Raw genomic sequence first — 72,089 nt, 5'->3', positions numbered from 1 at the left:
TGCTCAGCAGTACCACTCTCAGACAGTTTCCCAGCAAGATCCGCTGCCCCAGCTGACTTCCTTGTGGAGTTTTAGCCTGTCCTCTCCCACCCAGTGGGATTCCACAGATGGCCCACCTAACTTCTTTGATGCAAGTCTAATGGCTTTTCCCCAAAGCAATACCACAGTATATTCCATGGGATTCCCCCATCCAGTTCCCTGGGAAGTTTAACAGCAAATGATGGATTCGTGTTGAGTTCCACAGGCAACCAGCTGCCTTCCCCATGGTCAGCAAGGCCTATGTAATCAGCCTCCTGCTCCTAAGAGCTCCCCAGTCAGATTCCAGAGAATGATGCATCCACTCTCTTTTCAGCCCACTGGTTCCCAGTGGCTTTCTGTCAGGTCCCGTTTGTGTAGTTATCTTCCCCAAAAGTTCAAAGCAACCACCACGGGCAGATTCACAGCAAATTTCTTCAGCAGTCTAGGAAGTGGTTTTCTGCCCTTGAAATGTGGCCTTCTTGTACTCTACTGGGGGAATTCCTTCATGCCATTACTAACTCACATTTCCTTAACCACCAGCCTCACCTCACAAGCACCCCAGCACAAACTGTAGAGAATCTCTGGCCTGGGAATAACTTGGGCACTTCTCCCTATCCAGTGGGCTGTAATCACACCTCTTGAACAGGGACAGAATCCTAGCCTTGGGATAAGCCTGTGCCTCCATGTTTGTTTGTCTCATGGAGAGACCTCTTTAACTCAAGGCTATTCTTTAGCTGTCTATTTCATCTTTAATCTCTAAATACCTACATTTACTTAATTATTTTGTAATTAAAAATTCCTTGTATGTGTTAACCTGAGGTCTCTGTCTACACTGTGCTCGATTTATGCCTTCAAAAAAGGGCAATACCTACGATGAACATTGAACTAGAGAAACACAGAATGCTTCCTCACCCCACCCCTGAACCAGCAGGTATGAAAGAAGAGATTCCGGTGGTCCAAGGCTGGCTGGAGGAACATAGAAAGCACAGGTGGAGACAGTGTAAGGCACAATCCCAAAGACAAGAGCTACTGCTGAAGATAAACCCAACACTGAGAAGAGTCATGGGTCTTCCTCAACACTGTGCAATGTGACAAGAGTCACAGAGAATTTCACCAAATTAATGAGATACCATAACATCAACCTATCAAGGTTAGAGAATGCCAAACAGGATAAATACCCAAATCTAAACAAACCTTCAAAAACTCCAAAAAAGATAGCAAGAAAGAAAACAGGGAATTATGATCTAAGTCAAAAGAACCAGATTCAATCCTTAAAATTCTGGGCACAAAAACATCCATTGAACCAGCCGACCTGCCTCACTGTTTCCTTCCATCCCTACCTCCATCCCTCCCTTCCTTCCTCCCTCTTTCTTTCTAATTAAAAAATAAAAATTGTGTATATTTAGGGTATACATGATGTTTTCATGTATGTTTACATTGTGGAATGGTTAATCTGGGAAATAAACATATTAATTACCTTCTATATTTACTATTTTTTTGTGATGAGAATACTTAAAATACATTTTCATAGCATTTTTTAAGTATGCCATACATTATTATCATCTACATGCACCATTGTAAATAGGTCTCATAATCTACTTATTACTGGCATCTAATTGGAATTTTGTAGGTATACTCTCTGTTTCCATGAATTTAGCTTTTTGGGATTCCATACCAAAGGGAGATCATGCAGTATTTGCCTTTCTGTGCCTGGTTTATTTCACTTAGCATACTATCCTCCAGACTCATGTCAGCTGTCACAATGACAGGACAATTTTTTTAAGGCTGAATAGTATTTCATTGTGTGTATATACCACAATGGCATTATCCATTCATCAACTAATGGACACTTCGGCTGATTTTATATCCTGGCTATTGTGAATAACGTTATCATGAATGCAAGAGTGTTTATCTCTCTTCCACATGATAATTCATTACCTTTGGATACATATTATATTATCGTATTGAAGTTCTAATTTTAATTTTCTGAGGAACTTCTGTGCTCTTTTCCATATGGCTGTAGTAGTTTACATTCTCACAAAATGTATGAGAGTTCCCTTTTCTCTCCATCCTCACCAACATTTATCATTTTTTTGTCTTTTTTATAATAAATATCCTAACAGGACTGAGATGGAATAGTTCACTCTGTTTTTATTTTTGTTTTGTGGTGCTGGGTATCAAACCCAGGACTTTGTGACCACTAAGCAAGCACTCTACCACTGAGTTAGGTATCTGCCATCATTATAGTTTTGATTTGCATTTTGCTGATAATAACTGATGTTGAACATTTTGTTTTATGGCCATTTGTATGTCTTCTTAAAAAGCATTTCTTCAGTTCCTTTGTCTTTTTAGATTGTGTTATTTGTTTTCTTACTTTTAATAAAGTTGTTTGAGCTGCTTATACATTTGGGATATTAACCCCTGTCAAATTTATGGTCCACAAATGTTTTCTCCAATGTTTTTGTTGTCTTTTTACTGTTGGTCCCTTGGTTGTACAGAAGCTTTTACGTTTGATACAACCCCATTTGTCTATTTTTAATTTTGTTTTGCTTGTGTTTTAAGGGTCATATTCAAGAAGTCATTTTCTAGACGGATATTGAGAAGATTTTTCTATTTTACTCTAGTAGTTTTATACTTTTAGGTCTTATATTTAAGTCTTTAATACAGCTTGGGTTGATTTTTGTGCATAAGTGAGATAAGGATCTAATTTCATTCTTCTGCATATGAATATCTAATTGTCCCAACACCATTTATTGAAGAGACTGCCTTTTCATCATTGAATGGTCTTGGTACCTTTGTCAAAGTTCAGTTGGATGTCAATGAGTGAGTGTATTTCTGAGCTTTCCATTCTGTTCCATTGGTCTATGCAACTGTTGGGTCAGAACCATGCTGGTTAGATTACCTTTGTAGTAGCTAGCATGACTCTGGCTTTGTTCTTTTTGCCTAAAATTTCTTTAACTAGTTTCTGCTTATGAGAGAAAACATTCTACCCTTGATTTTCTAAGTCTGGCTTATTTCACTTGACATGATGTTCTCTTTCCAGTTTTGTTCATTTACTAGCAAATGTTATTATTTTATCTTCTTCATAGCTGAGTAAAATTCCATTGTGTACATTTATCACATTGTTTTCATCCATTCATCTGGTCTGCTTGCATAATTTAGCTATTGTGGACTATACTGCTATAAACATTGATATGCCTGCGTCACTATAGTATACTGATTTTAGTTCTTTTGGATAAACACCAAAGAGTGGTATAGCTGGGTCATACCGTGGTTCCATTCCTAGTGTTTTGAGAAATTTCCATATTGTTTTCCAGAATGCTTGTACTAATGCTCACTCCCACCAACAATGTATCAGTGTATCATTTATTATTATTTGTATACTTTATACTTGCCATTGTGATTGGAATGAGGTGAAATCTCAGTATAGTTTTGATTTGAATTTCCCTGATTGCTAAGAATTTTGGACACTTTTTCATATATTTGTTGGCCATTTGTATTTTTTCTTTGAGAAGTGTCTGTTTAGCTCTTTTGCCCATTTATTAATTGGGTTATTTGTATTTTTAGAGTTAAGTTTTTCAAGTTCTCTATATATTCTGAATATTTATCCACTGTGGAAGAAGCAGCTGGCAAAGACTTCTCACTCTGAAGGCTTTCTTTTCATGCTCTTAATTGTCTCCTTTGCTGTCCAGAAGCTTTTTAATTTGATGCCTTCCACTTATTGATTCTTGGTCTTATTCCTTGAGCTTTAGAAATCCTGTTAAGGAAGTTGGTGCCAAGTCAATATGTTAGAGTGTTGAGCCTATGCTTTCTTCTAGAAGCTGCAAAGTTTCAGGTCTAATCCCTAGGTCTTTAATCTACTTTGAGTAAATTTGGGTGCAGTGTGAAAATTATAGATCTAGTTCCATTTTTCCACATATGGACCAAAATATGGAAAAAAAGGGGGTGGGGAGTCCATGAGAATAGAAGGGATTTCAGTGAATCAGAGGAAGGAGCTTGAGCAGGAGGAAGGAAGGACAGGAAAAGGGAGGAACAGTGGAATGAAATTGATATAAAATTAAAATTTGAAACTGATATAAAATTAAATTCATATATGTACATATATGAATATATATGTGAATTTCACCTCTAAAGCACTAATTAAAAAAACTAATAATAAAAGTAAAGTTGGTAGAGTAGATGAAGGGTAACAGGAGAAGAGAGGGAAAGAGGAAGCATTGGGAACTGAAATGAAGAAAAGTATATCAATGCTTGTGTGGTTGTATCAAAAGGAACCCAAATATTATGTATAACTATAATGCATTAACTAAAACATAAAGAAATTCTTTAGCTATTCAGGATTTGTTCTGCTTCCATTGGGGATTTTAGAATTGTTTTTTTCTATTTATTTCTGTGAAAATTATCCTTGAAACTTTAGTAGGGATTTCATTGAATCTGTAGATCCTTTTGGGTCCTATGGACATTTTAACATGATGAATTCTTCCAGTTAAAGAACACAGGATTTCTTTTTATTTACTTATGTTTTCTTCCATCTTTTAATAAATATTTTAGAGTCTCAGTGTTCACAACTTTCACCTCTTCTGGGCCAGACTCTGTGAACAAAAGCATTTTACAAAAGTGAATAAACATGAGTAATTTTCCAAATTTCAAAACCAAAGTTAATTGAAATCATTACCAGCAGATACACAGTATAATAAATGTTAAAGCAAATTATTATTATGAAACAATACACTGCCTGACATTTGCATCTACATATATAAATGAAGAATGTTTCAAAAGGCATAAATGTAATAGGAAATATCTTTTCTTATTTAATTGCTATTACATATGACTATTTATGAAAATACCATCATTTGTCTATTATAGCCTGTATAAAAGTAATCTGTGGTTTCTGCCCCTGAGTGCTAATGCCCATCAGAACCTAGGCTTTTCTGGCCTAACTTTGCTGCCTTGAGGATTCTTAAAAGGTAGATAAGAAATTTTTGATTAAACCATAATCAGGAGGGCATGAGTTACTAGCACACATAACAAGAGACCCTTGCCTACAATATTGAATGAGGGCATGAAGAAGGGTTAGCTTGAGAAAACAAACCCAAACCTACCAAAATATAAACAACTTGAAGTCAATAGGCTGGCCCTTACAAATGTTACAACCAAAACAAATTGCAAAAGGATAAAAAAGAAAGCAAAGATGTGAGTGAATTCACAGAATACCTCAAATAGAACTTACTGATTTTCCAAATGGGGACAGTGTAGCAATAATCAACAGTAAGAAAAGAAATTGCAGGTTTGTTTTTTTTTGTTTTTTTTTTAAGGCAGTGGACAGGAAGAAAGAAAATTTAAAAAGATAATCTATAATGAGAAATGCAATGTTTCCAATGTAGAAAACCTGGCTGTGGGGTTATAAACTACCTGTCTTTCAAAATAAAGGTGAAGGGACTGAAAAATATTATGAGTGTAGGTCAGTCAAGGGGGGAAAAATGTCTAAGGCTCAAGTAGACCCAGTTCTTGAATTTTCTTTTGAAAAATATTTTGTCTGGGTAATGGGCCACTTGTCTTGCTCTTTCCTGATGGTCCTAAAGGATTCCATGCTAATGATGGTTGCTGCAAGTTTTGTGATTCTGTGAAACATTTTTAATCAGATTGCCCTGAAAGTCAGAGTTCAGATTGAATGGTCACACTTGGTTGCTGGGCAAAGTGAACGAGTACAGATTATAAAGAAATTTTGGATGTGCTTAAGCCACAGAAATCCAAAACAAAGATAGCTATAGTTGTGAATTTTAATACAATTAAATTAAAATGATTTCATTACTGAGCTGCAAATGTGATTAAAATTACTGCTAGTTAATCACTTCCTTACTGCATTCTAAACTGGAGCTACTTCATAAGCTGGGGCCATGATCTCTTGGAGCAAAGCCTGTATTGTAGTTATTAGCATGATCAGGATCTGGTCAAAAACATTGCTTGAGTTTTCCATCAAGTAGTGTTTGTACTCAGTTTAGAGAAAATCACTGAAGAGAAGAATGAGATGCTTCAGTAAAAGAAGATATTTTCAATAGTTAGACCTTAAGTATAGCTGAGTGGTTTAAATACTTAATTGTAACAGTAATCTTTGTTAAAGGCAAAATTTATGCATGAATGTGAACCACCCCTAAACAAAGGGCATTGCTTTGCATATGGAAAAGGATTTTTTGCTATGTTGTTTTCTTGGTTCAAAGTATCAATTTATTATTATTATAGAAATGTATTTACAATTTAGCATAAAATTGTAGTTTTAAAATGTTGAATAAAAACACATTTGCTATTTTTCAAAAAAAGTAAAATATACAACAAAATTAGAGCATTGGAAAAAGAGGAATGCATTGGGAATATATTATTTGAGGTCCTTGCACTCCAGCTAAAGTGACATAATATTTAAATGTATACCACAGTTAATTAAGAGCATATATTATAAATGCAAGATTATCCAGGAGAAGAGAGAAACCAATTAATCCTAAACGAGCTAAGGGTAAAGATAACATGAAACCAAAAAGAATCCTCAATCCAAAAGGAGCAGAAAAAAAAAATGTAAGAAATAAACAAAAAACAGATGAAATGAATAGAAAGCAAGAAAACAACTAGGAAGATTTTAATTCAACCATATCAATAACATTAAGTCTCAATAATCTAAGCCAGGGGTCAGCAAACTGCAGTCCAAAAACTAATCCAGTCCTGCCCATTTGTTTGGTATTGATTATGCCTGTTTTGCACTACCCCAAAAGAACTGACTGGTGGTAACGGAGACATAAAGGCTTGGAAATGTGAAAATACTGATGATCTGACTTACAGAAAAATTGACAAATCTCTGTTCTAATGAAAAAACAGAGATCGTTAGATTGGATGAGAAAACAGGAACTTGCACAGTGAAATACAGGTAGTCTATGAGAAATCCAGTTAAATATACTAAAGTTAAAGGTAAAAAAATTGAAAGGTAGAACAAAATGGGACTGGGGGCCACAGAGGAGGCAACAGATCCAACAAAGATAGAAGGCAGATCAGTGGAGTACAGGAAGGGGGTTGGGAGAATGAAATATACAACTCAAACTTACTCTTAAACAAAATTGACTATAAAGACAGACTGAATGAGAGGAAAAGAGCACAGGCACACATTACCAGCAGTAATAACATAAGAGGGGACATCCTGCAGATCACAGAGACGTGGAGGTAAGAGAATGCATTGCTCAACTTTGTGCTCACCAAGTTGACCGCGGTATGAAATGGAACACTTTCTTCAAAGACAGTGGTAATTCTTCTGATCCATGAACATGAGCTGTCTTCTTGGATATTTATTTTTTCTATTATTATTGTTTCTTTCAACTATGACTTGTAATTTCACTGTACAAGTCTGGATTCATTCTGTTAAATTTAATTCTATTTTTTGATACTATTATAAATGGAACTAATTTCTCAATATTGTTTTTGAACTGTTCATTTTCTAGTGCTTACGAAACTTGCTAACCTCCATTATTAGTTTTACTAGATTTCATTTCAGAGTTTACTATGGACAAGACCAGGCCGTCTGCAAGGAGTGGTGCCTCTTTTCTTTAGAAAATGATTTTCTTCCCTCTTTTTCTTGCCAAATTGTGTGGGCTAGAACACTCCTTGCCATGTTTGATAAAAGTGACAACTTTGTTCTTTTTCTGAGATCACAGGGAAAAGTATTTAGTCTTTACTTGTAAATGAACTACCTATGGGATTTTCTTCTCAGATTTAGGACATTCCTGTCCATTCCTTGATTTGTTGAAGTTTTTTTTGTTGTTGTTGTTGTTGTTTTTTATCATGAAAGGATGGAGGATGTTGTCAATGCCTTTTCTGTGTCTATTAAGATAATTGTGTGGTTTAGTCCTATGTTATTAATAAAGGGAATTAGATAATTTGTTGGTGTTAAGTTAATCTTTGGTTCCTTCAAGATATGTTTCACTTATCATAATTTCTTCAAGATGTCATCATTTGTAGAGTGTTTCAGAATTTCATTTCTTCCTAAAGATAAATAATACTTCATGTGATGTTTGTACTGCCTTGTTTATCTATTTATCTTTTGAACTCAGGTCACTTCCTCCTTTTGATTATTGTGAAAAATGCTACTTTGAAAAGAGTTGTATACCTATGTTTGAGTCCCTGCTGTCAATTTTTTTTTGGCACATATGCAGAGGTGAAATTACTAGATCACATGGTAATTCCATATATAATATTTTGAGAAACTGTGAAGCTGTTAATATTCTGGACATGAATCACTGATTAGATACAGGATCACATGTAGGTCTTTGATGCATTTCAGGTTTTGGAAGTGAACTAAGGTAAAAGAGTCCAAAGTCCAGCATCTTTCTTTCACTTGTGGAAACATTTGCTTCAATTTTATAATGTTTTTCTTTCTTTGAACCCATATATTTGGTAAGGAATTTACATCTACTTTCTTTTAATTCTTTAAACACGGTTCTTTGAACTTTTCATAATAATTGCTTTGAAGTTTTTTCTGGTCTCTCCAACATCCAAACACTCTCAAAGACACTGCTGTTGCCTGATGATTCCCCATGTATGTTTCACAATGTCCTGTTTCTGTTTGCTGTTGTTGTTGTTTTTTTTTCAAGTCTTATAATTATTTTAGAAAACTGGACATTGAAGATAGTATGTTGTAGCAGTATTGGATACCGAATCCCTTTGTCTTAGAGCTTTCTTTGAGTTTTGCTTATGGCTTGTCCTCTTGCTTATTGACTTGGCTGAATGAATTCACTGAAATTTATGTCTTCTGTTTTGCGTATTCTGTGATGTTTGTGATCAACTTTGTTCTTTGTTTCTATTTTTAAGATCAGTTTTCTGGGTGTGGCCTTGGGTCAGTACTTTTAAATGGAAAGCCACTGATTAGCCAGTGGTTGTGGTCACATCCTCTGAACATGTGTGAAGTTTTCATCTTTCAGCATTGAATCTGTGGGTGGCTTGGTGACTGCTTTCCCTGTTCAGAGAGTTTACAAGTTTGAGGACTGTTCAACCCCACATTTGCAGCTCAGAACTTCTCTCCAGTTGCTTCTCAGAGGGTGTCTCCTTCTGAAGAGTGAAGCCTTTCATAACACCATGAATGATTTGTGGTTCAGCCTGGCTTTCTGTGTCTTTCCCTCATTCTCCCATTAAATTTCGGATTAATATTCCTCTCTTACCGTTATATCCAGCCATTAGCCTCAACTAATTTGTATTTAATTACTCTTAATTTCTACACTTCTCTGGGGCATATACTGCTCCATGGTCTGATCCCCTGAGGAAGGCCCAGGTGTTGCCAATCTTTGAGGCTGGCTCTGACCCTTCTCTGTGCAGATCCTCTTCACCGTGGACTAAGAGCCTGGTGAGATGGGGACTTGATCTTCATCGTTGCTGCACCTGGATCCTTCCTACAGAGCCATCACTGTAGGTTTGTCTGTGTTTAGGAACATCTGGTGCCATAACCTGGCTGCCACTACCACCTCGTGCAGATTTTCAATACCCCCAAACCAGGGGAGATGTTATTTTGTAATCTTTGCTAACATCTGAATCCACTCAGCCTAACTCCGCTACTCCAAGAAGGCAGGAGTGACCGGACCTGCCTCTCAGCTGCTGTGTTCACTAAAGGAGCTCTTTAGCCACACAGAGATGTGCAGAGATGGGGACCTACACTCTCCACCACCTGTCCTCCCCGGATCCTTCCTTCATAGCAGGGTTGACCTCTACCACCTGGCTATGATCACCCACTTGGTATAGTTTCTCATCAACCTGGAGCTGTGGGAAATGGAATATGCCAATTTCACTAGATGTCAACCACCTTCAGAATAGCAGTTCTTCCCAGGTGGGAAATAGGAGCTCTCATCAGTTGCTTAGTGTGTTAGAATAGCTCCTCCACTACCCAGAGCTGTTGGTAGGATGGGTGCAGTTCCTAGGTTGAAAACCAGGACATGAAATTAAAATTGAATTGTATTAGAATTCCCTTTCTCTCAGCACTATGAGATCTCTAAAATCTCTATTTTTTCTCAACACCATAAAAGCCCATCTCTGCTAGAAATCCTTGAGTCTTGTTGCACAATGCACAGGAATTGGCCAAGAAACCAAAAGGAAATTTGAGTCTCCTCCTCTCATTCTTCTTAGTTTTTGATATCAAATGTAAACTGAATTAGCAGCACAGAACCCAAATCTGTTCCCTCTGCTTGTGATCTATTTACCTTTATCAAAATGTAGAGACTTTTCTAAGAAAAAAAGTAAGAGTACATATTGGGCTTACCTCTTGCTCATTCATGTAATCTCTATACTGTAATGTTCAGTATCATAACAGTCGTTTAATTTTTTAACTTCAAATATTCGTGAGAGTGGATCTTATATATACCAAGCAGTTTTTGAAAAGTTTAGGGTCTTTTTTCTATTTCTTTTCCTTAAACACTTGAGAAGTTTTTCCCTTTATGATTTAGAAATTTGATGGGATACAACAAAAGTTTTGTTTGCTTGGTTAGTTTTGTATTTCAGAAAATGGTTATATATTTTTGTGTATAATGAGAATCATGCTCTTGGAAAATTTTGGTTTCTCTAAATATCTACAAATTCTGTGCCCAATGATATTCTCTTTTGTTTTTAATGACAAACATAATTACCATCTAAAAGTGGCAATTTGTATATAGTACATATGCATATTAATGTGCTTATGTAAACATAAATGTATTGTTTTTGCCAGTCTAGCAGAACTAACAGAAGAAATGGTAGTCCTTTTAATCAGAAAGTATTCTCAAATTTCAGAATGAGGTTAGCTTCATTTTTGTTTTGGTTTTCTTCTTTGATTCTCTTAGTAAGTGCAAGTCTAATATTATTTAAATTAATTTTACCAACCTCCATATTTGACATAATGGACTTATTGAGCTTTGAGTCAGTATTTCTTTAACTCTTTTTCTGTTATGGATTTATTTATGTATCTCTGTATTCAGTTAGTTAATTAGTTATTTAGCAGACGTCAGAAGTCTAAATGGGTGGTCCCTGAACTTTCAAATCTTGGGTTCCATAGAGAAACAAAATGGAAAAGAGTGAATTTGGACTTACAAAAAGAAAACAGAAAATATACAAAACAGGACAGAAAGATGGACAGCTGTAGTGTTTTCTTGTCATAGAAGGCCTGAGTCTTGCCAGTAATATCTGGCCTGCGCTCAAAGACAATGACAGCTGTTAGGATGGTAGGCTCGAGGTGAGCTGGACTCCTTTCCATACCTCAAAACAAAGTGAAGAATTTTAACAACCAACCCATAAAGTGAGTGGTAGAATCCTGGAAGGGCAAATAACTACATAAAAAAACTTATGAAGTGCAAAGATATTGCTGAAAATTATTTCCACAAATAACACATTCAACATTAGAGCCCAGAGAAGCACAAGGGCTGGAGTCAAGAGAAGGGCGCCCAGTAGAACAGAGGAAGGAGACCAGGATAGGGAGGAGAGGAGCCCAGCAGGAGGTATGAGGGCATAAAATCAACCAAACTGTGTTATGTTTATTTACAGATATGCCACAATGAATTTCACTATTATATATAACTATTATGCATCAATAAACATAATTTTAAAAAAGATCGAAAAGTACCCTTTGCTGCAATGATCAGAAAGAGACTCAGAAGCTTGGCAACCAAAACTATGGAACAGTCAGTTGCATCTCAACGTATGTTCAAAAGTTGTTTTACTTTGACTAACCTTGAAAAGTTGTCTTAGGAGTCCACACTTTAATTTGGCCACTTTTTTATGCAACCATTGCACATTACAATTTCCTATAGCATTGAGGTTTTTCACTTAATTAGAAATAAAATATTCTACAAACTGTCTTTTTACCCAAACAATAATATGAAATAACTATAATTATGGTAGTTTCTTATTATTTTATAGGTAGGTATTTACTCCAGTACACAGTGCATGGTAGACAACTAACCCATATTGGTTATTAGGATAATTTATGCTTAGATCTTTGAAAACCTGTCTTAAGGACGCAAAAACTTTCACTTCTTTCCTGCCTTTCCAAATCAAGTCATGGTCTTTATTGCACCATACACAATGACTTTCATCTTGGTCTTAATATTCCTCCCCTGTAACTTAATTCAGGCCTGTTACTTTGTGTATGTTTGTCTTTTTACCTTGACAAGGTAATAAGATGACTTTTGTTCCACCCTCATTCCATCAAATTTGCTAGCAATTTCCAAGGCATTCTCCTAAGCCACCACAGTATTTCTTTAACTCTTTTTCCTTCTTACAATAATTTAAATATCATTAAGTTTTCAGGAGTTGGATGGTACAAAAATTTAAAACTGCCTTACTTAGTATCAAAGGTACTTGAAGGGCTGGGTGTTTGCCTAGCTTGCAGCAGACCCTGAGTTCAACTCTCAGCACCCATCCCCAAATACTTTAAAATATGCTTTCAAGTTATCTCCCTTTTGTTAACTCCTCCATAAAACATTGTCTGAATGCATTGCCACTTGCACGCTTTTTTTGAGTAACTGTTGGTTCTGTGCTTTTACAGATGTCCATCTTGCCAAGAGAACTGACTCAGCTCAATATGGAAACTCAATTTTCTAAATTTCTAAGAAGCATTTAAATCTCAACATATATCTGACGTGCCTCAGAAACCTCTTCATGATGGTTGCGGCCATTGTTTCTTTCTGTAACGTGTGTTCTCTAGAGGGATAGATGGAAATCAAATCATTCATGATCTTATAGGCTTGAGAATAATATGAGAAGTTTTAGAGAAGCATTAAGGTCTCACTGTGGGAATGGATTGGAACAGAGAAAGAATAGATGGAAGAGCCACTTGGGATGACTGGGTGGAATCTAGGTGAGGTAAGTGCTAGTCTGGACCATATGAGTTATGGTAACAAAATTGAGAGGAATTATAACTGGGTTTTAGAAGGCAGGCAGGGGAGAGAAACAGACTGTATTGGGGATGCCCTGTTTGGAACAGGACTCCATCCAGTCTCTCTTCAGATCAACAATAATCTAGTCCTTTTTAAATTAGATACACACTTCCCAGATTTCTAAGAGTAAATAGGAAGTCTTAATAGGTGTAAAGCATTTTGACTTGTCTAAACTCCTTTCTAGTATTTCATCTTTCTGACAATCTTTATGTAAATATATTTAATCATTTCTCCTGCACTTAAGTCTATTTAAATCTATTTTATGAGTGTTTCCTAGAACTTGTCTTATGAGGAATGGAGTAAACAGATATAATGCATCTAATTAGTTATGTGAATTGATATGCATGAAAAATTTTTATCAACAGATGAATTTCTGTGTGTGTTTTACAGGGTCTGTGGTAGGCAGAATAGAGAGAAAGAGAATGGAGGCCTGATGTGCCAAGTATTCTTTTATTGTCTTCCAGATAGCACCAAGTTTTTAATAAAAGAGGAAGGTCTGTAAGATTCACAAGCACAAGCAGAAGTGAGTTACACAATTGGTGACGCTGTTCTTCTCCACTCCATTATAACCTCATATGCATCTTCAGTTTACAGATGGAGGGTAGGAGAGGTGGTGGCAGTAGCTGGGAACTGTTCTTTCCAATGCAGCAGAAGGAGCATCTGTGGTTCCCCAGGAGGACAGAGCTGTGAGAAGAACAGAGGCTGGTTGTCACTCTAAATGAATTTCAAGTAATAAGTATCTGAAAACAGTAATGAAAAGTTCATCCAGGTGATCCTAAAAAAAAAATGCAGATGATCATGGAAGGCTCTGATTTTAATTATGCAATATTTTCCAAAATAGTAGTGATTGAAATGGTCTGATGATTGAAATGGTATGAGCTTGTAGTGTGATTTGTTTTACTAGAATGCAGTGTCCCATATGGATAGACACCGTGTTGTCATTTCTACTGTATTACCCCCAGAATCCAGCACACTGGTAGGATAAATGAATGAATGCTGTTCTTCTATTAAGAATTTCCAGGGAGGTAGTGCATATGTATTTTCTATATGAAAATATTGACTTACAGTGGTGGAAAAGACTGACTTTATGTAGAAAATGTCAAAGGTGTGAAAAGGGAGAAAATCTGAATATACACTGATGAGCTTCTCATGCCAAATCTGGAGGTTTTGGAATGGCTTGTTTGTCTATAACTTGCATTTAAACATGGTCTGGCTTGCAGAGACTGGCCGTTAGTTCACCTGCCCCAGGAGATTTCTAAAGAAGATTTCTTCAACTTCTGTTAGTGCACAGGACTTCCCAGGCTTCCTTCCGCACATCCCACTTTTGAGTACTTCAGTTCCGGAAACTTCTTTATAGAAACATTATGGCTGCCTTTCAGCAAGTCTACTGATAAGATAACCTTGGATTTTACTCTTTATTTCTATGTTTCTTGACATTTATCTTCTCTCTGTTGGTGCTCTCAACCCCTGCTGTCTTCCTCACATGGCTGTTAATCTTTTCTGATAGCTGCCATCCTGACAGACACCACAACTCTCCACAGTCTTATCTGCTCCAGCCCTTCCTCCATCATATCTCTTGCTACTGAATGTTTTGAGAAACCATATGTCTCAGAGTGTGAGGAAGTTCAGTCAAATGCTATGAAATATAGATAACATAATTGAATCCTCCTTGCTCCCATATCTTTCCTTCTTCAATGTCTATGTATTCTTACTGCCGGCTTTTCTGTGATTTATGGACTCTTTCTAAAAGAAATAGTTTAAAGAATTTAAAGAGTAAATTAGACAAATAATTGTAGTTGTAACTTAAAGACCCATTATACAGCGAACACTATTCTGTGCCCTTCGCAGATATTGTCTATAATTTTTACAACTGTCTTGCAAGGTAGAAATAATCATCTGATTTTCCAGATAAGAAACAGCCCAGACATTGAAAATTCCTTTGGACAGAGTTCACGTTCTATAGGTTCTGTGAAGCAGAGTCTTCTTTTAGAGATCCTAGAGAGAATGATGGTTTTTCTCATCCTTTTACCTTTCAGAAACGTAAGTGAAACTGAACTCTCCATGCATGTCACACGTGGAGAGGACCAAGATTCCAACATGATAACTCTTAGGCATTTTAGGAAATACAAGAAGAAAATAGTCAGTTTTCTCTATTGGTCTGATTAGTAGATGTGTCCTTAAATTTCCCTAGCTTAACTGCAAAAAAGGTTTCAGTAATGACTGAGTACACAGTTGGGCTTGGTTTGGAGGTGGTTGCCTCAAAACAACAGCATTGAGTTTATGTTTAAATTGGCGTTGAGCCTGTGAAACTATAGTACAGTTATACCCATGTCCCAGCTTTGCATGGCCCTTCTCAAGAGATTCTCTACACTAACACCTGATAGAAATTTCTAAATCAAAATATCACATTATCTTGGTGTCAAATTCCTTCCATGTTTCTCATTTACCCTTTAATCATAGACTCTTTACTATGACTTATGAGATGCTGCATAAGTGATACGTGTGCTCCGCTGGGTCTCCATATAATTAACAACCCTTTCTTCCTCTCTTGCCTTTTACATCCCAGTAATTTGAGTAATTTTATCTCTTTCTGTGTATGCATGTGCATGTTGGCATGCCCTGTTCTCCCTATGCCACCTTCCTCATTGTTGCCCTAAAAAGTACCTGTTACTGATGGATTTGTCTAATCCTTCATGCAGGTGAGGGAGAGAGAACAGTGAAGACCCTCTGCATATGGCTTTCTACACAATAATGGTATTATTAACATGTGTTTATAAGACCATCCTTCTCTTTGCTAGTTAAAGCATCCTGTATAATTACATATTTTTATCTCAGTGCCTGGCATATAGTTGATTATAAATAGTTAGAAATTGAATATCTGAGTGTTGGAATGTTTTCCAGAAAGATGGCTTACATAATATTCTTCTTTATTTCTCTCTTAATATATTCATCTTCAAGATGAATGAATGCCCCAGTATTTGAGTTTTTGGTCCCTGAAAGAAACAACACAGTAAAAATACAAAATTATCTTTATTAATATGATACTGCCAACCAAGGTTTGCTGCTCTTAGCTTGATCAATTTTAAAATAGTTTAACATCCCAAACAGCAACAAAATTACCACAGATAAAAGAACCAAACCTGTGTGACTATGTTCAGAAAATTCAGAAATGGCAAACTCAAGGAATTTTGATAGATGAATGAATTAGATGGCATTAAGAACTTGATATGTGCACCAGTAGGAAAGAAATTTCTATGACCTCTTCAATTATTAAAATTCTTTTTTTCCCAGCAATTAATAGCATTGAGCTCCAAAAAAGAACCTCAAAGGATGCATTCTCAGCAAAGATTTGCAAATTGCACTGTCTTCTTCAAAGACTCCTTTTTAGTTGAGAGGGGAACACTCCGCCACAGTGATTCCTGTTCCCAGTAATGAGCTCACAACCTCAGCTGTTGCATCTTTATGTGGATGCCAAGTCTACTGGATGATGACTGACATTCTGTCTCTTTCAAATTGCAGGCAGGTCACAAAGAAGGGTATTGCTTAAAACAACAGACTTTCTAAAGCCACAGATGGGTCTGTGGTATCCACAATCCTGCCCCTGTCTCACAAACAATACTTGGCATTTGCATGAGCAGCCTGCATGAGTTAAAAATTGCAAAGTGTCGGGGAATCTTGGAGGGTCTCTATGGGCACCAATGAAAACAGTCAACATTGTCATCTGGTTGTCTCTGTGGAGGGAAGGGATAGCCCACAAGTTTTGCATGCAATATTGGATCAAATTAAGGAATGAATAGAAAATGTTACAGTGAGACCTATTCCATTTCCAATTTATCCATAAGGAGTTCTCATTTCCTAGAAACAGAATTTGTATTATGTTCTTGAATATGAGTCTTAATTAAAACAGTAATTAAACCTTAATGGAGTGCAGTTTGGATTTTTTATTTATTAATATTTATTTTTCAGTTTTCGGCGGACACAACATCTTTGTATGTGGTGCTGAGGATCGAACCTGGGCCGCACGCATGCCAGGCGAGCGCGCTACCACTTGAGCCACATCCCCAGCCCCCAGTTTGGATTTTTTAAAAAAATAAATATATATTTTAACTATGTGAATTTGGAATTTTAGAAATTTGATCATGCATCCAATATTCAATAAAAGCCTATACAGGCCTGGTAAAGTGCTCTGGACAGAGAAGGGAAATGTATTTCTTTTTTACTACCTTTACATATCTCAAAGCTAGAGAAAGTGAAATGTGGATACGAGCATTTATAAACCAACAATTATAATTTGAAAAGCACAGAACCAGATCTGTATTTTAGGAGGATGAAGAGATTAACATTTAATTCTTCCTAAAGAAATCTGTAAATGTGTCAGGTTGTTACATTTTAAAATGCCAACTAGTAGGAAAATTAGAACCTACTTTTAAAGCCCCATAGCTTGATTATATGCCAGCTGTCTGACACAGTTTCCTCATATATAACATAAGAATACTTTCCTTTAACATTTTTTAGATTATGCAAAGTGATTGAAAAAGGCTTTTAAAAAATAGCATTAAGTTCAGGTGTGGTGGCACATGCCTGTAATCCCAGAAGCTTGGTAGGCTGATACAGGAGGATGGCAAGTTCAAAGCCAGCCTCAGCAAAAGTACAGCACTAAGCAACTCAGTGAGACCCTATCACTAAATAAAATACAAAATAGAGCTGGGGGTGTGGCTCTGTGGTCAAGTGCCCCTGAGTTCAATCCCTGGTACCCTCTCCTCCCAAAAAGCATTAAATGTCATACAGAAAATTATCATTAATCTCTCAAAGTGCAAGTGTCCACTGGCAAAGGTAACAGCTATGTCACATTTTGTATAATGCTTACTGTGTTTCCAAGAAGAATTTTAAAAGTGTCTTATTTCAAATTAATCAGCAGGTCTCTTTCAGGTGTAATGGCAGAATTGGATTTCAAACTAGTTCACATAAAAAAATTAATGCACACCTGAACACCATTTGTAAATTTATTAACACATGTCATGGCAGAAAAGACTGACTCAGGAAGCTCAAAGGAGTTTTACAAAATTCTATTCCACTAAAATTCAATTCTGCTCTAAAGTGCTTAGAGATATGCCTGACAAATAGTTGTCACCATGTGACTGTTAAACAAAAATAAATGAGAAAACAAGTAATATATTCCACTGTGGGATAGTCTTATTAGAGTTTATTGAAGGCATTCTTCTTTCATTGAGTTACATAAGAGCCATACTAGAAATCCCAAATTCATTTTTCCATCTTAGAAAACACAGTAGAAAGAGATGAGTTGGCCACTCTCCATAAATCAATTGTATGAAAATTGATCTGATTTTTCACTCACATGTCATGTGCCCGTGCTTGAACAAATCTTTGCATCCAGTAAATTAATTTTACAATTGAAATGTAAGCCCTATAGAACAGGAACTGATGGCTCACTGCTGCAATTACATATACAATACATGTACACTATACTCCATTATTCCAATGCCCAGGCTCTCCAGCATCCTTTTAACAAATTCCAAAAATGATCTCAAAGGAAAACTTCTGCTTTCAACCAAGATAAGTAATCAAAACAAAAAGGATTTTTCACCCAATAAACGATATCTACAAACAAATAAAAACAAATAAGCAAAACCCAAAACAGTGAACATCTTGTTTATTGTGCAAGAGTAAATCTTCCCCACTAAGATCAGAAATGGGACAAGACTGTACTCCTTAACTATTCTATTCCACATCACTTGAAGCTCTTGTTGATATAGAAAGACAAGAAAAAAAATGAGATAATAGGATTGCAAATTCTTTTAAAAATAAATAAAACTGTCTTGACTTACAGGAGATATGATATTCCATACAGAAAAATCTCATAGAATCTCCAAAAAAGTCACTAGAATCTACAAGTAAAAGTTGCTAAAGTGAGTTTATCAAGTTGGCAGAATACAAGTACAATGTATAGTAGATAACTGTATTTCTGTATGGTACTGCTAAATAATAAGAAATTAAATTTTTAAAATGATATTATTTACAAAAAATATCAAAATGTAGAAAATTCTTGTGACTAATTTTTGAAAGTAGCTGGCATACACATACTTTGAAAGCTAGAAGATTTTATTCAGAAAAACAAAGAAGAAGTAAAGAATTGGAGAGATATACAATATTCTTAGATTGTAAAATTCAATATTGCTAAGATAATTGCTCTCCCAGAACTGTCTGTAGATTCATTGAAAATCCTAATCAAAATCCTAAAAGGCATTTGTTGTTAGGAATAAAATCTAAAATGTGCTTATAGAAAATGAACATATCAAGAGTAGTCAAAATAACTCTGCAAAAGAACAAATTTGAAGTACTTACATTACTTGATTTTGAGAATTATTATAAAGTCACAGTTTATCAAGACCAAATAAGACTGATAGGTCAGTGGAAAAGAACAAAAAGGAAATAAATTATCCCAACCATATGTGGACAATTGATTTTCAACAAAGACACAAAGGCAAATTGCTAGAGAAAGGATGGTCTTTATAAGGAATGGTGTTGGGACAGCTGAATACCCAAGCCAAAACAAATAAATAAACAGCTTTGACCCACACTTCCCACAAGGAAGAAGGATCAACTCAAAATAAGACATGGAACGAAACATGAAGTCAAAATTAATAAAACATCTAAAAGTAAACATTAGAGAGAAACAAGTGACTTCGGGTTTTGCAAAAATTTCTTACGTTTGACACAAATCATGATCTTTTAAAAAACAAAGTGATGAGTTGGACTTCATCAAGAAAGAACAAATGCTTGCTCTTTGAAATGCATAGTTGAAGAATGAAAAGGCACACTACAGATTGTAACAAAATATTTAAAAAGCATATGTCTGATGAAGGATTTGGGTCTAGAATTTATGAAAAACTCATATACTTAACACTAGGAAAACAACAAATTCAACACAAATGAATACAAAATTTTAACAAACATTCCAACCAGGATGACATATGGAACACAAATAAGCAAAGGAAAAGATGTTTAACACAATTAGTTATTGTGGAGGTACAAATTAAAACCACCATTAGCTGAGGCTGCTTCTCAGTGGTAGAGTGCATAAGGCCCTGGGTTCAGCCTCCAGCACTGCAAGCAAAACAAAACAAGTATTATGGTTTGGATGTGAGTTGTCTCCCAAAAACTCATGTGTGAGATAATGCAAAAAGGTTTAGAGGGAAAATTATTGGATTATCAGAGCCTTAATTCAATTAGTGAATCAATCTCCTGATGGGATCAACTGAGTGGTAACTGAAGGCAGGTAGGGTGTATCTGGAGGAGGTGGGCAATGGGGATATATTTTGTATCTGACAAGTGGAGTCTCTGTGTTTCCCAATCATCATGGGAGCTGCTCCCCTCGGCCACACTCTTCTATGACATTCTGCCTCACCTCGAGTCCCAAGATGGAGCCGGCTATCTATGGACTGAGAACTCTGAAACTGTGGGCCTTCAAATGAACGTTTCCTCCTCTCAATTATTTTTGTTGGTTCATTTAGTCCCAGCAGGAAAACAAAACAAAACAAACAACCCAGCAGGAAAACAAAACAAAACAAACAAACAAACAAAAAACCCAAAATAACAACAAAAACGGAATAAATCAACAAGCAAATTGAAAACCCAATGACAACAATTACAAAACCCATAAGAGGATTCTCCAAACACAAATTAAAATGTCTATACTTGAAAAGATTGTCTACACGAAGTGTTGATGAGAATGTGGCTTCACTAGAACTCTCCATACTGCAGGGCTGGAGTGTGGAGTGGAAGGGTACAACCACTTTGTAATACAGTTTGGTAGTTTCTTGAAAGTTAAATGTGCCCCTACCACATAATACAGCTACTCCACTCCTAGGCATTTTCTAAGAAAAAGGAGTGAATTTCTCTACAAATATATGTACACAAATGTGTACATGTATATCCCCAAACAAAGCAATCCAAATGTTCTTTGAGAATTGAATGGATAAATGAACTATGGTAAAAATACAATAGGACATACTCAGAAAAAAAAAAAAAAAGGAGAGGGGGAGAAACTTTCAATATAAGGTGCTGATGGGTGGACCAATAATCTCTCATAAGACACAAAGAGGTGCAAATTGTATGTTATCACTTACATACAAATCTAGGAAATGCAAACTAATGTGAAATGGACAGAAAATTCAGTGATGGCTTGGAAACACAGGAAGTGTCAGGAGGGGATTGAAAGGGAGAGGTTACAGATCACAAGGAAACTCATGGGGATGGTAGACATGTGCATTACCTTGATTGTGCCAATGATCTCAGAGCAAATACCTATGTCAGTGCTTACCAAACTGTTCACGTGAATGTGTTCATTCAACATTTACCAACTGTATCTCAATAAAATGGTTTCTAAAAAACAAAATGTTCATCTTAACATATTATGTACTAGTTAGGATTCTTCAAAGACCACAGACACACACACATGGAGAGAGAGAGAGAGAGAGAGAGAGAGAGAGAGAGAGAGAGAGAGAGAGAGAGAGAACAAGGTTAAGGAATTGGCTGAGGCTAGAAATTCAGGCTAGACTTCAAGGTGGCCATTTTGAGGCAGAAATGCTTCTTCTCTGGGAAACTTCAATTTGCTCTTACAGTCTTCAGTGGACTGTGTGAGGCCACCCATGCTATGGAAGCAGGGTAATCTGAATGTTTGTGCCCCAGACATTCATATGTTGAAATTTTAACCCCCAAGGTGATGCTATGAGGAGGTGAAACTTTTGGAAAGTCCTTGAGTCAGGAGGGCAGGAGCCTTATGCATGGGATTAGTGCTTATATAAAAGAGGTCTCAGAAAGGCCCTCACCCTCTACCATGTGAAGACACAGGAGTAGGTATCCGATATGAACCAGAAGGCGGGCCTTTACCAGACACAGAACCTGCTAGATGAGAAATATTAATCACGTCTAAAAAATACCTTCATTGTGACATTGGGACTAGTGTTTGGGCCAATCAAATCATTAGGCACCATAAACTAGACAAATTAACACATATGAATAACTATTGTATAGCAGAGTCATTGAAACACACACACACATCATGAGTTTTATTTCTTCTATTAGGAGATCATTTGGAGTGACATTTAGTATCTGTGTTCAGCTGTAAATAATGAATTTTGAAGTGTTTCCATGCCTCTTAAGTAGGTCAAACATGGCTCCTGATTATCCAGCAGCATATGGTTAAATAAAACACAGTCACTGAAAAATCTTCCAAACTATAGAAATGCATGGAGAACATCATTAAAACCACAATTTAAACTAAATGGGCACAGGCAAAGCAAGTGCATTGAACACCTGTGTATGGAAGACACCTCATGCTTTGGGGAATGGATCCCCCTTCTGATCTGGCAATTTGGCAGCACAGTTGCCTCTTGGAGAGAATTGTGTTTGTCATTGTTCTTCAAGTAACATAACAGGCATTTGAAGTGAACACTGTAGGGGTCAGACAGCCATCCATTTCAACAGGCAAAATTATACAGGCCCAGAAGTTAAAAGTCAGATCCAGTTAAAAACTTAGACTTTAAAAAAAAAAAAAAACTGTTTGGAGTTTCACACTCCATCAGCAGTTAGTCAATTTGGATACAATTAACACCACAGATTAGAAACTATTTGTACAAATGTTGTAAATCCACAACTGTTCAATTATACTCTTTTTTCTAAGTGATAATCTTCTGTCCATTTAATCCTTCCTGCACCCCTCAGAGTAATGACATCCATTCTGGTCTCTACCTAGGGGCTATGTGAAGTAATTGGCCTGGGTGATGAAGCACAGCTCCCAGTTCCCTGTCACAAGGGTGTATCCCATAAAGTGGAAACAATTATTATGTTTGCCTTGTGGATTTAAGAGCGGGAGATGTTGGAGAGGTGGGGTAGAAAGTCAACATTACTCATTTTCTAAATACTCTTGGATCCAAAAATCAATCCCTGATGCATTCATTGCCTAATACTCTGTTTGCACTTCACCTTAGAGCAAGATGTTTTATTTTGCTGTGTTAACTTCTGAGAGACCAAAGACTTAGCTGATTGTCCAGAAGCTGGGGTGGTTGGCTTCAGGCAGAAAAAAAGGTTGCTTTATAAAAAAGAAAAGAACTGTATGTCTTACTCTTTTCAATGTCAGACATAATGCCTGAGGCTGAAGATGGTCTTTTCCTATCAGGATTCTGCTAAAGTCTAAAAGAGTCTAAAAGTCCTTTTAGGTTTGCTGTGAACATGGACTGAATTTCAGACACAGGTTTAGTCATCTTTTTTTTAATATTTTATTTTTTAGTTGGGCACAATACCTTTATTTTATGTATTTATTTTTATGTGGTGCTGAGGATCGAACCCAGGGCCTCACATGTGCTAGGCAAGCACTTTACCGCTGAGCCACAACCCCAGCCCTAGCCAGCTCTTTCCTCAATGTTAAAGTACTGACGAATTTCTAATCAGAGATACAGTTTTACAGCTTTCTCCTTTCATCTATCATCTATCTATCTATCTATCTATCTATCTATCTATCTATCTACTTACCTATATAGATAAATAGATGATAAAGTCTCAAGCCACATCTTTAAGAATTCCCTTGGAGTAGATTCCTAAGGGTTTACTGGATTAAGTTATATAGAAATATTTTAGAGCTGAAATAGTAAGATTGATAAAGAGACTAGACAAAATCTACACATACACATGAATACACACATACATAGATATATGATATTGTATGCACATATTATGTATATAGCATTATATATATAATATTGCATTAATCAATATACATTGGGTTTTATTTGCATTTCATTGACAGGGTGAGTGGATATCTGTATAATATGCTTTTTATGAATTTTGTTTGTGTTTATATCTAGCATAAATTTTAAAAATATAAAATGAAAAACACATGAAACATTTTAAAGTATATTATTGAAAGCACTTTGCCAACATGGATCAAAAAGCTTTAAAAAATTAGACTTTTTAATTTGGATTTGTAAACTTGATTAATAAGTAAACTGTATCATTCCTTTGGTATACTCTTTTGTTATGTTTTAGGAAAGCAGAAGATTTAAAGTATACGATACCTACCTACTCCCCATGCCCTCAAATTCCTGTCACATCACCGGCCCTCTATGTGTACTTTTTGTAACATACCACATTCTCTCTCATATCAAGTGAAACATAAAGAGAAGACGTGCACTAAAAGAGAGACGTGCACTAAAATTTTTATAATGTTTATTTCTGGGTAATTGAATTTGGAGTAATTATAATTACGTTATACTTTGTTTTTAAAAAATGTTTTTGGCTCAACTTTAGAATCAGCAAAAGTTGGTAAACAGAAAAAAAAAAAAAAGAATAGAGAAAAGGTTGAAGATTGGACTCGGTGGCTGTGTTTGGTCAAGCAGGGACCCTTCCCTAGCAGACAGGCAGAGCAGAGTGGTGCTGTGTTGACATGACTCCGGGGTACTGGAGGAAAGATTGTGCACTTCCCTGGGCCATGGGTTGAAGTTCTGAGATGGGCCTCTTATTGCTTAGAACTGCTTATTGTAGAAGCCATGCCTGAATGCCCAGTAATACCAGTCTAATTTGACTGCACACAAACCACCCCCACCCTATGGCAGAGAGTCAAGAGCCAAGCTTGTAAAGATGCTCAGTGCTGATTGAAACAGGGTAGATTTTTTCTCCTGGTGATAATATGGTGGCTTTGGATGATATAGTGGCTAGAACAGTACATTTTGTGGTCAAGATTGTTTCCTTTTATGATTTGTTTTACCTTTATTTGTTAAGAAAAGTGTGGCAGAGCTCAGTTCTTTGTGACACTCATATTTTTATAGGCAGAGATCTGGAAAAGCAGAGTCTGGGTTGGGTCCCAACAGCTGCCTTCTGCTGCTGCCTGACATTTCCCAAGGAGTCCCTTGGGATGGAGGAACAGGTGAATGTTTCAGATGTTGGTGAAGGAGGAACAACAGAAAACTGATGAGCAAACTTGTAAAAATCTCAGTCACTGGGATGGGAGTCAATAAAGTAGGGCTAGAATGTCATCTTTGGAAGAGGAGAAAATGATCTTCCATTGGATTTCAACCATGGAAAGAACATTTTTATTCCCCTCACTATTTTGATTAGAGTGATAATACCTGGAGTGTCTATCTTGATCCTATATGGGCACCACCTGCAGCTTCTCAGTCTCAGCACTATCTAAATAGGATCTGAACACATGGCAAGATTTGAAGACTTAGAGATTAAGTCATGCCAAATTTCCATATGTAATAAGTTATGGAGGGGCATCCATCACACTCTGGACACAATTTAAGTAGGGCAGGGAGGATCTGGAACAAAGTCAAGGAAAATTGACAAAGATTCTTTAAAATGTGGAAAACATGTACAAAGCGGAAAAGGATCTAGCTCAGATGCTTTGGGCCTTTGTGGCCATGAGGATCCATCTCATTCTGAGACCATTTCCCCTTTAAATCATACCTTTCCTCTCTTGTAGCCTTCTCATCTAAATGCTGCTAACTCACGCTGGACTTGATTCCTTCCAGTCACTCTGCCTCTTTCCCTTCTCTCTCCATCTATCTTTCCCACAGTATTTCTCTCTTGTATTTTATTTATTTATTTATTATAAATTGTAAGCATGTACATTTTTATTTTTTGTGATGCTGGGGATTGAACCCAGGGCCTTGTGCATGTGAGTCAAGCACTCTACCAACTTAGCTATATACCCAGACCCTCTCTCTTATATTTAAATTCTGTCCACTACTGGCTCTTTTCCCTCAGGCGTGAACTTACTGGCTTCCTAGAGGAACGGTAATAATCACATAACTCCCTTGAAACTCTATGCCCCTCCTCTTCTATCATATCACCCTTTCCTGACCTTCAAGCAAATTTGGCCCTGTATTGACTGTGTTCACTCACTATTCACAGTAGAGGAACAATTTCAAAAAGGCCGAATAGCTGTGACATGTTCTAAGTATGATCACTTCAAGCTCAGGTAGGCATGAGAAAAAGGCCAACATCATCACCAAAGTTCTCCAAATCCCTATCTAGTAAAAAACTTCAACTGCATCGGAAAAAGTCTATGTCAGAACATAGTAAAACCCCGCAAGATAAATCCAACATGGTTCATAAGCTTCAGATTAAATATAAAATCACCAAATATTGGTATATTACATTTAGCTTTTTCATTTTGATGTCATTCAATCTCCATTTTCTTCTATATGCTCTGTCTGTATTATCATCTTCTATGTACTCTTTTAGACTGTATAACTATGGTCCCATACTCCACTGACTCAATTTTTGCCAAGCTATCTAATAACCCCCCTAATGGATCCATTCAACAGATCCTCTTCTGTCTTCAGTTTGGCTTTACTGTGTGTGGCATCTGAAACTTCTCACAACCTATCCTCATTCCATTTCCTTGAACAGCATTTTTTTCTCCTACTTATCCCTTCTTAGTCTCTTGTGTTATCTTTTTTAAGAGCTAAATGATTTTTTTCCCCAAGTGTTCTCTACTTAGTAATTCTTCCCTTCTTTCACTACAGGAAAGCTTCTTGGCTCTTTTCAGTTATGTTTATAAATATGATAGCATGTGTTTATACTTATACATTTTTACATATATTAATTCCTATGGTTATATATATGATCATATATGCATATGTGTGTATATATGATATTTCTGTGTTTATTGCATATCACACACTTCTGGATCAGATTTCTTTTCTGACATAAGCATGCTATGTACTGTGTGCTGGTATAATTATTATAATTTACTTAAAATGTTTAGGTAAAAGTAGGATACAGTATATTAAAATCTCAGGATAAGGTGATCTTTGAAAGTACATTAGTACCTTCCTATTGTTTTTTTTTTCACTTTGTCTAGTCAAAGTAATTTATTTGGGAGTAAATAATGGTGCACTAGGATATCAAGGTGTGGATTTGGATCATTCTTCTTATACACTCTGAGATATGTAACTTTTGCTGATTTTCCCTCAGCATCTCCCTTCTTTTATGCTTTTTAGGAAATCTCTAAGTTTCCTGGGTATATCACTGGATCATTGAAAACATTTCCCAGGATCCCTTGCAGCTTTCTGTGACCACAGGATGAAATGTGACGTATGGTATGTTAGTAAAAGTGATGCGTGCAACTTCCTGACCATCTCCTTAAATGGCACCTAACTGGCATGGGTTTTCTTCTATGATTATTTTTTTCCTTTTATGATTCTTAATACACATTAGCATGGTGCTAGGAAGCTGGCAGCTTTGACTGTGCAGACAAGACCTAAGGAATGGCAGAACAACACAGCCAGAATTAAACTTGGAAGCTTAAGACAAATTTATAGAGCTTAGTTACCTGTCCATCTGATCCCTGACATGGCTTCAGTAATTATAAAACGGTAGCCAGGTTGCTAATCAAAGAGAAATTCATGTATTGTATCAATAAATCCTAAAAACTTACAATCAACACATCCAAACTAGAAAGAGTTTTCTTTTTTCATAAAACTTTCTTATTTTAAATTCTTTTCTTTGTGATGTGGGACCATATTATAAACCAAGTTATCATCTTTTATCAATGTTTTGGTCAGCTTTTTCACAGCTGTGAGAAAAAGACCTGACAAGAACAACTATAGGGGAGGAAACATTTATTTGGAGTTCATGGTTTTAGAGTCTCTGTCCATAGACTGCCCACTCCATTGCTCTGTGCCCATGTGAGGTAGCACATCATGGTGGAGGGTTGCTGTGGAAGAAAGCAGGGCAAGACCTGGCAATCAGGAAGCAGAGAGAGAGCTTTGGCTTACTGGGTCAAACAATATACCCCCAATGCACATTCCCAGTGACCCATCTCCTTCAACCACACCCTACCTGCCTACCATTAATCACCCAGTTAATCCCTATCAGTGGATTAATGTGCTGATTAGGTTAAGGTTCTCATAACTCAGTCATTTCACCTCTGAACTTTCTTGCATTGTCTCATCCATTAGCTTTTGGGGATGCCTCATTTCTAAATCATCAAAAACACCTCCTAAATATGTCTCTTATCAGTCTCCGCATGGCAACACAAAGGCTATTGCGTTAGATCATCCCTGGTGATCTATTGGGACAGTGTTGATATTTAGTCTCTCTACCTAAATTCTTATCCGGCTTCACTCTGATAATCTACCATTATCTGGAACATTGCATTCCTGAAATCAAATTTATTTATTAGTTCCCTCCTACCTAAACGTTGGACAGCTGCCTATGCTTCTCCTGAACGAGGCTCCCACCTTCCATTTTCTCATCATATCATCTCTGCATTTTAGTTACACCAACCACTTCTTTCTTCTTGAATTCACTTTTCCATCTTTACTTGGCAAAAAAAGGGCCAAGTGGTACCTCTTCTGTGAAACTTCCAGAACATCATCCCATGTTTACTACTTCTACTGGCACATGAAGTTAACCCATAATACCTCCCTCATTTTCTGCAGATTTCTGTCATATTGCCTGTAAAATTAAAATACTTTTATAAATTACTTAGCAAAATACATCCTATTATCCAAACCAGTCCTTGGCACATAATAAGTATTTAGGAAATTTTTGCTGAATTCATAACTAAGTTAATGAGGAAGGGTGATGAAATTACTATTTTTAACAAGTATGAAATACGTTTTTCTATGCTCATTGGAATCATAACATTTTAGAAACCCTAGCTTTTAATTTATGCCTAAAATTACTATTCTGACAACTGATTTGTTGAGAAAGACATTATTTAAGGAATCATTTAGCTGAACATCTAGTACATTAAATTCACCAACTTAAATCCAAACTATCCTGTATTTGTAAACACTATAAGCAATCCAAATGAGACAGATTGACATATCTAAAGTGAAGGGTATGGAGTTTTGATTTGAGGACATGAGTGCTTTCAAATCCTCCTCCTCTTGCTAGCATCCACTTTTTGTGCCTTTGAGATTCCCACCTCTCTGCCCCAAACTTCCCTGTTCTTGGCAGTTCAGACACAGTGCTTTGCCTTGAATCTCTGGTCTGTGTTTCTGCCAGCAGAGGGGTCCCTTGATCTGCACCAGTTTCAATATTCAGCTGCAGGGAGCGGAACAGAGGATAGTCAGTGTTTTTTAATTAGCTGTTATGATAGCAAAATAAAAACTGGCCAACTGACTTTCTGCAGTGGCCTCCAAACACAGTTAAAACTATCAAGATTAATACTGATCTTTGAGAATTGTCTAAATAGTTAAAGATGAGCATCTTTGTACATAAATCTGGAAATATGGCAAATTTTTCAACCAGCACAATTTAGAAGATATACTCCAGAATGCTGAAATGTTGGCAAAATTGGAAACAATTTTTAAAGCATTAAAAGGAAATCAATATAAAATGACATCACCTATGAAATGATGAAATTTCAGTTATAGTCATAAGAAAAATATTCTTAAGAGAAAAAAGTAGGTCATCCAGTAATCTTCAGATTTAACAAACCAAACATCCCTTTTGAAATGATTCTTATGCATTTATGTTGACATTTAGTGCATATTCATTAGTATAATCTTAACTGATGGTGTGATAAAAACACAATGCATGAACACCTCCGTAAGTCAGACTAGACAGACAACATTCATTTAATGTCTATATCAGCATAGCCATCACGACTTGCATTCCTGAACCGTGTAATTGTTCTCATTTCCCATAAAATAATGTGATGTTTCCTTTAAGATAGCATTGAGAAGTAATATTCCTTTTTCTTCTTCTTTTTACAAAAGTTCAGTTACTGGAGATTGAACCCAGGGGTACTGTATAACCTACCACTGAGCTGCATCCCTAACCCTTTTTATTTTATTTTGAGACAGGTTCTTGGAGTTGCTTAGGACCTCTCTCAACTATTGAGTTTCACCTTGAAACCACAGTCTTCCTCAACCAGCCTCCTGAGTCATTGGGATTACAAGTACTCACCAGAGCATCCAGCCAATACTCTTTTCTTTATGTGCAAAATCTATATTCTAATATAAAGTTATAATTTATTTTATACTAGCACGCTTAGAAAACTATTACCTAGACTCTTGCAATAAATTTCCAAAGTTTAATAATTTGATAACATTTAGAATAAATTATAGGATGAGGAATGATAATTAAATTTTAAAAGTTTATATTGATTAAATATGTTAAGAATATCCTTTTAACAATAAGATTTTAAAACTAGGAAAACATTAATCATTATTAAAGAAGATTTTTGTAGATTGATATATTCTTCAAGTTAGTTTTTCAACAAAATGATGCTTTGATGAATTAACTTTCAAAGGGATGACTTTCTTCTTTATGTGGAAAAACCCAGAACCCACCAGGGTATATGGTATGCTTGCTGGTAACTTGAGTAGTGGAAGAAAAATCATGTCTTATAATTACAAATCTGCGTTTTTTCTAGTATAATGCATTGTTTGCATTGCTAGTCACAAAACATAGAAGATATTTTTACACAGCCACATCAATATTTATAGCAGCTTAATTCACAATAGCCAGACTATGAAACCAAACTAGGTGTCCCTCAATAGATGAATGGATAAAGAAAATGTGGTATATATATGCTCAATAGAATATTATTCAGCTTCAAAAAAGAGTAAAATTATGGTATTTGCCAGTAAATGGTTGGAGTGGAGAATATCATGCTAAGAAAAATAAGCCAATCCCACAAAACCAAAGGCCAAATGTTTTCGGTAATATGTGGATACTAATTCACAATAAGCGGGGGTGCACTAGGGAAAAATAGTGTTACCTTAGATTAGGGAGAAGGAAGTAATGGGAGGGAAGAGGAGAGGATGTGGAGATAGGAAAGATAGTAGAATGAAACAGACATTATTATTGTATGTATATATGTGACTGCATGACCAATATGATTCTGCAACATGTGCCCTCAGAAAAGTGAGAAATTATATCCCATCTATGTATGATACATCAACTGTCATGTATAACTAATTAAAACAAATAAGAAAATTATAAAAAAATGAAATGGATAATCTCTAAATCAGCTATACAGTGAGTCTTAAAAATAAGATGAAATTAAGCAAAATGAAAAAACAGAAATAGAACTTATGGGTCAACTCTCAGATTTGCTTCTCTATAGGTTAGAAATAAATTAGTAACTGCAGATTTGAATTTGACAGGATGACTTTCCCTGGCTTTTCCAACACTTGATTTCTACAGTTGATTTCTGTCCCCTTCGTCTGTCTCCTCTCTCTCTGCCTCTGAGAATGTCAAGATTGTCTTTAGACTTTGAGTGGTAAATGTCTGCTTATCTTTCATACATAGTCCAAAATCCAGAAAATGCTGCAAATGGCTGTTTTCTTGTTCCAGATGTACACTATTCCAATAAAGTTTTGGATATTACCATAGAAAACTACTATTCTCTCATTCCATGATCTTTCCCACTTATGCCTTCTTCACCTTGAAATCAGGTGGAGTTAAACAGCAATATGATACTTGAATTCATTTTTTTTTTCTTTATGTACCAACTCTTTGGCATGTGCTTAAAATGTCTTATCAGGGCGGTATACCTTGTAGAATTCCCAAGAGAATCAGCAGCCAGAGGGCATCCTAAGGCCACATGACAGCCTTAGTTTTCAGAACACAAGGTTATTCCACACTCCTTCACATGTTAGGCAGAACTGACTGATACCTTCCCTAGTTTCCAGGACTGGGCATTTAGTCTTAGCAAAATCTCCAAAGTTCAGGATGATATCTGAATCATTATCGAAACAAATTAAAGCTCAAAACTATTTTTCAACATAAAAAAATAGTGTAAGGAACACTTAATAACCAAACAGAATGGAGTTCTAGCAGTAAGTTGTCGCGACCCCTTGCCCGCAAGGAAGACGCAACTCAGGAATCTTCTTTCAGCAGTTTATTCAGGCCCTTGATATTTCTTCTTCTCTCTCTCGGATGCCCCTCCCAGCCTTAATAAAGCATCTCAAGCCCCAATGCGAAGCTGCCACGTGGAGCTTTCTCATAGGGTGGTGAAAAACCATGCGCCAACTCTCCCAAATAAGGAGTTGTTTGTCACAGACCACAGTGGAGCCAGCACCATCTTGTAATGGCGACCATAGTCTGCACAAAAGGCAGAAGCGGCTCACCACAGTAAGTAATGGTAATATTTACGCCTTGGTAAAGTGATTTGCCCTTTTTTAATAGTATTTAAATTGTGGTTTCAAAGAAGACTCTATGACTGGAATGTTGTTGAAATGATGGAGAGACAGACATCCCTGTAAAGTGCTGGGCACTGATTCCACAATGCCTTCTTCCTTTACACAGATATTTAAAGGACCCTAAGCTTTGTCTACTTTTTAGTATCAGTTACTCCAGTTCTTCCTGTCACTATAGGCCCTGATAAGATGCCTGGGAACTTGATTTGCTCCGTGCCTCTAGTGATACTGGTGTGCTGAAGGAAATAGCATATGGGGAACTAGGCAGACCTGCACAGATGCCCGAATAACCCTTGAGCCAGCTAGTTGTGGATTCTGAGCTATTGACAATCAAACACATTGTATATTGTGATATTTAAACCTGTAGAATATAATTGACTGCTTCAGGAAAGAAAGGCATTGTTTTCCCTTTTTCCTGTCTAATTATCTTGAACATTTAATATTAGCATCATCAAAGAAAGATAATATTATTTTCTTCTTTTAAAAGAATTGGGAAGTTTAAATAACTTATCCAAGCTTGTATGACTTACAAATTTGTTCCTTTCTTTTCAGTAGTCATTTTCTTACAATAATTCAGAAAGTAAAAGCTGAACATCCCTCTTTATGGATTCTTAAGTGCTTCAGGAAATCTGCTGACATTATTTAAAGAACATCACTTTTAAGGGTGGATAATATTAAGAAAATATTCTGCAAAAAAATATTCCTATTTTACAAGTATCTTTATTTATGACGCATGTTCTGAGATTGTGATTAAAGTAGTACATGCAAAATGGAATCACAATAAACATTTACTTTGACTTACTATTTAGGCTTAAACTCAGTGTTTCTAAACATACTTAGCCAGTACATGGAGATAGAATCAAGAACGAGGATTTGATTTCCTTATTCTGTGTCCTGTGATCATCCCTTTGTAATATATTGCTTCCATCAGTTACTCAAGTACAGAAGTGATGAACTGATTCTTATTTTAAAATTTGTTCTTCTAATTTAATATAGTTGAAAGGCTTTTCTTTAAAATCGGTGTATTGTAAAATTTACTGTTTCAACCATTATTATTATGCCATAGCTTCCTACACAAAAAGAAACCTAAAATTATAACAAAAATTATAGCAACATCAACAACAGATTGCTAGGTTTTCTAATAATAAGGAAAACCAAGTCTAATTCCTAAAGATGAACTTAATTTTCGACAATGCAGGATTTGATCACTGTTTCAGTCAGCTTTCTCGTCACTGTGACCAAAAAGACCCAGCAAGAACAACTTTGAGGAGAAAGTGTATTTGGGGCTTAGCGTTTCAGAGGTCTCAGTACATAGAGGGCTGGTTACATTGCTCTGGGCTTGAGGTGAGACAGAGCATCATTGTGGAGGGTTGTGGGGGAGGAAAGCAACTCAGCTCCTGGCACTGGAAAGCAGAGAGAAAGCTCTGTTCACCAGGGACAAAATATAAACCCCCAAATCACACCCCCAGTGACATACCTCCTTCAGCCATACCCTACCTGCTTACAGTTTCTGCTCAGTAAATCCATATTAGTAGATTAATCTAGAACTGAGGATAAGGTTCTCATAATCCAATAATTTCACCTCTGAGCATTCTTGCATTGTCTCACACATGAGCTTTTGAGGAACATCTCATATCTGAACCACACCAACTATAGAAATAGGGGAGAATTGCTTGATTCAGACACATTCTCCAGGCATTAAAACCATAGTAAAAGACAAAGATGTAAAGTCTAACATTGGAATTGTTCTCTCAAGGGTCTGGAAATCAATGGGTTCATAGATGGGCTCCATGGCACTCATGAACAAAGTATTTTTGTGGATATACTTATGTGTGCTTACATATATGCATGTGGATGCAGGATTTTTCAGAACAAGAGTGATTGCGGTTTTCATTAGACTCCCAAAGGAATTCATGGTAACTGTTTCACAGGTTCAAATTCAGAAATATAAATATGTATTCTTATCTCTTCCTACTCTAGACACTGTGATTTTCAGATTACCATTTTCTGGAGGGGAAAAAAATAGTAATATTGATATTATTGAGGTTGAAATATATTTTAGTGAAGACCACTAAGGGTTGGACATGCCTGCTAAAACATTAAAAGAACATGCAAGAGATGGATTGGATGAAGTAAAATTATATCCTGACTTAAACAAGTCTAAAATCCTTGAAGACAAGAGCCTGAAAGTCTGATATTTCTTTGAAAAGCAGCACATTTAACTGATAATTGTATATTGCTTTTACTATCATTCATTGTTTCAAGTATGTTATACACTCTTTAGTGACTCAGTAGATATAATCTTACTAAATTCATGAGTATATCCTTTAGCCCCTAAAATGATCAGAATAATACAAGTTTGCTAATCCTTTCCCTAAAAATAGGAAGAACTTTCACCATAACAAAGGCTTAGCATCTTGTTTTAAAAGCTTGCAAATAAAGTATGGTTCAGTTGCCATTCTCAGGCTAAAATTCCTTGGAAAATCATAAGAACTCTTCTTGATGACAGCTCTTAATTTCTCCATTTACCAAAGAACATGCACAAGAAGCCCTTCTTATTTTAAAAAAAGGAATAGGAATTGATTTCAATTCTAGATGATTTTCCCTTAGTGCATGACCAAGCCAAGACATATTTCCAATTAAGGAAGAAAATTGTAGAATATTTTGATTTTATTTTCTTAATTTGTTTAGTGTGGTTAGGATTTCTCAGAATACCTCTGGCTTTTCTTAAATTTATTCCATGCTATTAATAAGAGATTGTATAACTTCAATGATAAATGTTAAGAATGGACCTGTATTTTTTTTGAATTTGGGTAATGAGTACACATTCTCAGTCACATACTCAATGGAATGGATAAAGAGCACCTCATTGTGACAAAATGATTAGAAAGAATGAAGGAAATTATAGGTAAGATTGCCATTTCAGAGGTATTTTTAAATATCAAATAATAAAATCCATTACCTACTATACATACTCTTAAAAATGTATAAAATTATAAAGAATCTCTAAAGATTTTTGTCTGGAAACTTTCCTGGAAATCCAAGGTAAAAGTTAAGGTTCTGATAAAATTGAAGGAAAGGGAAGAACAGATTTTAAAGTAGATGCGTGACAGTGTCTGCCATCACATAGGGGCTGAACCTGGAGCAAGGTATTGAAGAGCAAAAGGCATAGAAGCACGAGGGTCGTGAACAGGGTGGAAACAGAGATTCCAGTTCACTAAGAGCCCCGCAGGTCAAAACCTGCTCACACTAGCATGAGTATCTGGGTTCTCCTCTTTTCTATAAATTACTTTTGGTGTTTTTCTCAAGGAACATAATTAAAATATACCATCTATGTGTTGTTTCTTCACACTAACATAGTGTACTTAGAGACTAAAGCATCTCCACCAGTGACTTTAAGGTATAATTATTCCTCTAATGAATTTACTGTTGACTTACTGTAAACTCCAGAGGAAAATTACATTTCAAAAATATTGTCAGTCTTCATCTGCGTTTTTCCATGGGAATATTCAGTGTTTTTAGTTCATGCTCTTCATGGATGATGCTGGAATCCACGTAGACTCGGCTGCACAAAACTTTCTAGGGCATATGCTGTTGATTATGTTGCACAAACATGTTGGATTGTATATGTGGTCATTTTGAAATGAATAAGTGGTAAGGACTTAACTAAAGCCATAGATTATGTAATGCATTTTATTTCTGAGTCTCATCAGATATATTTTACCCCCAGTAATTGTTTGCTTCTAACTAAAAGTAGGACTGGGGCAAATGCCCATTTTTGGCTAAAAGCAAATTGGTCACCAACCCCATAGCAAGTCATATTGGACACAGATATTGGCAAGAAGATTAAAAAATGGTTACTTGATGACATATAAATATGTGCTCAAGTCCTGAAATTAAACATTTGCTTCTTCAGTATCTAAAAGAAATGAGTCGTCCAAATAAGCATTAGAAATTGCTCAAATTTGAAAATAAAATTGAAACAGTTTTAATTTTTGTAGGTACACCAAAGCATTGCCCACAAACTGTGTTTCATACTTAAGTCTATTTGGGCTGCTATAACAAAATACCATGGACTAGATAGCTTATAAAAAATAAACTTTTATTTCTCACAGTTCTGAAAGCTGAGAAGTTCAAAATCAAGGCATTGGCAAAATTGACTTCTGCTGAGAGTTCTCTTCCTCATAGATGGTGCCTGCTTGCTGCTTTCTCACATAGTGGAATGGGTGAAAGAACTCCCTTGAGCCTTCTTTATAAGAGCACCAATCTCATTCACAAGTACTTCACCCTCTTAACCTAGGAGGCCTTACTTCTTTACAATACCAGAACAGAACATAGTGTTAATTAGATTTCAACTAATTATGATTTTTAGGGGAACACAAGAATTTGGACTATGGTACCTATACACACATGCTCAAATGTGTGTAGATGGTTCTGGGATTAGTGCAGATTTATTGCAGAATCCATTGTTTTCATTCTATTTATTATTATTTTTTAAAATTTATCAGTACTTATTTTCCCAAATGAGTGGAAACAAGAATTACAGTCAGTATAATATGGGGGATGTCTGGAAATTATTTGATATAAAAAGAGTCTATATATGTTGGGAACTCACTAGGTGTTGGTCCTCATACTAAGCATTTTTCATCTATTAACCTAAAATCAAAAAGCTTGCAAACTGAAGTTTTAGGTAATGACAGGATGTCAAATTATCTGATGAACCAGTATTAAGTAATGAGATATATGCTTCCAAGGGATGGTTTGCATAGAACTTAACAATAAAGAAGGCAGGTAAGGATAACATCCAAATGAGTAAGATAATTTGAGAACTTAAACTATCATGCTAAAAGCAAAGTTAGATGGGAGAAGGCTGGAATGAAAGCACTTGTAAACCATTAGTTATGTTGCAGATGGAAAGAGAAGCCACGGATAGATGTGAATAGTGTTTTAATTATGCACAATGCAATGATGATGGTGACATGAAGAGGGAGGCAGAAATAGATGGGAATAAGCTGGTGTCATACCAGGACTTGTATATGGAGAATATGAAATTGGCTTACATTTGTGCAGGCTGAAGCCTTTTCCCCATCTGCATTGCTTATATTATTCTGGCTTCATCAGTTAATTGGAACCATTGAATCTCACCAAGGAATTGGAACTTGAAGGGCTTGAGATCTGTTTTTAATGTCAACTTATTGGCTCCATGAAGCAAATAACCTAAAGTCACACCCTCTTGAAAATGAGAGGCTTGAGGAGTTTGAGGATTTAACTCCTGTTCAGTCTGTTCTTCTTCAGCCTACAATTTCTATCCTTAACCCATGTCTTCTTTATAGATATTTACCACCTGAGACATTGTGAAGGAGTGTTGGATTATGTCTAGGTAATGAGTCATGGGTAGACACGTTTGATTGGTTGTTGAGTTGTGTTTGGTCTAACGATAGGAACATTTAAAGCATGTTATCTACATCACAGAGACAAGTTGATTTTTCATTTTTAATTCTTCTTGGACCTAAAATAACATGGTTAAACATCAAGAATCTACATAAAAATAAATTTACCTGTAATTACTCGCTACTATTACATGTACTGTGATTCTCCTGTGATCTTTCAACTATCTGTGCTACTGTATGTAAATTCTTCCCTGGAAAGATGCATTTGTACACCTGTGATTGAGACAGACTGGTTTTCATTGGGATTGCCTGAAGCTGTTTGATATCAGCCCTTTCTTGTGGAGCCTTTTTTGTCATTTGCTCTCCCTCTGGGCTTTCATTTAATTGTATCTTTTTTATTATTTGGTCACCAGGCAAAAATCAGTGAGCCACAGTTGAAATATGGTTCAAAAAATCTGAAGTTCTGAGTATTTACAATACACATCCTGGAATGGTCCAAGGTAACAGGAAGTGAGGAAGAATCCCATAAAAGAAATATTCAGAGAAAGGGAGCCCCACATTTTGGGTGTAAATTTTGCTCCCATATCTAGTTGATTCTGGAAATATGCTTTCAAGGAATAGATTCAAACCACCTCAACCAAAGACAAAACAACTCTACATGTCAGCACAAGGAAAAGTGGACATGAATAAATGGACCTTTTGTTTACAAGGCTTTTAAATGTCTCATGCACAGTGGTACAATATTGATGGGAACTACACTGCGGATGATGAACAACCCCCAAAATGAAAAATATAATCAGTAATACAAAATATAGATAATCTAGACTCTAAATATTTCAAATAATGCAACAAAAGTAAAAAAAAAAGTGTGATTAGAGGAACAATATCAAATAAAACAAAGATAGAAGCAAAGAGAAAGCAAGTGAGTTGGATGGCCTAAATACACCCCAAACAACAATAACATTAAATATTTTTGGAATAAACAACATGATTAACATATACTTTCCAAAAGGATTAAAAAGCAAGATCTATCTGTATGCTATAAATAAGAATAAGAGAAACATTTTAAATGTAGACCCAGATGGGTTGAAAATAAATGAATGGAGAAAAGATATGCCATGTAAATATTTATCCTAAGAAAACTGGACCTGCATTTCTGGTCGAGAAGTACCATCAGAGATGAAGAGGGATATTTCATAGGACATAAGGACCAATTCAGTTGGAAGACTTAATAGTCATAAATATGTGTCTAAAATGTTAAAGCTGCAGAAATGTAGCAGTTATCAAGGAAATAAACTAGTTAAACTCATAGAGTAGTTTAACACCCATGCCTAGAAAAATTAGACAACAGTTAGTGAAGAAATATAGGATCTCAATAATTTTGTCAATTACCTAGTTGATATTTATAGTTGTCCTTTAGTCAATAACTTAAAAATACACACTTTCTCAAATGTATATAAATTCTCCACAATGGACCCTCTCCTGGCAACAAAAGTAGCTCAAATAAGCATAAAAGACGTGCAAGAATATGTCTTGTGACAGCAATAGAGAAATGAGCAGCTATTAGATTTTGGAGAACACTTGTTTTTCAAATTAAGCAAAATACTTTCAAAGAATTCATGGATCAAAGAACAAACTACAATATAACATTACAAACAGAATAATAATCCAAGCATAACATGAACATTTGTGGAATATAGCTAAAACAATACTCAGAGGAAGTAGTTATAAATGCATATACAAAGAAGATAAGAAAGTTTTAAATCAAAGTCTTAACTTTAAAGAGGTTTAGAAGCTAGCAAAGAATGAAAAAATAAATTCAAAGTAGAAGAAAAAAGGTGAGAAAGGAAAGAGCAGAATCAACATAAAATAGAGAATATTTATAAAGCCATTAGAGCCCAATAGATTGACAAAATTTAAAAACCTTGTCTAAACTACTCAAAAAAAAAAAATAGGGGAAAGAACAAAGCAGCTATACCACCAATCAAAAAGGTTTATCATCACAGATATTACAAATATTTAGAAAGTTAATAATCATTATTTAGAACTTTATATGAAAAAATTTAACAACCTAGGAGAAATGATTAATTCTTTAATGGATGCAACTTACCAACTGGACATTAAATAAAAACTGACAAAATGTCAATTATTTCAAATTTGACAATGCAACAAAATAACTATATAAAATGACACTTAAGGGTTTATTTCAAGTATGAAATGTTTTGTTCACATTTAAATGTCAGTATAGTTTATTACCTCAACGGAATAAAACAGAAAAATTTGGTTTCTGGTAAGGACCCTCTTTCTGGCTTTTAGTAGAGCTCTTGCAGAGAGAAAGGAATGGGGGTGGGGAATGCACATTCTAATGTGTCTTTAGAACACTAATTCTGCGGAGTCAGGAAACCCCTCTTATGGCAACACTTATCTTTAAGTACTGCCTGAGTGGTCCCATCTCCACACACAGCCACATTGGGGGCTTAAATTTTAATGTGTGAATTTAGAAACATAAACATTCAGTTTATAATATTATCTAATGAATTCAATAGGTATACAAAAAGCATTTTAAAAATCAGGCATTCATTTATGATAAAAACTCCCTGGAAATTAAATGCATAGCGAAAATTTCTCAATCTCATAAAGAGTATCAATGAAAACCTTAAACAAATGCTATACTCAATGGTGAAATACTAATTACTTTCTTGCTAAGATTGAGGAAAAGGCAAAATGCTTTCTCCTACCACTTTTATTCAATATTTACTAAATGTCTTAATTAGATTAAGAAAGTAAGAAACCAAAAAATAAGTAAGTAACTAAAGGAAGAAAGGGGCATAATGTTTGGAATTAAAGAAATGAGAATTTTGTTTTGCACTTAATGTAACTCTGTATATGTAAAATTCCAGAAATTATGAAGCAACTGCAGGAGATGCCTAAATCAGCGTTTCACTGGTGATAGATAAATTTCACAGTATTTGTTTGTAAAGTTATTTTTAAGTGAGCATATTTTATATACACTAACAAAAAATTGAAAATTAACAAAATTTTCTCTATAATAGTATCAAAAGTAAAAAAAAAAACCACTTAGAAATAGGTAAAACAAAAACATATTTTTTTCCACAGAAAATTATGAAAATTGCTGGAATAAATTAAAGAAGGTCTAAGTTAATGGAAAATATAGACTAAGAGATTCAGTATTTTTGAAGAGTCAACTTTTCACAATCTGGTGTACAAATTTGATGCAACCTCATAACATTATGGATTTTATTTTTGTAGAGATTGGCAAACTTACTCTAAAATTTATTTGGCACTGCAAATAAACTAAAATAACCAAGGCAATTTGAAAATCAGAGAACTTAAACCACCAGATTTCAATGCTCGGTAAGAATTTGTAGGAATCAGTATCATAAAATGACAGAAATATAGATTAACGGAAGAGAAAAAGATCTATAACTAAAACCTACCATATGAAATCAATTGATTTTCAACAAAGACATCAAATCATCAAAAAGACACAATAGTTTTTCTAATAAATGATGGTATGTTTATACATTTTTATAATAAAAATTATACAACCATTATCTTATAGCATACACAAAAATTAAGTTTAAATGGACCATGAACTTAAATACAAGAGGCATAACTATAAAACTTCTAGAAAAAATGATAAAAGAAAAGCTTTGTTAAGTTTTCATAGATAGGGAACAAAAAGCACAAACCATGAAAGAAAGTAAAGATGGGAAGTTGAACTTTCTTAATATTAAAAACAGTTGCTCTTTGAAAGATGTATTAAGAAAACTTAAAGGTAACCCACAATCTCAGAGAAAATACACGAAGCATATAAACATATATATGTACAAGTATTATATATTATAAAATGTTTCTTGCAAATAAATACTTTATTACACACAAGAATATATGAAAGACTTTCACAATTCAAATATGAAAAGAAAACCTAATTTTTACAATATGCAATATATTTATATGGTCACTTGGTGAAAGAATGAGACAGATTCTCATAAGCACACAAAATGACGTTCACCATAATTTGGCATCAAGAAATGCATGGCATTGACAATACCACACCACTTCAGACATGCAGGAGATGCCTAAATCAGCATTTTACTGGTGATAGATAATGACAGTGAACAAAATGTGAAGGGCTGATAATTCAAATGTTGACATGTTGTGGAGCAGCTGGGACTCCTATAACTGTGGAGGCATAACTGTGGAAGCATAACATATAACTGTATGTGGAAGCATACAGCCACTTTGGGAAACAGTTTAAAAGTGTATTTTTTAAAAAAATTAAACCTACAACTACCATACAACTAAACAATTTCTCTGCATATCATTCCCAAAGAGAAAGAAAAAATCATGTTCATGTCTAGAAAATGTCATACTATTATAAACTAAACGAAAAGAGGTAAGTTGATGGTTTGATTGCTGCAGTCTTGGGGCAAAGAATGAATTCAAAGAAACACAGATAAAATTTGCGGGGTGATGGCTGTAATCTGTAGCTTGACCATAGTGGTAATTTGATAAATAAAACTCATCAAGTTATATATTGCAAATAGATACAGTTTATCATACCCAAAGTAAGTATCAATAAAATTGATATTAAAATCATTACCCCAAATAGGGTTTACTTGACCTCTATTTCTAGAGCATGCGACAAGCCTTTTTATCTCCTATTTATTGCACATACCTAAAATTGATTCCCTAACATTTTCCTGCCCTTCCATCTTAAAAATTCTCTAATAATGGTGTTGCTGCATCCTCAGAGACCAGAACATTGTTACAAATATATGCACTTTGTATGAGATTAGAATAAGTAATTTTTTACAATTTTTATCTGATCCTTTTAAATTTTTATATGGAGAGCTGTCCTCAAAAAATCATATGTGAAAACTGTAGCTTTATGACACATAATCTCCTTTAACATAAATACACCATAATTTGTATGTTTTAATGTTGAATATTTATATGCTTTCAATTGACTTCTAGTAGAACACTAACTTCAATAAACATTGCAATTAAAATATTGGTAACTTCTATGATTGTTTCTTTAATGTGAATGATTAAAGGTAAAAATATTTACCCAAATAAAATGTATAGACGTTTTAATGCTTGTAATACATATGACAAAGTTCATTTTTTAAAAAATACTCAATTAATCTTCAGTTCTGCCTGTGAGCATATGGTACAATCTCCTATACTCAATATGTTCCTATTAATGACCCAGAATGGAAGTATGTAAGATGTCCAGCTATCAAAATTCTTCACACTGGAAGCTGCACTGAGGTTATAGAATAATTAGGACTCTGAAAAAATTCAATTAAATAAAACAAAAAAAAATGGGAAACATGAATAAAAATTAGTTATTTGGGGACTTACTAGATAGTCATTTAATAAGAGTAGAAAATCGATTTAGAAAAAAAAAATGTGACAGATGCCATGACTGAATAAAGCATACTTATATCATTTATTTTCTACAAAAAAATAATTTAAAATGATTACATATATAAAGGCATGCCACAAGTCCTAAACCAGAGATACAATCAACATGGTCGGATTTGGCTTGACTTTTCCATTGCCTCTCTAGAGTGATAGATCCCCACTTTCTATAAAGCTGTTTCCACAAAAAGTGTTGCAACTTTTGAAATTTCTTACTATCTACCCAGAAATACAGCAGCTAGGCAAGTGAGAGAGCATTCACTCAAGAACCAGTTCCTAAGATAAATTTAAACTGCCACAGGGAAATTATCAATAGAATTGTGCATCAATGAAGCCTCTTTATCTCTAATTTGACAGGAGAGGAGGAGTTGTGGGTCACAGGAGTCTGAAAGTCTGGAAGAGATTAAAAGCTAGTGTTTTCTTCTGTTAATCTCCCTAATCAGTAAGTACCAGCTACCTTATGTAATGGAACTGAGATTTCTAAGGCATCAATTCTTAGTGTCAGCCACACCGCAGGGGCTTAGCTAAAATCCTATTCAGAAAAGTTGCCCTGTGCAGATATCTCATCCAACTCCCATGTGAACAGACTGCTAGTTTATCTGTAAACAAGCAAATAAGATACATAAAAGATAAAATAAAAAGAGAGATGATGAATTTAGAGAGCTGTGTTTTTAAAATCTAGTCCTGTGACCACCTGATTCAGACCTAGAGCAATGGTGCTTACATTTTGGTTTGAATGAGAAACAGGCACTTTTCTGGACTCTTCAGGCAAAGAATCTGCATTTTAAAATTATCATGTGATATTAACATATATATGGCTTTTAGCGTCACATTTTGAGAAATTCTGACTTACTCTTTATTGGAGTGCTTTGCTCAATGAGAGAGCTCCCCCAAATTTCTGCTTTTATCAGATTCTGGAATTGTCCCTAAATTCAAACAATTCAGGAAATAATCCATTGAATTACACTCATGTTTCTCTTTTTTGAAGAATAAGTATCACTTTTTAAAGGGCAACTTTTAATTTGTGACATTAGAATCAGTATGTGAGACCACCTTATTAATTCTGGGGAACACCTTTAAAATTATAATATTCAGCTAGTTAGAGAGGCCCTAAGTAACTTAGTGAGACCTGTCTCAAAACAAAAACAAAATAAAAGGACTGGGGTGTGGCTCAGTGGTAAAGAGCATCTGGGTTCAATCTCTGGTACAATAATAACTAAATAAAAAATATAAAATTGTGATATTCAGATTTTCATCTTCAAAAGGAAAGAAAAGTTCCTGTATCTTACTATCAATATTTTCATGTAGATCAGAAACTTTGGAGAAGTCTTTTAAATTAACTAATTTTTTTAATAAAAAATGAGATGTTTGAGTAGTATCTTTGAAAAACTCAAGTTTTTACTATTTCCTATTTTATTAGTTTTTCAAACTAATATAAAGCCTATTTTAAAATATCCTTTAGAGACAAACCATTATTCTCAAAAAGTTAGAATTACTTTTCATCCTTAGCAAGAATTTGTTAAAGTTCTTGTTTCCTCACACACCCACACAAGATATAAACAAAACCTTGTCATTTCTAACACTCAATAGGGGGATAAATTGCATCTATAAAGTTGTATGTATCTCTTTATAATTCATACATGTGGGTGTTTGTAGTCCCCCTGAAAGAACTACATGTTTATAAACATTTTCTACTCTGACTCTGACCTTTTTTTATTGTTCTGATGAGAAAATTTGTATTTAGGAGACTCAATGTTTGCTCTAAGATTATAGTTACAGCTAGTACATTGCCAAGATCAGATCTAACCCAGGCAGTTCAGCTTCATTTTGAGAATTCTCAACTGCTCTACTGCGATATCACCAGACCAGTGGGCTGTTCTAGGAGAGACTTGGTCTTGAACCAGAGAGGAAATGATGAAGTCAAAGACTAATCCATGGAGATATTCTTGGGGGTTTGTGTTGTGTTAAAAGTCAACAGGAACAAGAAAACAAACTTGGGTAACCAGACTTGGGTTTTAGTAAGTTACCATGGAGTTGGTTTGGTTTTCTTCTAGCTTATGGAAGACAGAAAAACTCCTTGAACCCAAGAAAGCTTTTAATCTGTAATAAGGACATGGCCGTCATCAAGCTCAGGCACAGCTGATCCTTGCCAAATGGTCCTGCTGAAGATCTGCTGCTCTCCCTGTGGTCCTACTTGCCAATTCTTCAGTACATTACTCACCAAATAAATCCAGTGGTCTTTTCCTTATGGGAAATTCCTCAAAGGTTTTATAGTAGGACTCATATTCTGTGGTTAGCCTACATGTTTAAAAGAGAGGGATAAGAGGGCTTTAAATTTCCAGGCTTGTCTGCATCTTATATTTGGTTAAATCACTAAGCCAAGTGATTTAACCTTTAGAGAGCATCACCCAAGAACTAGACAAGGGTTGAGAGGAAATTGGAACTCATGAGTAAAGCAGCTCCCCGGGTGGGGTCTCCCAGGCTACACCCCAGTCCCTATTGGGATTGAAAAAGCAAAAGGAAATCACAGCAAAGCAAGAGCCACTTAGTTTTCCAGGAGGGACCCCAGCTGGAACACTAATGACAAAGATATGTCCTTCAATTAATGGACATCTCCGTAAAAGTAGTGTTTTGGTTTTTATTTCATTGTTTTTTTCTTTGTTATCTTGAAAGTTTACATGTTATTTCTACACTAGTTAGCAGTTGTATTTAAATTCATTGTTAGGTTAGCGAAATATGTCTATATAACTTAACAAAACAGTTTTAGTAGTCTTTCAAACCCTAGAAGGATACTGGAATAATTCAATGTGGGTTGCATTTTCTGCTGATTTAAAAGCTATTATGGTTGAGTCACTAAGCTTCATCCTATAATCTGTAAATCCAAAAATTAGATATTATGTTTATGATTGCTGTGGTTTTAATAACTTGATTTTTTCTTGAGTTCTCCACAGTTTTATCTTTCTTCTCTCATCATTTATTCTTTTTTAATCTTTATTCTGACTTTGCTTTCATCCTTCCTTAGTATATTTTAAGTAATTTTTATAATGATACTCTGTTCCAGTAATCCTTTGTAACTATTGTATGTCAAGATTTTTAATTTGTTCTTGAAATGTGTCTTGAGAGTTATTTTTCATTGTCTCATGTTATAAATATTACTCCATATTTTTAAGGTTTCTCTTTTACTGCTGCAAAGTCATTTGTCATTCTTTATAAGTGAATTGTTTCTAATTTCTTATTACCTTCATATTCATTTCCTTGATGTTTTATTCTAATGTTATGATGTGTTTTTTTAATGGTATTTAATTTTTCTGAATATAAAGATTTCTCTTTTTCCTGGTACTGAGAATTAGACCCAGGTCCTCCCACATGCTAGGCAGGTGGTTGGCAAGTGCTCTGCCTCTGACCTGAATCCTCAACCTTAAATCTTAAATCACGAGTGGAAAATGTTCACTTCAATTTCAAATATGTCCTTCAGTTTATTATTCTGGCGCCTTATGGAATGCTGATTATATAGATGTTTTAAAAAGCTTATTCCATTATTAACCTAGATGAACATATTTCCTGGTTTTTGTCATTAAGTCCCTTAGTGGAACATTATTTCCTTAAATCAATTTTCAAATTACTCACTTTCTTTGCTACTATGTCAAAAGTGCTGTATATTCTAGCAATTAAGTTTCTAATTTTAATTCTTATGAACTTTTTTTCTTTCTTGCATTTTTTTTTTATTTTTAAAGAGCGTTGTTGATAGCCTCTGGATACAGTTACCCTATATAAACAAATATCTGTCAAATGAAAATATATCAGAATCAATATTTCATATTCTGTATCTGATACTTTCAATATCAGCAATGTTTTTTTCTCTGATTCTGTTTTTCAATGTCATTCTATATTACAGCTTAATCTGGGTCCTATTTGCTTGTTCCTTAAGTGTTTATTGTGAGTTAATAGTCCTTGAAACTTTATCTTTAAATTCTGACTTTAAAGTTCATTTTCCCAGGGATTATTTGTATTTGCCTCTCTGGGATAATACAGGAATTTCTATCTGGGGACCTTCTAATCTAAAGGGCCTGTTTACCAAACTTTGCATTTGTGAAGAAGTGAATTCTCTTAAGTGCACAAGGGCTTAAGATCAGGCCTGTGCTAGGAAGCTTCAGGGGTCAGGATTTTTTTTTTTTTTTTTTATGCCTTCTATTAGCCACAAAGTATATATTCATGTCTTTTTTCTGAAAATAAGAATTTTTGTTTTTGTTTTTCCTGGTTCATTCTCTATGAAGTAGAGTTTTCAAGTTTTATGCGGGAATCTCTGATTAGATAAATATATTGCTTTGCTTGGGTATTAGGATTTTTTTCTTACTTCTAGGATGATAGTCCATATAGACTAAGGTTCTAAATCCCCAAGGTCAATTCAACATCCCCAGGACAATCATTAGCACTATTGATTGTTCATCTGTTGAATTGTTACATTTTCATAATTTTTTCTTTTGAAATTATTTTCCTATTATAAAGAAACTTGTACTTTAAAATATATCTTTTAAAATTATTTATTGACTATTTTAGGTGGTCTATGTCTAGAAAGTTTCCCTAAACATGTAGACTTTTGTATTGCTAGAAAATATAACCCATGGTGTATATATATTTGTTTTTTATTAGCAAAATGGAAGTTTGTAAAGATGTCAGTTTACTTTGTATTTATTCATGAATAAAAAGTAAATTCACTGAAGCAAGACATTTTTGAGTGATATTTGATGACAGTATTTTTCTAAAATACACTTGTAAAAATAAATATAAAATAATAAATAAAGACTTGACAAAATGAATAATGGAAGCAGAAGAGTCCTGAAAAATGTTAAGACATATTTTAGAAATTTAGTCATTGCTAAATGTAAGGTACTGGTACGAGAAGAGACATAAAAGATAAATGAAGCAATAAGGAGTTCAGCATGAGACTAAAGTAGATATGGAAATGAAAAGCAGAATTCCAACATAACATAGAAAAAGTGAATTATATAATAACCGATGTTATAAAGGATTGACTGGTCATCGGAAAAATACAGCCAAATCTACATATGCCAAACCAAACCCATGTGTACCCAATGTTTAACATAATTAATCACACAATTAGTATTTTATCACAGAGGGAGAGTTATTTTTTTTTCTAAACATAATTTAAAAGTTTTAAACCCAGATTTCATAGGGGATAATATTAATAAATTTTATTTACATATAAAACACAATGATTAAAAGGACAAATGGAAAAACAGAGTGAGTGAAATGAGAGAAGCTAAGGAGGGCTAGAGAAGTTTAGAAAGAAAAAAGATTAAATAAATAAATAAGTAGAGAAAGGGAAGGGATAAGAAAGAGATGGAGAAAGAAATGGCCTGAAAAAAGGAAGAAAGACTAGAAAAGTGAGAGAGAGAGAAAGGAACATAAATATCTGGAGACAAACTGAGTGAATACAACAAACCCACAGCACTGGTAATTCTCAAGTGTAGGAAATGTTCTCACCATGAGACTGCCGGCCCCCCAAAAAATTAACCATACCTGTGTTTCACATCATTGTGTCCATGTTTGTCATGTACCCTGCCTCACAATTTGCAACATTTTTAGAAAAGGAAACAAGAAAATTTGAAACAAATCATAAATGTGAAGAAAAAGAGTTGACAAGGGAAACAGACATCTCAAAAAACAAACAAAAAACACAACTATAACACAAAGAGCAAGTAAACACTTGAAAATTTACTCAAAACTGTTAATAATAAAAATAAAACATGAAATATATATTTCATTTTTCATGACCAGACTACTGAAAGTTTGTAAATTTACAGAGCTTTGAAAAATTGCCAACATGTTTATTAGAAGGCCAAAATGCTTATTATCACTGCATCAATTGTCCATTGTTTTAAGGTTCTAATGTCGCAGAGAGACAAGAGATATCAATAAATTAAATGGAATAGAGCAAAAAGTTTAAAAGACTAGAAATAAAGAGAGTAAACAGCTGTTATTTATAGAGGTGATTCTTATTCACCAAAACTAATCTATGTAAAAACTCCTCTAATTGATAACAGAAAATTGTGGATTAAAAAATGCAATTTATAAAAATCAAATTAATCCATAGAAAATCCAAGAAAATGATAAAAAATGCAATTTTTAAAATAGTGGCACTTACAAAATGAAAATGTTTTAAAAATACACTAAATAATAACTTAAAAATCTTTAAAAAATTGGGATAAAAAAGAAAAATCTAAATCAAATGGAGATAACTTATTTACTCAAGGTAAGTATATTTGGACTTCATATAAATTTCATCATGTATTGTGACTACCTTGTGGGTCTGATGCTTTTGCTCAACATTATTTACAAGTATATATATATCATTATAATCATACATAAAGATCAATCAATAGGCAACAACCTACGGTTCATTCATTTTCATTGTTAAATATGCACAACTTAGAGATGAATTCTTCTGTTGGTAAACATTTGGGCTCTTTCTAATTTTCTTTTATTAAATGATGCTCTATAAACATTCGTGTGCATGTGTGTGCTGCAATGAGGATATATTTTGTTAGGAAATATACTCAGTAATAAAAATGCTTGAATTAAGTATATTATCAAATTTACTAGATAAAGCCAAACTATTTTCAAAGTAATTTTATCAAATTTCACATAAATCAACAGTTCATGAGTATTTTTCTGGCTCTACATTTAACATTTGGAATTGGTTTTAAACTGGCCACTAATATACTGAATATATAATGCTATCTCATGGTTTTAATTTGCTTTCTTGGTAATAATAAAGAGATTGACCAGTGCTTCATATGTTTGATTATTCTTTAAGTTCAAATTTAATCTTTTGTGAATCCTGTTTTTCTGTTGGGTTGCCAATCTTTTTTCTAATTTATTTTTTTAGAGTTTAAAAAAACAATTTCTCAATTCTAGTACTTTTATGCTTACTTACATTACAATTGTTTTCTTCACTTTGTGATTATTTTTTCTTTTTACAAAAAACTTTCTTTTGCATTTTGAATGATTTAAATGAACTATCATCCTTAAATTTAATATAATCAATTTTAATAATATTCTTCATGATGACTACTTTTAGTGTCTTTCCAAAAATATTGCCCTTCTCAAGGTTATAAACACACCCCCCCCCATGTTGCTAAAAATGTTTGTTGATTTGCCTTTCATATGTTGACTTATTCTTTTGTTTAAAGAATGAGATAGAATCCTAATGTAATTTATGTCCCAATATGTATTCATAGTTGTCTCAGTTTCATTTATTATAAGCACCATCCTTGAACTCTCCTTTGAAGGCCACCTTTAAATGTCCATATATGTGTGAGCAAGTCTCCAGTCTGAAGATTTTAAGACTCAAATGAATCTTTATGACTCCGACTTCTTCCCACCTGGAAATTGAATGAAGTCACCAAGGACAGAAATCTAAATCAGTGTGTAAAATACAACACTTGTTCTATGGGGAAATGTGCATTTACATTTCCTCAACACATGTAGTTTTAATAAATTCAGTAAAGTTATAAACTTCTACTCATCCAAAGAATTCTTAAAGGCATAAAAGGTAAAGCCACAAAGTAGGTGAAAACATTTTGGCACTCAAAATATAGTTACTGACCACCTGCTATATATCAGACATTTTTCTAGATGCCCTGGGTATATCAGTAAATAAGTAAAAAGAAAATGTCCTTTTTGTGGAGTTTAAATTACCTTTGTCTTCTAAATCTCTTCCAATAACTTAAAAAGTAATAGACTCTACAGTGTATATGGAGAACACTTACAAATAAACAATTAAAATACTAACAAAGAAAAATAGGCAATACAGTTTAAAATAGAGGAATAGGCCATTCTAGAAGAGAAAAGCTGGCTCACTTAGTAGGCATTTGAAAGGAACTTAAATACAATTTTATTTAGTAAAATAAAACTAAGACGCTATTTTGGAATGATCAGATATAGAATAAAATTAATAAATCTAACAATTTGAATTGTTGGCAAGGCTCAAGTGACAATATTTTAAATTTTGCACTTCATTCACAACTCTGCTGTTGTAGCAAGAAAACAACCATACATTAACATAGAAATCAATGAGTGTGGCTGTGTTCCAATAAAACTTTATTTAGAAAAGCAGACTGTGTGGGCCAGATTTGGTCTGTGGGCCATAACTTGCAGACCCCTGATCTAGGCAAATGTCTAGCAGAAGGTAAAAGGTAAATTTGAGCATTCAAAACCTGCCATTTTACCTATGACCTGAGCCACAGTCTTACTGCACACTCTGTTCAGAAAGGTCAGAATCAAACTGGCCTATTTTCAAGGAAGTGATCTACTTTCAAATTCCTCCTGCAAAGGTTTTTCCCATCACCATAAAACATCCAGATCCTCAAGTATTGTCCCCACCCATAGCTTCCAATAAAACCACCAGGACTCTGAGGACCATTGACCTAGTGACAAAGGAAAGTTAGGATGGCCTACGAGAAACTGGCTCCCTCTTGAAGCCAGGCCTATGTCCTTTTCTCCTCTTCTCTACTCACTTGATCCAAATGTATTCAATCCACAGCCCAGGAAATATGTGATTTTTGGATAAGTCCTAAATGAGCAGGGGTGCCAAGACCTCAGAATGCACATTGAGCAAGGCAAGTCACATAACTGATCCAAAGCTGTGAGCACTTGGCCATGTTTCTCAAAAGGAATTTCCCACATTCTGGTGTCCTTTTATTTCTAGTTCTTCCTGACTTGGCTCTTCATCCTTTCCCCAAGCACTTCCTTATTTTCCCCCTTCTTAGGGTGTTGTGAAATACAGGGGCATTTCAGAAAGCATGGGACATTGGAGACCCCATCTTATAACAACCCTGGGAAAGGGTCACCAATAGGTTCAGGTGTCTCCTTTCAATACTTTTCTTTGTGAATTTAAACACAAGGGTTTGCCATCCTTGGAAGCCTGTCTCCATGGCACTTGCCAAGATGAATGAGTCAAAATTTGGCAGCCTCTAAGTTTAAAGTCCCCCCAAAGCCAAATTTCTATAAGAAAACAGTGGGAATTAGAAGCTTTGGTATTTTATCCCTAATGCTTCACTAAACAACCATGAGAAAAAAGTTCTGGGTATTTTTTGTTTGTTTGTTTGTTTTTGTATTTGCTTCTGCTCTTGTATTTGTTTTCTAGGGGAAGAGCGAGAGAGATTTTCTCAGAGTCCTTGATTTGGCCTCACACCTTCTTTTCTGGTCTGGAGCTTTTGTTTCTGCATTTGACCAATTTCATAAAATACTATGATTATTCAGTTACCTTTTTGTAGTTAAGAATCATTTGATGATATGAATTGAGTGTGTGAATCTGCACACATTTTTAATGTTGTTCAACATATCTCATGGAAGACGAGAGATATCTGTTGTATTTTTTTTCAACGGGTCATAACTGAAGCAATTTTCTTAAATCTTTATTGAGGGAAACCTCAGCCCTGCATTTAAGCCTCCCAATTGATTAAATCAGATTAATTGAGATCATCCCAAATAATCTCCATGATTTAGAGTTAACCGATTAAGGGCTTTAGTTACATCTGCAGAATCCCTTCTCAGCAATACCTGTATGAGTGTTTGATTGAGTCACTGGGAACTTTTACCTAATCAAGTTGACATCTCTAAAAAGATGTCACAGCGATAACCCTCAATTGCTGTTTATACTCTGTTCCTCTCACTCTTCTTTTTTTTTCTTTCCTCCCTCAATTCTCATTTCTCTTTCATTCTTCCCATTACTTGTATCTACAAATATTTCTGGTCCTCCTCCTTTCTGGACACATGCTGGGTTTTGCTTTCTGGCCTTCTGATGGTTACATTAAACCTTGTGTCCAGTTTTGGCCAATGGAATGTGAGAGATGTCATAGTGAGAAACCATCAGGGACACATGCTATGTTGCTGTAGAGATAGGAGTATAAGCTCTAAACCAGTGGCACTGACCAATGAGTCTAATTAATTTGTAAGACGTCTCAGAGGGAAACATGTTGTGAGAAGGGAGACAGCCTGTTGAGCCCAAGCTTAGAAGTAACAAATACAATGGGGCATGGGGTGGGTGGGAAGTCTTCATGAGGCCAAGGAGTAGACATCATGCAGCACACCTGGCTTATGCTCCTCCCATGGATGTCTTCCATTTTTAAGTGCTCGTTTTTTCATATTTTCTGTTTACCTAGTATATTTTAGAAATTGTTCTCAGATCTCATCCTCATACAAACTATGAACTATAAGAATAAATGTATTATTATATATTGTGGTAAGTATGCAGTATATTTGGCTTCATGGCACAAAATTTAGGTGTCAGAAATTAACTCATGAAATTGGCAACTTGACAGAAAAAGGGTTTTACAAATACTTTAACACTAAAATATTCCTGTCCTTTAACGATTATTTTTAATTCTTGATTCACTGTAGTGCCGTAGACAAAAAGAATAAACAAAATAATAAATAACCTGAGTTTTCAATCTCTAGCTAACATTTAGTGATTTATAAGATCAAGTAAGTTCCACATTATAGTTTGTGAAACAAGTAACCTAAGTTTTATGGTGACTGAGGTTTATTGATTAAAAACTGGAAAAATAAAAGTGTGTATGCAACATGAGAGCTATATTCTAAATTACTTTGAACAACAAGTAGAAAAAGAGGAAGAAAAAGGAAAGCATCTTGCAAATATATGACCATTTAAAAATTTCAAAGGCATTGCGGTGTATGGAAATAATATTACAGAATGAAAAACTTGCAAAATTTCCAGTTCTCAAAAGCTCTTTGTTTTTGTACTTTAACACAATATCTCCATAGAATACCATTATTATTTTTCAATAAACCTTTGCTACAAATCCACTGTGGAATTTGACAGCTGACATTTAAACTCTCTTAGCCCTAGTTTCATTATGTATAAAATGAGAAAGTTGGATGAAATGATCTCCAATGTCATAAAAAATTAGGTTTCTCATTTCTTTAGTTCCCACAGAGAGATGTTATGCTGCAGTTTAATTTGGGAAGTAATTTGACAGTCAATTCTCTTTGTTGCTATCTTGTCATTGGTGGGGGCTTCTGAAGGAAAAAAAATGGTGACCTTAAAGCATACATGTAGCATAAATCAAAATTGTCCATATAAATGCAACAATTTCTTGTCTTTTTCTTCCTCCTTTCCCTCTTTCTTTTCCTCCAGTTCTTCCACTTCCTCCTCGTTTTTTTTCTTCTTCCTATTCCCTTATTGTCATTGTCATCAATTGTATCAATTGTAAATGATAATCATACAGATTCCATTGTGTAGAAAAAACGCTAGAGCTGAACCATGTATTTTGGAAATACTTAAATTGAAACCAAAAGCCAAGCAAACTTTACTGTCTTTACTATGTGCACAGATCTAGATCTGTCTTCACTGAGACTTGAGAAGTGTCTGACTTGTTTACCAAGAAATGACTCCCATCAACCCCACTTTAATCTCTATTCACATCCCAGCTCAGATATAGATAGCTTCCATCAAAAGCCTCTTAGCAAGCACCCCAAACCACTCTTCTTCCATGCTCCTTAGGGGCTCCCACTTGAAAAGAGAGGGATCCTGCCTGTCAACATTACCCTGTGTCACCTAAAAGAATTTCAAGCAGAGCAGTTTTCCAACAAGCATCTAAATAGGCAAATCTTTTACAAATGGAAACCACAGAATGCACACACCTTGATTATTACAGAGCTCTGAACCTTAAATATAACAACACTTATTATTTGTAGAAATGAAAACAGGTATAAATTGGACATTATAAATTTAGATTGTGGAGTCTGTAAAGATACAAGGTGTGCTGCTTCTTTTTTGCTTTTGCTTATGTTACTGCTTCGCCTCTATCTGCTTCTCCTCCTACAAAATCCTCCAAGACCAGAATCAAATGTTCTATGCTTGAATGCCTTCTCAATCTCTAAATAGATTATCTACTTCACTTAATTTAAACCCTGCTATTTACCTTTGAAAGATCCTTTACACATTATAGTTAGTATATAAACTCTTTAGAGTGTGTATAATTGCTCTATTAATATCTGTTCTTATTATTACATTATTAGTCTTTTTTTCCTGGTTGTATATAAAGTATATTCACACCAATTCCTGTCTTTATACATGTACTTTAGATAATGATGTTCATTGCATTCCACCATCATTTCTAATATTAGTCTTATTGGCTTATACATCACCAGTATCAACAGAAAGCTCAAACACATAACTAGTTTCTCTCTCTCTTTCTTTCTCTCTCACTCTTTTTCTGGTACCAGGTATTGAACCCAGTTGCTTAACCACTGTACCACATCCCCAGCCCTTTTTTACATTTTATTTAGAGACAGGGTCTCACTGAGTTACTTAGGCCCTCACTATGTTGCTGAGGCTGGCTTTGAACTCGCCATCCTCCTGTCTCAGCTTCCTAAATCACTGGGATTACAGATATGGGCCACTAGTTTCTAATAAACAGCTTTTGAATGAATATGGGAAAGTTTCATTGTTATACTTCTCTGATTTTCCACTTTCAGAAGAGGAGGATGTACTGGGCTTTCTGCATTGATTTAAACCTGAAAGGAAAAAGCTAATAATGTGAAGAATTGAACAGAAAAATATTAATTTTATTTGAGTTTCTTGACAATATGCTTTAAATAATATCATAAGGTTTTCTTCTGTTGATTGTAAATGAAGAGTGCTTAATGGCTCAATTTTATTTCCTGACAAAGGACCAAAAGACAGAATAATTAACTCAAATGTGATCTCCATAGTGAAATCTTTTCAGGATTTCCTAGCCAGATTCCCTGCAGCAGATTGCTTTGTACTTACCATGTTTTTGCCTTTTATTGTAGTAGTTAGATATAGACCTGTTTATTCTGCACTATTAATTATTAATTTTTCTTCCCTTGTCAACATTTTCATGGTACCTGATGCATTGTCAGCTTTCAGATATTTGCTGCTGGGCATGGTGGCCCAGGCCTTTAATCCCAACGGCTCCAGAGCCTGAAGCAGGAGGATTGGGAGCTCAAAGCCAGCCATAGCAAAAGTAAGATGCTAATCAATTCAGATAGACCCTGTCTCTAAACAAAATACAAAATAGGGCTGGGGATGTGGCTCAGTGGCTGAGTGATCCTGAGTTTAATCCCTGGTACTAAATATATGTGTGTGTGTGTGTGTGTGTGTGTATGTGTGTATCACTGCTGTTAGAATATCTCCAACATGCTTAGATTCCTAAGCTAACAAGAACAGTCAATGTTCCTACATGAAAAGCATTTCTAAAATTTTTACCAGATGGAAGAGACACCTTTTATTTTACTAATTTGGCCAGAATTAAGATACTTTGCCAAACAGAGGTATTTGTAAACTGATCAAGTTCGTGCTAGTTTATTTATTAGGGCTAAATAATTTTTATCAAGAAGAATCTCAAGTTTATATTGGGTATTCATGTTATTAACAATTTGATACTGCTGGTTATCAGTGATGAGTTCTGCTTCCTCACATGTTGAAGTTTGAACATTAGAGAAGCTCGCTGAGGCAAGTATTATTAAGACAGGTTTATTTAAAAAGGGGTATATAGACTTTTCCTGGGAGAGAGAAGGGGGCCACACCTGGTATCCTGGTATCCTCAGAAGCGAGGTGAGGTGTTCTGCCCTTTTTATATGCCTGAGGCTTCCTTTGTTCCCCTGCCCTCTTCCCCTTATTTTTCTCCTTCCTGCCTGTGACTGGGCATTTGACTAGGCCTAGGAAATGCTCCCTGGGATGGCCGAAAGGTGGGAACAGGTGGGATGAAGGGGGCAGGGCTGGATGGAGCCTCCAAGGACACAATAATTAATAACCTTACAGCTTCCTGGAGGGAGGGGCAATTCCTGGGACAGGTTACCTTAGCAACAGGTTGGAGCAGGGGGGAGTTCTTCATAAGGGTGGAGGAAGGGCTCTGAGGAATTCATATTTCAATCCCTCAGGGGACAGTCTCCAGCTTGCTGGACTCACTCAAAATTGGCATCCTTGATCTGACCTGACTTGATTTACCTATCTATACTGACTGCCTGTCTGATTCTGGCTTCAATTTCATACAACATTTATGTCAATGTAAGCACAGTTCAGAGCTAGCAAGTTCTTGGTATAAATTTTAATCAAACGTTTTATTAGAAATCTATATTTATTTCATAGATGGAATTTTATGTGTCTGAAATTTGGGGGAGTTCAAAACTCAGCAAAACTCTTTTAAAGTTACATTAGATAAACACTCTGAATTTGATGGTCAGTGACCATTCAATATTGTTTTCCATACAACTCAGTTTGGGGTGCGTTGAGTTTAAGACTTCTACTTGATTATAAAGCTGATGTATCTTCTATTATTCTTAAAACAAAAATGCCTTAATAGGATCTTAATACTTAGAATTTGGGAGAATGGGAATATACCAGTATTCTCTAATAATGATAAGACATTGAGACTTATGAAGATATGGTCTGGGCATGTAAATCCTAGTCACTAGGCAGGAAGAGGAGAAGGGTGGGGATTGTGGGTGTGTCAACAGGGGTCATGGTTTCTCTCAGTGGATTGATATCAACTCTCTCTTTATTGTACAGATTAATCTACTTGTCAGAGTAATTAAGACTTAGGTAGAAATTTATTATAAATATATACATATAAAATATATTTGGATAGAATGCTAATAGCACCAATCAACCAATATAAACATAAGCTTCTGCTTGATATATATGAATATTTATATATATATATACATATATATATATATATATATATATATACATATACATACACACACACACATACATACTGAGATAACCTACTTGTTTTGTGGGGTCTTCTTGTCTTTCAGGACCTAGAAATATTTTGAGAACTAGTTCCATACGGTGTGAAGTCAAGGTCTTACCCACACACATATCTGAACATTTTGTGGAGGGAACAAATTCCTTGGTTCATTAGATTGCCCTGTTTCCAGTTAGAAGTGCTACAACAACTTCCCAAAGCATCTCCCAAATTTTCTAGAGATGAGAAGGATTTTATAGCAGAAGAGCACAAAGACACATTAAATAGTACTTCCAAATTATACTTAAAAGTAGCTTCAACTAGCCCTCTGAAGGAATATTTCCATATTTTCTAGAATCCTCTTTCTTTTAAATGCTTTCCAGTTCTCCATCTTCTTCCCCCTGTCTTGACCCAGAAATCTCCCAATTCTCTCCATTGTCTTCAAAGTCATTCAGTTCCCTCTCTTATTATCTAACATACTTCACTCCAGATTGCCTTTTTATGTCCAAATCCATCTCGATATGTGCTAAAACAAAATCCCTTTCCTTTGACCAGGATCCACTAGAAGGTTCTGGAAGTTCATTTTTTTCAGTTGCACTAAGCTCCATTATTTACTATAAAATGGGGACAATATTACCTGTCTGCCTAGGAATAAATCACATACGATCATGCTTGTGCAAAACAATGTAGAAAGAAAAGGGACATAACTCTGAAAACCTAAGGGGCTATGACTGAATCACCTTGATGATTTCCCACTCACATAGACTTCAGAGAGTTTTCAATTTCAGCCTTCAAGTCTTAAGACAAAATTTTCTGGAGCTTTTAGCTCCCAAATCAGTGTGGGTAATTATGAACCCTGCTTCATGATATTTCCTCTCCAGCTGTAAAAGAGAGAGGGACCCTCTGTTGTCTAGGGCCTCTTGCATATTTGCTGATGGACAGCTAGTATTTCACAGCTTCATAGCAGTTTTGACTATTGACTCCCCAGCTCTTGAGGGAATGTCTGGCCTAAAGGATGCTATACAAATATAAGATCCAAATCCACATTCTTCTCTGCCTGTTGAAGTCTGCAGAATCTGTGGTCGCATCAGGTTACCTGCCCTCCAGTGAAGGTAAATAACAATCCGGATGTCCCCATATTCATGCAGAGCGTGTGCTTTCCAGTCAGTTAATTCATGCTCAGTGTAGCTGAAAGGATCCCAGCATCCAGGGCTTCCTTCACTCCAGGCCCTCAGGCTGAGAAGCCAGCCTAACATTTTGTTTTCTTTGTCTAAGCAAACTGAAAGCTTGCTAACTTAGATCAGACTCTGACAACTCTATTTCTGAAAGAATCTATTCATTCCTTGCTGAGCCAGTGTTAATGTAAGAATTTCCCAGGAGGTAAAGGAAAAAGTGGTGCTGATTCTTTTCTTTTCCTGCACAGCCATGGATCTGGCACTCACTAGATGCATGGGATGCTGGGGAAGTCACTGAACTTTTGGGGGCCCCACGTCCTCCTCATCTTTTTGAAATAAGAACAAAATCACCCATCAGACAATCAGGCACAGCGGAAACCTTGCTTGGTAATTTACAGAAAGTATAGGAATGTAGAATGAATTTTTGCCCACTAGAATTTAGAAAATTACAATCGCAACATGTTGATACAGATTAAAACATGAGATTTGAGGAAAAATAAGGTGTTCATGAGAGAATGAATCTCTGGATGTATAATTTAACATATCATAAATCTTAAAAGTTATGCTTCTATTTAAATTAGGTATATGATATGCATTATATTCATGACTTTGATACCGCAGGTTATTCATGACAAGTCCTGCTCCCCCACATGTTGAAGTATGAACATTAGAGAAGCACGCCGAGGCAAGCATATAAAGCAGGGTTTATTTAAGAAGGGGTAACATAGACTTCTCCTGGGACCGAGAAGGGACCATAGCTGGCATCCTGGTATCCCAAGAAGCGAGGTGTTCTGCCTTTTTTATATGTCCTAGGCTTCCTTTGTTCTCCTCCCTCTCCCCCCTTATCTTTCTCCTTCCTGCATAGTGACTAGGCCCAGGAAAGCTCGGTTTGAGGGCCAAAAGGTACAAACCAGGTGGGTGGGCTGAAGGGAGAAGGGCAGGATGGAGTAGCCAAGGACACATTAACAAGGAGGGGAAATTCCTAGGACAGGTCACCTTGGTTGGAACAAGGGCAGGTTCTTGATCAGATCCCTCAGGGGACAGTCTCCAACTTGCTGGACTCACTCAAAATTGGCCTCCTTGTTTCAACCTGACTCTATTTACCTGTGTACACTGATGGCCTGTCTAATTCTGGCTTCAACTTGATCTTATTTAATTGTTGTCCAACCTCAGGTTTTACTGACACATATATGAATTTTAATAATATTAATATGCTAATTTCTCTTATCAAATAGACCAAAGTTTTAATAAATCAAAATGTCCAGCATTGTCCAAAAAGCAAGCATTCTTATATGTTGCTGTTAGAAGTGCAAACTCTACTGACTATATGGATTAATGGCCTTAGGACTCTCACGCTCTGATGTAGCAGATCCACTTTTGGATATTATTTGAAGGCCAAAATTGAAGGTAATCTAAAAAAATTAGTGGGTAGGAGAGAAATCACAGCATTGTTTAAAATAAAATAGGAGAGAGGTGGGAGAAGGACAATACCAAATGTTGAGAATTTTAGTATTGATTAAGTAATGCAGTAGCATATAAAATGATCAATAATCATGGTTGAGACAAACACTGATAAGGGAGAAAATAGCGGGTGAACTGAAAAGTTCTCAGGTGGTGAAGGAGAAACCTAGGACTTATGAAAAAAAGTGGGGAGGATGATGATGTCTCCTTGGATCAGGGTTATTAGTTTGCAAGAAAATAGGATTGAATTAAATTAACCAAACACAATGTATTATAGCATGTTCATTACATAGGTACATTTCAGAAAGAAGCAAACCCTACAGCTTGTAAGATATATGGTTTCAGAAACCTTAGAATGCAAAACACTTCTAGAGTGGAAATTGCCCACGGAGTCTCTGTAGGATTCCGCACACAGCTCTGCCTGATTCTCTCTACCAAACCAGCAGACACTTTATAGAGGAAGAAGTCACTGACTTATAGAGAATTTCAATGCTTTTAATATTTAACAAAATATTTAACAACCCCCACCTCCTGCAGAGAAAGGTAAGTAGAGAACTAGAATATCTCGCCCCTCACCACCAAAAGAGATCCCCAAAGAGACTGTATAACAAATGGGAAAGAAAAATTTAAAAGGCTGTGTGCCATGATTAGGGAAGAAGGAGATGGGGACCAAGAAAGCTGCTAGATGAACTTCCTTCAAGGTTTCAAGCAAGAGGCATTTTACTTTCTGAGGTTTAAGAAAGCAAGATGATTACACCTGGGGCTCCATTCCTTTCCCTTATCCTCCTGGCTCTTATTTGAACTGTCAATAGAAGACTGCTTAGAGGTCAGACCCTTCTACATATTTGGTTTAGGAAAAGAGAAGAAAGTTGTAATCAAAACAAATAAATGGTACCAGGTTCTCCTCCATATTCCATGATGGGCAATAGCGTCTGTTGTCAACCAAAGTATTTATATCTGTGTTTCTAATTGATGATATGAGTGATTTGTCTTTCATTAGACTTTTTTTTGTCTAAGTTTTCTCTAAAGATCAAGTGCAAACATGTATGGAGAAAAAAAATTTAAAAGGCTCTACATGGATGATTAATCCTACTTTTAGGTGAAGTTCCTTGTCAGTACTGTAGGATGGAAAGAGAATGTAAAGGGAAGTTATGATCCTGAGGGCTGGTGAGACTGAGGGAGGACACATGGGAGACTTGGGGACTGTCAGATCTCAGTGGGTTCATGTTCATGTTTACAATGGTTGTGTCAATGAGATGTGTGAGGTTCTAGGATGGAACTCACATTCCTTGACTGTAATAGTTTGCTTTTTTATAAAATCTATAATTTACCCCAGGATTTACCCTCATATCCTCATATCCACATGCTCATATCAATTTATCCTCATATCCCTAAAAGGCCTTCTCTATTAGTCAGCTATTCTTGCTGTCTCTTATACCATCTGGCAAAAACATCTGGAGCTTGTGTGAGGGAGGCTTCTGCCAGCTACTGGCTCTGCAGGAAACAGGGTAAGTTTTCTAGCAGGTCCATAAGGCGAAGGAACATTATCTGCTCCCATATGTGTAGATGTCATTTTGTCCAAACTCAACAACCCTCTTTGTGCCACAAGGATGCCCTGGTAGCCCGTCTGACAAACTGGCTGATTTACCTAGATTACCTCCAGGAAAGTCAGAGATGCTGACATGGTTTTTTTTTTTTTTTTGACCAGATTTCTTCTGGAACTCAATTGCCCCGTGATTATAAAAAGAGCACCCTCCTTTCCCAAGGACTCATAGGAAGACATGTAGCAAGTGGAGGAACGGGTACAGCATTCGAGCACAGATGCTTCTGGGTTACTGTCAAGGTGGGAGCTATTTTCAGAATCCAGGATGCTGCCTGAGCGCACCTTCTGTCTGGAAAAAGCAACTTTGATGCTAAAAGGCAGGTGCTGTGATTAAAGATAAATTGAGGAGGGGGAATCCTTGAGTGAAGAGAAATAATAACACAGAAAACAAAAAGCAAAACATTAGAAAAGAAAATAGTAACGAGAGGCATAGGCTTTTGTTAGAATGAAAAATTTGGATTATGTACATACACACACAAACCAATAAGGTTAAAAAAATAAAAGAAAATTCTCTTAAACATTCCTTCAGAAAGACTACAAAATGCAATTGTTTTCATGGATATAGAATAAGGAGTCTCAATTTTGGGAAACCTTGGCTTGAAAGAGCGTTATTACTGAATATAACATGATACTTAGAAGAAAAATTCCCAGTATGCCATTGACAGGCTCTGAGAGTTCAGTCTAAACCTTGCCCTTAAGACCTCTGAGAAAAATGAAAATAAGGTAGTAGGTATCAATGTTGTATTCATTAAAATGCCCTAAAAATGAAAATATTATTGCCTCTCAAACTAAGTGTTAGACAAAGAAAGAAGAATTTAGAATAGATGCCAACAAGTAGAACATTATTTTTAATATTGCATTAAAAGAAGTTTCCTCAGAAAAACAAATCAGGTTATTCCAATATTAGGGGCTTCAGCCAGCATTAGTGTGCAGAGGATGCGCATATTTAGCAGAGTTAGTTAATAGCAATGCCTGTTGCTCTGGAAACCATTAGTAAGTGGAATTGCACAATGAGGGTCAAATCCCCATTGCATTAGAAGCAGGGACTGACTGTACAAATACAAATAGCTGCATATTCTTTATTGTTGCCCTCGAATTGACTGTAGTGAAATTAGCCAAGAAGCCTTATCATACTGCAGTAACTTTTGCTTAAATAACCAACTAGCAGAATCTTTTGAGTCAGCAGAATTCTTTCTTGAGCTCTTACATTTTAGGAGAAACAAGAGTATGTGTGTTTTACAAAATGAACTATCAGCAACTTATTTAACTGTAACTAAATTTGCCAAATAAGTCCAGATGCAACTTTCACTCAAAGCTAGAGTCTCATATATTGAGGTTATTGATCAAAACATTGGGCCCACCTCAAGATCCTAAAGGAGAACATGACTGAAGTTGTTCAATATTCTCAGAACAAAACAGCAAAAAGTTGAAACAAAAGAAAATTTTGAAAATGACTAAATTCAAAATTTATCATTAAGTTATTTTCCTTAATATATTACTTCAATTTTTGTGTTTATCCTGTACATAATTGATGTTTTAAATATCCTTTCAATGCAAAACATTTTTTCTTACTAAGGTATATGGTTATTTGGGGCTTTGGAAATGTGATAGAGATATCAGTGTGAAATACATATTTTTAAAAGGCCTACTTTATTAGGTGACTGGTAATAATGAAACAATTTGTTATCTGAAATGAATCCTACTGAAATAAATCCTACTGAAATAGAACTCTAAATACATTTTAATTAAGGAAATGAGGATAGTGTATTGTTTACCTATTATAGTGAAAGAAATAATAATCATACAACATTAGAGATTAAAGTCTCATAAGAAATGATCTAGATGAAAAGAGAGGAATACTAAATCCAATAATATTTATGGCAGAGAAATAAATTCTGTCACATGAAGAGCAAATTAAGTATCAGGAAATTTATCTAGTAGGAGTGTTACTGCCCAAATATAATATTGTTTCAAGATAATTGACACTTCAATTCATTTAGATATCGGTCACCTACGCTGTCTAGTATCAGTGACTGTCCCAGAGTCATTTGAAGTCCAGGCTGCAGGGTATGCAGCTCCTTCATTCACATGTCCAGCATCTTGATTGGGATGGATGTGACAGTTGGCTAGGGGCCATGCATCTCTCTCTCTCTCTCTGTTTCTCTCTCTCTTTCTTTTTCCACATAGCCTCTCTGTGTGGCTAGCTTAGATTTCATCAAAGAATGATGGTCTTAGAGTAGATTTCTTACATGGTGTTACCTTTCCCCATGGTACATGTTTCAAAACATCCAGATGTAAGTCACAAGACATCATAGGACCTAGCTTCGGATAACATGCTTGTAATTCTTCCATGTAATTTCACTTGTTAAGAGCAAATTAGAGGGCAAATCCAGATTCAAGGGGAGGAGACTATACAATGACATAAATATGGAAGTAATGGTTCATTGGGGGAGTGTCTTCTGAGACAAGCTGATGTACTGTCTACAGCACTTTATTGTATTAACACTGCTTTTACCACGTTACTCACATTTCCTTTCCTTTCCCTTAGAACATTCCTTTCGTTTTAATTCAGAGGGTTTTTGGCTATAATACATCATGTTAGAGATACTTAATTTCTCTTGCTTTCTTTTGTATTATGGCAATTGTTCTTTTGTTCATTCATTAATGAAGTAATCTATTCTTTAATCCAACAAGCCCATTATGAGTACCTATAATTCTGGAGTTGGAGTCATAAAGATGAATATTTAAAGACTTCTCTCAGGATGTGCCTAGTATACGATAGAGGATGAACATATTAAGAAAAAAATCATAGTTATTATTAGAGAAAACTGATTTTGATGATCAATACTATCAGTGGTATATAAGAAGCAATTTGAATAAAGGGATAGGGTTCTAGGTGATCGAAAGCACATTGTGAAAGTTATTCAGCACCTTGCATTTTGGAACAAATGCAACAATATATAAAAGTCAACAAATGTCAAAGGGCTGTTAGTGTGATCCTGTCTTATTAATTCTGAAATTCTTAGTAAAATTATTGAACTGATAAAATGCTAAGTAATATTTTTTTTGAAGGGAGTATGGGGATTGAACACAGAGGCTCTCTTCCACTAAGCTATTCCCCGTGGTCCCCACCTTTTATTTATTTATTTTAAAATTAAAACAGGGTGTTGTTAAGTTGCTGAGGCTGTCCTCGAATTTGTGATCCTTCTGCCTCAGTCCCCTGAGTCATGGGATTACAGGCCTGCACCTCCACACCTAGAGCTAAGTATGATTTTTGACAAATGACAGGGAGGGTCTCAAGGCTTAAGTTTGCATATATACTGACTTGGGACTCAACCAAGGTAGAAACAAGGTCATGAGAACAATAAAGCTGAAATAAGCAGGAAAAATATGGTGTTGATGAGGAGAGTTGTTGGTTGCTTTCAGGTCCTGAAATTTGAGAGCAGATCTTCCAGCAGTAAAGAGGCTCTCATTTGAGTCACAGGAGTATTTAGTGTGAAGGATATCATTAGGAAGGATGATGGTGTAAGAATACAGAAAGAAAACAATTTTTTTTAACCTGACCTCAGGGACAAAACTTATCTCTTCCTCTTATGTGTATTAATGGTCCACAAAAGAGTTCTGGTTTAGATTTATTTTTTAATGAAAACTGCTATGTATTTTCATAAAACCAAATAACCCTGAGTTGCTTCCAAGTGCATCTATCTAAGTGCTCCAGAGGTAGTGAGTAATGCTGTTATCTAAGACCCTTATCTGTTCTGTACAAGAACACCACCCTGAGGAGTGTTTGAGGAAAGAGAACAGGAAGGGAAAGAAGACAGGAGGCCATGAGAACCATAAAAAGTACTTTAAAAGAGACGATCATTTCTGCTCCCCCAGAAATAATCAAAATGCAGGATAAAAACCCTAATTCTACTACTTTTGGATTTTCTGCTAACATTTTTCACTAGGAGTCCAGACAGAATGGGTAGCCATTGTATTGGTGATACAACATTATTCTTCCAATCCCAGTCAATGAATTTGCTGCACCAGAAAGGACATTTCCAGAAAGGTTAGGATGAAGCCATTATTATTTTTTTCCATTAAAAACTTCTTTGGTGCACATGTGTGAGGAAGTAAGGAGAAGGCAGAATTCAGGGTTCAGGCACAAAAAGTTGACTAAGCTTCTGATAATTTAATAATAACCTTCCTTTATTTGGTTTTGGTTCCCTACTTTGCCGTAAACTGTAGATCCATTTCATTCGAAGAGAAAACTGGGCAAGTGTTACATTGTGCATCCATATATATGTGTCTGTGCATGTGTGTGCATGTGTGGATGTGTATGTATTCATATGTAATATTTTGGGTATGTTATATGTATGTGGATATTAGCATATATAAAAATAATTTGCTTTAATTTTTACTTGTTTTTCACTCAGCACTCTATTTGTTAGATTTATTACCATATGCACATTTGATATCTTCAACCACTGCATGATATCTCATTTAAAAACACATTTGCTTCTAATAGTTTGCCTCCAAGTCCTCACTATATAATGTGAGAAAGGAATTGTCTTCCCAAATCCCCACTAATATATTTGAAGGTTATCAGCATCTTAATTTTTGCCCTTTGCATGTAAAAATATGATATTGTACCTTCAATTTTTTTCCTCTTTTTTATTTTTGTGTTCTCTCCTCCTCTGGCCAGTGCCTAAAATTTAGTAGAGCCTCATAAATGTATATTGAACAACTATCCATGTGACTGAAAGTGAAAATTCTTCAATCTCAACTCATACAAATTGTCATGAAATTAATTCGTTAAATTGCATTTTCAGTGTACTAAAGGATTTTAACACTGGAATATTTTCTTTCTCTGGACCTACTCTTTGGAGCTTTCTGTCAGAAAGGTAAAGTTAAACAGAAGTCAGTTGCCAGTTGGATCTAACATTTTACTCACTTTCTTTACATCTCGCTAAAGGACTCAATAACTAGACAGAAGCCCTGCAATTTACTCATCTTTTCGTAGCTGACACAGACTACTGAGGGCTGTGGGTGGAGGGAAACCTGTAGCATGTTGTTCTCATGGGAAGTGTTTCAATCTTTCTGCTACAAGACAGGAACACTTGAGAGAATGTGCAACAATCACAATATGGTGAGACCAGTATTTATGCTCCATGGAGCTGTACTGGAGTGTAAATGTGGTGCTTTGTTCTCTGGATGCTCGTGTAGCAGATCTGGGCTCTTATCAATTACTATGAGCTTCACTGTAAATTTTTCCTTCCTATTTACACTAAATATTTAAAATTCACGACTACAACATCAATCAACCTACAACATTAGTAAAACGTTAAATTGATCATCTATTAATTTCCTTACTAGAATTACCCACAACTAGAACCATGAATGGCTCATGAAATTCAGGAAAGCTGAGTTCAGAGAGCTTTATTTCACTGTTTCTCCAGATGACTAAATTAATTGTATCTGTCCTAAATATATGAACTCTAGACATCCTCTCTCAGTAAGTCTTTCTTGACACTGGTGGATGACCCATGAATTCAGGATCTACAGGTTTTCCAAGTAGAAAACACAGAAAAGAGAAAGTGAGGTTTACAGGAAAGGGAACCAAATGCAGTAAACATAAAAAAAAAAGATGATCTAGAAGAAATACATGGGGCAGGGGTGGGGCAATAGAAAACTATAGCCACTGCCTCAGAATCTGCATCTTTTCTTAATACCAAAACAGACACACAAATATAAGCACATATAATTTTTTTATACTATGCTTGTCTGGATGAATTTTTTTGTTACTTGCAATGTAAAAAAAATAAAAGTTAACTAATCTTTTTCTTACTATCAAGGGTATAAATTCATGGCTTGATTTGATACAATACAAAATGTAGAGTAGATAATACAATACAAAAATTATGTCTTTTACTTACCTATGAATTCACTATTCATGTGCGTGTACAAGTACACATAAGCTAACATTGCCCAATCAATTGAATGAATTTGAGTCATATGAGTTTGTACATTTTTAGGATTTTTAAAAAGCTATACACATTTATTTCTAATAAATAAAGCTATGACTTTTATTTAAGATTTTCTTAAATTTAATCCTTTGTAATTTCACGTGTAATCCATATATTCATCAATTCTGGGGATAATAACATCTTATTTATGTACTAAACTTATCTGAAATACATACTTATTTTTAAACCATGACACATAGGTTAATTAATATAAATGCCTGACAAAGTAAAAATGTAAGCTGAGACATTATCAAGAAAATAGCAAGAGGACTGGGGTTGCGGCTCAGTGGCAAAGCACTTGCCTCGCATGTGTGAGACACTGGGTTCGATTCTCAGTACCACATATAAATAAGTAAAGTCTGCCAACAACTAAAAATATGTTTTAAAAAAAGAAAGAAAGTAAATAGCAAGGGAGTTTAAGCCTCAGAGAAAGTAAATAAACAGAGTGCTTAGTAATGTAAAGGAGATGATCAGGAAAGGCGACTAAGAACAGACAGAAATACATGTAGGAAATGAAATAGTTATAACAATACATGTTGATTTGAATATAGATAAGAATGACAATTACCAGAATGTGTAAGTATACAAATGAGATAAAACCCATTAGATAAGTATGCATTGTATTTTTTAAAAAAATTCTACAAAGAAAATTAAATAATGTGAGAATGAACTAGTTAAGAATTTTGTCATAAAACATACTTCCTAAAGTATCTCTCTCTATGGAGCTGTAGCATTCATTAAGAGGAGAGTGCAGAGGTATCTGCCTGGAATACCAAATTTCAATGCTACTCACAAAATTCATTATCTCCTAACCTAGGGCTGGCCTAGAAGAGTGCAAATTCCAGAGGAACACAAGACTCAGAGAAACTAAGAGAAAAGTTAAAGTCATCAAATTTTAGATCTAATGCCAGAGCCCAATGGATCTTTACAAATTTGATACTAGAGGAAGTAGGAAAAATAGGCAGGCACACAGGCAAATATGTCAGGAGCTTACAAGGAGATAATGGGTACAATGTGTGGAAAATGACAAATTTCTGTTGTCCAGTCTAAAAATTCTATTTGAGGTCTAAATGAGAAATGTATCAACAAACAAACAGAAAGCAAAACTTTGGATTGGAAAATTCTGAAATTTGTTTTTTCCTGCATCTAAATTGAACGTTAGCTAAGAGAAATGAATGTATAGTTAAAGAGAAGGACTCAGCATCATGAAGGACAAATGGAGTCTAGACATCTGGCTACACTGGCAATGAAGGAATCAAAAATCTTGTTCTTAAAGATTCATCAGAATATTTAAGATTAAGTATCCTAGTTTGGGTTCTCATGTTATCTTTTCCTATAAGTCATAGCTGTAATATTCACAATGGCTATCAACCAGAATATGCAATGACATAGTGATTCTGCAAGCCATCACTCTAGTATCTAGAGTATCTAGTATCTAGTATCTAGCTGTGCAGATAGGCTGGTGGTGGATGACACAAAACCAAAGCTATTTTGGAATATGGTGCAAAGATCAATCAAAGGAATGGAAAAATACAAGTTTCTATTGCTATCTGCCTTTCAAAATGCCACAGATATATTTTTTGTGAATGTGTGTTTCTGAAAAGAAATAAAAAAACATATGTGACAATCAAATAAGAAAGCTATATCCATGGCCAGTTTAACTTGAAATAGGCACATAAATAGTCAACTTTCTTAATATTCCCAATACTTCATGTACAGAGCTGGAGTTTGAACTGAAGTCTTCTAAACTGAAGTTCATCTCTTCCCAAGGTAGGCATTGGCAAGAGTAACTGCTTTTCTTTGGCACTTAATAGATCATACTGCACGTTCCTTTAACAAAGAGGAACAATAATTTCACTTTCTTCTAACAACATGTCTTATATAAAATTATTTTGAAAGTCAACTAAAACATTAAAATAGTAAGAGTAAACCATTAGTGTATTTTCTTTTAGGTTTGTATAATTTCAATATTAATTTAACTATCAGCATTATAAACACGCATTAAGGATTTGGGGATGAATATATAGAAAGCACACTCTTTCTCAGGAATGGTCTACTATACTTATGGATCATAGGGCTTATGTGTGTCTGTGTTCATGGGGAATATTGAACTTTTTATGGTTTGGATATGAGGTGTTTCCCAAAGTTCACATGTGAGAAAATGCTAGAATGTTCAGAGGTGAAGTGATTAGATTATGAGAGCTTGACCTTATTTAGTGGATTGTTTCACTTGAGTAGATTAACTACATGGTAACTGTAAGCAGGAAGGATATGGCTGGAGCAAATAAGTCACTGGGAGCATATTTTTGGCATTTATCTTTTGTCCCTGGAGAGTAGAGCTCTCTCATTTCTCCCTAGTTTCCATATTTTGCTTTTCTACATCTTGCCTTTCTGCCATGATGTTCTATTTCACCTTGGGCCCAGAACTATGAAATTGGCCAACCATAGATTGAACCTCTGATACCCTGAGTTTAAAACAAAATTTTCCTCCTCTAAATTGTTCTTCTCAGGTCTTTTGGTCACAGGAATGCAAAGCTGACTAAAATAGTTGTAATTTTTTTCACTTGTGATGTCTTTTTACTAAATACCATGGATTAGGAAACAAGTTTTTCTTTGTTTTCTGGAAGAGTTTAAGCAGGATTTGGTGTTAGTTTGTCCTTAAATGTTCTGAACATACAATAATGACTTACCATACTCTTGCTCTTGAATCTGTTAGTCTCTGCTTCCTGCATGAAGACGATGTAGAGGTCTGTCTCTTATAAAAGAATGTGAGCAACTTCCAAAATCTGCCTTCACTTCCTCATCTCACCACTGAATTAAAAACTGAGGCTTAAATGACATAATTTGTTCAGTAAAGTTTTAGACTTGCTAAAGGACAAAAAAGATTATATCCAAAGTATCTTCAGGAACTAACTGTACTGTACAGAAGGAACACGGAAAGCATACATGAGCATGAATTTTGAGGGCACAGGATCAAGAGGGCAGAGTATAAAGAAAAATGATAGGGAATATTGATTGAGATTAGACCAACCAGATTCAACTTCTGACCAAAGTCTTTGCAGTTGGGATTTTCACATTGTTAGGATTGGCCTTGAAAGTTTAGAGAAAATAACAGCTCACAGAACTGTCATGATAGATGATGGGATAAATGAGAAGGCACTGAGCAGAAAAATGCCCAGAGTCATGTCCAAGGTACAGTGCAAGTAATTCTATCATTTTGGTGAAGCATCTGATAGATACTATAGGATCAAATATATCTTTTGTGGTAAAAATCACTCTGATAAAATACTCGCATGTAAACTTCTATTTTTTTTGCAGAAATGCTATGTCATTTGCAGTCAATGATTATAAAAATTTTGAAAAAATATCCATCAGGTTATTAATGGCCCCTAACATTAACATTAATGCCTGAACAAGTTCTAGAACTGCCCATCAACTTGGTTCTGTCAGACAAACCAAGTTGTAAACTGAAACCATCCCAGAATGAATGAATACAAATCAAGACTGGAGTGGTAAATTAAAGATTGAGCACAAATACAGAGAGAAGTTAGAAATTAGCTACATAAGTCGATGGGCTCAGGTTCCTATGGCATCCAACACTATTATACCTTTTCCTCAATAGCTACCTGTGAGGAAAAAGTTACCTGTGGATATGATTTATGACGATTTGGCAGAAGAGAAAAAGAGCAAAATTTATTCATCAATGAAGTGGTTGGCATACGTGGGAAAATTTAAAATAAACTGCAATATATTGTATCCCAAAATCATCAGTAATCCTTTAATAAGTGCACCATGAGAGACATTTGGAGGTTACCTTGGAAACAATCACAAAAGGCAAAGGCATTTATAATGCACGTTAATATCTCCTAAGAGAATCTATTATGAAACAGAGCATCAAGCAAGAAATATAACTGAGCTTATTGATCATCAAATATGCCATGCTTTGTCATTGGACACTCTACTGTTGACACAATGGACATAGGAAAGGAGGAACTATCCAGGCAGGGAGAGAGGCTAGGTATGTGTTCTAAAACATGGACTCCCATTCACCGAATGCTGATCTAGCTATTGCCCTTGCAAATTGTACTCCAATGATCATGAGCATTAT

The sequence above is a fragment of the Marmota monax genome, unplaced genomic scaffold, assembly GCF_021218885.2.
Source record: "Marmota monax isolate L192 unplaced genomic scaffold, Marmota_monax_Labrador192_F-V1.1 WCK01_AAM20220418_F8-fsc00003, whole genome shotgun sequence".
In the NCBI taxonomy this organism is placed as follows: Eukaryota; Metazoa; Chordata; class Mammalia; order Rodentia; family Sciuridae; genus Marmota; species Marmota monax.
The sequence above is the reverse complement of the archived record's forward strand: the minus strand, read 5'-3'. Positions refer to the sequence as shown.